Source organism: Tenrec ecaudatus, chromosome 3, assembly GCF_050624435.1.
Source record: "Tenrec ecaudatus isolate mTenEca1 chromosome 3, mTenEca1.hap1, whole genome shotgun sequence".
NCBI classification, from domain to species: domain Eukaryota; kingdom Metazoa; phylum Chordata; class Mammalia; order Afrosoricida; family Tenrecidae; genus Tenrec; species Tenrec ecaudatus.
This window is the reverse complement of record NC_134532.1, coordinates 68857876-68929964: the sequence shown is the minus strand read 5'-3', so window position 1 is coordinate 68929964 and position 72089 is coordinate 68857876. Positions and strand designations below refer to the sequence as shown.

Below are 72089 nucleotides of genomic sequence, written 5' to 3'. Positions count from 1 at the left end.
GAGGGATTTGCCAGCGCAAGAAGGGAAAGCTTTAGGAGCAGGAAATAGCGCAGGCGTTGCCGATCTTTCAATGTGTGCAATTTCAAGTGTCCCAAACTGCTGACACCTCCAACTTTCTGGGCCAGCTGCTCCCAATATTTGCCCTTTTATGAAAATGTCTTCAAAAATTATTTTTGAAAAATCCTGTCAATTCAGACGTATTTTCAGAAGTGAATATTCTTTGAACATGTTTATAAAAGCCAAATGCTTGCCCTGTGACCTCATGAGAGATCGGTGTTATCATTTTCCAACCAAAAGAAAATATCCATCATGCTAAAAGAGAGAGGGAGGGAAAGAATAGAAGTGTCTTTCATTTTAGACTCTCTAGAAAAGTTTAAAATAGAGAAATATTATTTTCCTTAGAAAGTCTGATAAATAATTCAGACCGACTATAAATCTCAATAAAAATATATTTTCCTTCTTCCCCGAGTCTCCGTCCTCTGTCCATAATGGGCTAGGGCTGTTTTGACTCTCCGCAGCTAATCACACTGCTTTCGGGAAGTGGCCTAGGATTTTCTTTTTCCTGGGAAACTTTTATGGAACTTATTCCGTCCAGCTCCCAGGTGGATACATGCCCAAGCCTGGACAATCAAAGTACCGCCCACCTCGAGAGAGTGGTGAACTCCAGCATAGGCATAAGACCCAAGATGGGCCATCGAGATAAAATGAAGTAATTCCTGGGCATTGGTTTCAGTCTCTGTTTCCAAACAAGTTACTATATAAGTAAACCAGAACTGTTTGCCATCGACCTGTGTGTGTGTGTGTGTGTGTGTGTGTGGAGAACTGCCCTTCTTAGGTTTTTCAAAAGCTGGTTTTCTGAAGGTAGATCCTCAGGCCTCTCTGTGTGCCCTGAAATCTCCAACCTTTCAATTAGCAGCCAAGCACCAATTGCAGGGCCTTTACCATTGCAAGTCAATGAGGCATCATTTTGCATTTAAGGCTTGGAAGCAATGTAAGATACATGCCCCGGGGCTATCCTACCCTGGAGGTAAAACCAAACCAAACTTACTACCACTGCCTTGAGTCAATTCTGACTCATAGCAACCCTACAGGGAAGGGTAGAATGGCCTTTCCAGAAATAGAAATTCCCATCTTTGTCCCATCCAGCGACTGGTGGTTTCAACTGCTGACCTGATAGCTGGCAGCCCAAAGTGTTACCCAGCCTGGAGGGAAGGGTGGAAGGTACTTCTCCACCAACTCCCATCAGCCATTGGTTTCGGGCTCCTGGGGGTGGCGTGAGGGAGGGGGATCTTTGATGCCTTTGCATGTCAGGTTCAGGTGGTCAGCAAATGCCCGCAGGCAAAGAAAGGTATTCAGAAGTCGTCCTGGGTGTACTGATAAGTAGAGGCACAAACAGCATCTGCTGTAATACATCTCCATCTTAGTAAAATATCTTCTTTTGAATTTACAGTATACACTTAGTAAAGGTGGCTCATTGATAAAATTTATCCATGCCACAAACGGAATCAACGCAGTAGCAGTGAGTTTGGTGTTTGGTGTGGTAGTGCCTTCGCTGGCCTCGGTGCTAAGAATAAGCAAGAACGTAAGAACCGGTGATCAGAGGAGTGTGGGGTGATGGATGAACAGACATGAGAGGAACCTAACCCAGGTGTGTGTGTGTGTGTGTGTGTGTGTGTGTGTGTTGACAAGGGATACTCAAACTCATGCCATTGAGTCAATGCTGACTCGGATGGATCCCCGTGGGCAGGAGTAGAAAGCCTGTCTTTCTCCCGAGGAGGTGTTGGTGATTTTAAATTGCCGACCAAGTGCATCACTGCCCAGCTCCTAACTACTACAGCACCAGAGGAATAGTCATGATAAACAGGTGACAGACAGGAGAGATTGACATTTCACTGTGCATATCATTCTGTGTGTATCTATTGAAACCAAGCCCACTGCCCTCAAGTTAATTGCAACTTGTAGTGACTCTCCTATCAGAGTAAAACTTTTCCATCTGGTTTCTGAGGTTGCAAATCTTTCTAGAAGTAAGAAGCCTCATGTTACTCCCATAGAGGTGCTGGCAGGTTCCAACTGCTGACATTTCCCAGAACTTTTAGAATTTTAAAATAAATATTAGTACATTTTAAAGGAGCAAATCTAGTAAAAATTCCCTGGGCGGTGTGAGTGGTTTACTTCCTTGTTCAGTTGTTAACTGAAAGACTGGAAATTCAGGTCCACCCAAAAGCACTTGAAAAGGAATATCTGCCAATCTACTTCTGCGAAATCAGCAGCTGAAAGCCTGGCAGAGTGCAATTCTATTCTGACACACGCTGGCTCCCCAGGAATTGGAGTGACTGGGATTCGATGCTAATTGTTCTAGTGAATCTAGCAGGTATTAGCATAATGGATAGAATTACCAAGTACAGCCAGCATAAGTGTGGCTAAGGACAGTCGGGCACAGAAGTCTAAGTGGAGCCAGGTTACCCAGAGGCATAGCTGGAATGCCATAGCATCTAGTGAGTTAAACCTCCATATAACCCTCTGACTGGTCTGAGGAGAGGCAGTGTTGGGACCCGGAATGTGGCAGCCAAAGGCCGGAGCGTAGAGAGTTGGAGATTAAGCGCCTGGCATGATGTCTCCAGGGCTGTCTGGGGAACTGGCTGTTCAAATTAACCTTCGCAGTTGTTAGAGACTCCCCGCAGGACCTGGGAAGGTGCTCAACAGACAATTGTTCAATTAAATTAATTCTAGTAAAAACACATACAATCACGGATCACAACTCAGTTACACTCACCATGAAGAATATCCCTAGCTGATTTTACACTCACTAAATAACCTTTTGATGAGAATTTGGGTTTTTCGAGTAGCTGCCTTTGCGCACTTCCCTGGCCCCTTGGATGCTTCCACATCTCGTAAATTAATGTATTAGTATTCCAGTTTATATACGAGCTCCTCTCTGCTTGGTTAGTATGTCTCAGGGACCCTAAACCTGATTATTACCTCGGGGTAAGCTGACAAAAATCACATTTCTGGACCTGCGAAGCCAAGTCTGGGACTTGGAGTACAGTGGCCCCACCAAGATAAGCACGCGGTGAGGCCCTAAATCACATTCCTATTTCCTTTTCCTGCGGCTGCAGGACATAACCAGAATGCAGAAGGCGGGCGCGTGGTGATGGAGTACAGCATTCAGCTCGCGGCTGCCCTGTGGCTCAGCTGGGTGAGCATTGTTCACCTTGGCAAAATCCATGTACCCACCATCAGAATTTAATCAATCTTGAAATTTTACTACATTTGCTTCAGAGGTGCCCCCGCCCCTTGTAAAATAAAATGTGCGGCGGTCACCTTTGCGCCCCTCCTACTTTTCATTCTTCTCCCTCCTGCTGCCCTCCCAGGTAGGACATGATCGGAGGCTAAAATGTATTGTTTTCATATTGTCACGAGCTGCATTTGACTCTGTACATCAAATGGTAGAATCCAGATGTGTGACTTGTTAAGCTTTGGAAGAATGGTATTCCTCTCTATTGCCCTGCCCCTTGTGTTTTTCTTCAGTATCACCTTTCCTGGACTATGGCGGTGGTTGCTATTGATGGCTGTTGAGTCTCTTCCAGCTCCTGGCCACCTCAGGTGGTGACCGCAGAGAAGAGTAGCTCCATAGGGTTTTCAGAGATGTGGTCTATCAGAGGCAGACCTCCAATCATGTGTTTGCAGGCACTCCTGGATGGTATTGAACCACCAACCTTCCAGCCAGCACTTTAGCCCTTAGCTATGTCACCTGTGATGCCAGCTATGCCTCTTGTTGTTAGGTGCTGTCCAGTGGGTTGCTATCGACTCGATGACAATGAGTTTGGGGTTTCTGTTTGTTTGCTTTTAATTTTTAGCGGTTCTACAAGGTAAGTATTGGACGGCTAACCTTGAAGTTGTTGGTTCAAGCTCATGAGCCACTCAACAGTCGAGTTTTAGTACGTTGAGAGGCAATGCTTTGTTCAGAAAACGTGTTCTCCTTTTCGCCGTGGGATCTGCATCCAGGTGCTCACCTCTGCCCACCACACCATATGGTCTACTCAAGTTTCTAGCTTTGGTGACATTCCTCAGAGAAGCATCTCCTGACCCCTAAACCAGGATAGAGTCTCTCACTCTAAATTCTCAGATTTCCCTGAATCTCTTCTTAATATGTGGCACATATAAAGTAATCACCACGATCACGTATGTATATCACAACTGTCTCCGCTGCCAGGTTATGAGATCCAGGCAGGCAGGAATCTCATCTCTCTCATGATATCCCAGCACCCAGGACAGATGATCCCTAAATCCGTTTTGGTGAAAGAATGAATACAGCCTAATACTTGCTAGTGGCTTGCTAGAAAATATTTATTTTTAATATTTTATTTGTGGTGAAAGTATACACAGCAGAACACACAGCCATTCCACAAATTCTACCTGTAAACTTCAATAACATCAGCTACATTCTTCACATGATGTCATCAGTGTTCCATATTGTTTTACCACCATTGGCTGATTCACTACCTGCTAACGCACTATCTATGCTTTGGAATTACTGTTGTCAATTTGACTTCCGATGGATCATTCTCTAAAAGGGCATATGCTCGCATTGCCATGAATAGTTTGAATCATGATAAGAGTATCCAAATTCTTCTTATTGTTAACATTAAACTCTACACCTCTATCTTCTTTTGAAGCAGTAACAAGAACAATAAATAAGCACTTGATCCTTTTAATGCTCCAAACAGATATAATTTACTCTTTCATCTAATGAGTTCCTAAGAGAACATCTAATAATAAGCATTTGTTGAAGGTTTAGTATATGCTGGGCATTGGGAGGACACAGCTGAAAATAACATGGTCCTTGACCTTAAAAAAAAATTTCTTTGACTAGGGCAGAGAGAGAGACTTGCAAACAAATTCAGTAAAGTACGCAATTAAAGTTGGTGTCGGGCACAGCAGAAAATAAAGATTCCAACCAGGGCAAAATAGCCTCCAGATATCTCGAGAGGCAAATAAAAGGCTTTCGTGCAGCAGAGAGAATCGCGGGAGTAGCATCATGGAGGCTGTTAAGGGGCGCAACAATGATGGCTGTGCAAGAGACCAACTCCTTGTGATCCACGGTGAGGCATGGGCATGGGGTGGAACTGTGCTCCACGGGGCTTCCAGTGGCTGGTTTTCAGATCGCCAAGACTCTCCCATGATGCCTTTGGTGACACTGAAACCATCAACCGATCCATTAGCTCCTGAGAGCATTAAGTGTTCACTAGCCAGGCGCTCCTTAGTGAGCCACGCGAGTCCCGAATAGCAATTTGGTAATGAGAGAGAAGCGCAGCAGCGAGAAAGACAATCAGATGTGTATTTGTATGAAGATTGCCATGGTGGGCCGGGCAGTCTAGAGAAACAAATCCAGTGACGCTCATTGTATTGGACAGGGTTCTCTAGAGAGACAAACCAGATTGCTAGTAATTATATATAAATATATTTATAAAGATAGATATATAATTCAAGAAATAAACCGTTAAATAATATACAGAAAGATAATACAAGAAATTAACAGTTAAGTTATAAAGCAGTGAGATACTAGCAGTCCTTCAAGTTTTTGAGAGCTGCCAGTTACTAGTCCCCTTCTGTAGAGAGAGCTGGGCTACATATACCCAGGCAGCAAACTGCAGGGCAGGTCCCCAACTGTCATCAACTGTCAGTCCCCAGCTCCAGAGATGAACATTCCAATCGTGTGGGCTTAAAGGGACCTCAACTTACAGCGACACAGTCCACAGGCTAGGCATCCCACAGGTAGTGTACCCCTTTAAACTGAGGCACAGAACAAGCAAGCCATTTATCCCTCTGCCCTTCAGTTAATCCTACTTGTGTTTATCAGCCAGGCTGGCACAATAAACTATAGCATAGAGAAGTGGGTGAAGGGAGATGTCGGAGGGTGTGAGAGATGACAAAATAATAATTTATAAATTATCAAAGGTTCATGGGGGAGGGGAAGGGGAAGGGAGGGGGAAAATGAGTTGCTGATACTAAGGGCTCAAGTAGAAGGAAAATGTTTTGAGAATGATGATGGCAACATACGTACAAATGTGCTTGACACAGTGGATGGATTGTGATAAGAGTTGTACAAGCTTCCAATAAAATGATTTTTTTTAAAAAAGCAATTTATCAAGTTGGTAGAAACATGTTAGGACACCAGTAACTTTCAGGGTTAGCAGCAGAGTCTCAGCAAGCAGGAAGGTCAGGGGCAAAGAGAGATGACTCAAGTGTCTCACACTCTTAGACCAAAAGGCTAATGATATCAAGAAGGTGTCATCAAGCTGTAATTTGATTGGCAGGTTTGATTCCACACCTAGTCAGGAATATCTGGTTAACATAATCCCTAACTATCACAATTGCTCTGGTGGCAGGATGGTCACTGGGCATGACTTCCTTACTGTGCATGACTTCCAGGCATGTTTGTACAGGTGTGTTTTGTACAATGCTACTCATTGACATGATCATTAGCAGTGACCTGGAGAAACAGAGAAGGCAGGGAGACCTGCTAGAAAGCTCGTGTGATATTTCAGGCAAAAGAGAGGAAGGAACTAAAGTGTTGGTTGTAAGAATGGAGAAGGGGTAAGGAGATTAGCTGATTGCATGTAAAGTTAGGGAGAAGGAAAGTCTAGGACAAATTCCAAGTTTCTGGGAGGGTCATGGTACTATTTTGAGGGACTGAGTAGTAGAGGAGTTATCGGGTTAAGTAAAAGGGTGAGAAATGCAACCTGGATGTTGCCACGATTGATCTTGTGAAGCAACCAAGTATAGAGGTCCAGTGGCAGTTAGCTAAGTGAATCTGGCGCCCAGCAAGAAATTTAAACTAAACCTAGAAAGAGCGTTAAGATTATAAATAAACGTGTGATACTTGAGGTTTTGTGTCAACTGGCTGAGCCAGGATTTTCAGTGGTTTGGCAGTTAAAACCTAGGAATCCCCTCTGATGGGAGCCCATTAGAAGGGTGGCTGACTTTCAGTATACTCCTATGCGGCTGCTGTGGAAAAGCTTGCTTACTTTTTGCTGGGTCTGGATCTTGTATCTGGCTTGTCACCCTTCTGCTTCTATCAATCCTGGGAGTTGTCAGCAGCCTGTCATCTGATCTGCCAACCTCGGATTCACTTGCTTTGCAGGTACACCCATGAGCTTCCAATCTTGGATTCATTCAAGTGTGCAGCCAGAAGTCTGTTGTCTTCCAGCCACGTATGGGTTAACCCGGCCCCGCAGCTAGGTGAGTCACCAGAAACCTCCAGCCTAACATCTGACCCACAGATTGGGAATTTGCCTGCTTCTTTAACTATGTTAGCTGTCTATTTCTCTATGTCTCCCTTTTTAATGCATCCTTTAGCTAGTTCTTTAATATAAATTTATATAGTATGTATAAAAGCTTTATTAGTTTCTTCATGAGAAAACCTAGCCTAAGATAAGGTAAGTGGTCGATGACACCAAGGAATGCAGAAGATGCAGAGAAACATAGAGAACATAGAACAGACTTACAAAGAACATCAGCAGTAGAAGCACAGACAAAGGAAAAGGAGAAACTTATCAGAGTCACAGAAAAGAACCAGTAGGAAGCATAGGTCACAGAGTTGACATCGCAAGGAGCATGATTCAAGGTTAGGAAGTCAAGTTGCACTAATAAAATATGGAGGAAAGCAGATAGACTACAATGTGGTTCTTAATCATATCTTTTGTAGTTTCACAAAGAAAATGCACTTTATGTACTTAGGTATCTACGGTATCTTGGAAAATTTCCAGGAAGATGCTTTATTCAATGCTGTATTTCCTAAAACCCCGAACTCATCACCATTGAGTTCATTTCAACTCACAGTGGCTCTAGAGGGCAGAGGAGAACTCCTCCACGGGGTATCTAAGGCTTCAGATCCTTAGAGAAATGTTAGGTTCCTGGAGTGGGATGTACCTCGGTTCTTCGTTTCACATGCTGAAAGAATTCACGCCAAAGCGTGTTGTGGGACCCAAGTCAGGGTTTATGAAAGACAAGATAAGTCTCAGGTGTTGACAGTCTCAAAAGGGTGCACGCTATTTCTGGAAAGCGTGGCACGTTGCACAGAAGCTGCGCTGGGGTTCACAACTGGGCACCAACAGCCACAGGGAAGAGAGCACCCACACGTGTGGGACATGGGGCAGGGATGCCAGGAGCCCCGGAGCCCAAGAACCCTAGAAGCTAAGAGGCTGTGGGCCCTGCGTGGACCCGGAACAGGTGCAGGTGTACCCATGCAGGGGAGGGAGACCCTCCACCTGCCGCTGACCAGGAGCAGGGTAACAGAGAGCATGGCCTTCCCACAGCCAGGATATTTCAAACCTCTGTCTGGGGAGGCGTGGTTGATGGTGTTGGTTGACCCCATTGGCTGAGTTGGGTCTAACTGTGTGATGTACCTGAGGTGGGTGTGTCTAAGATCTTGGTTTCACCTGGGCCTAGGGGGCTTGTGTCTGTGCATGTTCAGTTTGGGGTCTTCATAGGACTTCAATGGCTGCCTGATTTCTTTCCAACCTCCTCATTGGGGACTCCTGTCCCTAAGCTTGATACCTAACAGAAACCCACTGTCACTGCTTTCTCCCTTGGAGTGACTGGGGGGTTTCATCCGCAGGTCTTTAACAACTGAGGGCAATACCACCGCATCCCAAGGCTTCCTTACGACAATATTATATGCCTGGAAACCACATGCACGCACAATATCAATCAATCGTGGCGTAATAACAAACAAAAATCGCCCTTGTTTTTTTGCCATGGTTAACCACTCAACTGCTAACAGAAAACTTGACTGTTCAAACCCGTCTCGGTGCTCCGTAGGTCAAAGACCTGACAGCCATCTGTGAAGAGAGTCGTCTTGGTAACCCGGAGGAGCAGTTTTAGCCTGTCACGCGCAGTTGCTGTGAGTCGAAAATCAACTCATTGCCACTTACCGATAGCAGCTTAACAACAAAGTGGATGACCATACGTTTATTGGCATTATAATTACATTTGGATGGCATAGGTACAAGTAAAAAGTTTATATTATAATTTTATGAGAAAACAACATAAAATTTTCATCCACTGTTGCAATTCTCTGAAAATATAACTAATAATGTATAAAATGCGATATAAAATGAAAATTACTGTGGTAAGGTGTAAAATATTATGGAGTTCTTTAAAAGTGTTTTAAAATATTTTATGTAAAATAATAACCCTGCTGGTATATTGCAATGTCTTTGTAATGGTGTTTTCTATGCGATTTGGGAAACGTATTTCTGAAGTGTATCTTGATAGCGATGGCCATCAAGAATTCAATTTAATTCAAGTCCCTTTGCATTATGCTTATTGAACACTTGTAAGTCATTATAGAAAGTTCAAAAATAAGCTAGCTATTGTCTCGCACCATCTGGGATTGCGGGCTAAACGCAGTCTTGAACTCTTTTACCAAAATTCATTTTTAACTTTCCACTTCGTTAAAATTCATTTATTTCACAGTATAATATATTTAGAGGGGAAAAAATAAAAGAAATTCCCCCACTTACAGATGGGAGTTTAAGAAAAATTGCTCTCTCTCTCTGGCATGGAATGTCATTTTAACATTCTATCGATGCCGCCTGGACGCAGATCTTTCCTCAGCAAGACCTAAGATCTTACTCCATCTCCCACATCTGTTAGGTAGTCAGAAGAGGGAGTAGGGGGAGTTATCTCTCCAATGCCTGCATAGGGCTACAACAAAGAGGTCGGAGAGAAATCAGGCACGTTAATTAGACACCTATGGAAAGATCCAAACTGAGCATGCTCAGCCATAAGCCTGCAAGGTCATATGACATCACCCCGGCGCGCTTAAACTCAGCCAATCAGGTCTTTCCATGCCTTAATTGAACCACTCCTCCCCAGCGGAGGAGCTAAGCACCTGACTCCCCTCTGGCTTGGGTGTGCTCTTGCAGGGGGGAGGGCGGGGGCCTGGGACGTGTTTCACAGGGTGCTCTTTCGGGATTTCCCCTGCTCTTGGCCCCTGTGATTTTCTGTGATTACCTGAAACTTCCCTTTTCCTCCTAAAAGACACGTGGATTTACAAAAGTGCTTTTGCTACGTGAATTCCCTTAGCATTGCGTACCAAGAAACGAGGAGTAAACCACGCCCGAAAACGAATGGCTTCAGCAGACTTTGGGCGCTTGCCTGAAATCACCAGACTTTGAGCTAACTGGGATTAAAACCTGGTCTCTGCTACTTACAACCTGTGCGACCTTTAGCAAGTTACTTATCCTTGACTTAAGTAAAAAATTTTATTGTCATATATTTCACATTCCATACAACATAATTGTTCAATCATATTAAGAAGAATTGTGTAATTTTTCACCACAAGCAATTTCACAGCCTTGTCTTCTTGTACTCGTTGTTGTGACCTCCTCATTTCCCCATCCTCCCCTGCCAGGCCCCTAGGCGAGTATCACTCCAGTTACTGTCTCCATACGGCTACCTGGTCTGCATTTCATATACAGAAAGCCACACAAAACACAAACAGAAAGCAAACGAACAATAACCAACAACAACGATTACACAAAGCAGGAAGAATCTCAATCAAAAAAGAACGCAGAAACTATTAAAAACTGAACTTTAAAATGGGTCCAAACGGAGGTCAAATGAGAAGGTGATACACTTTAATCTGACTACATCTGCCACCCTCAACTTGACAGCGCTCCCTGACAGCAGGCCATCCATCCTCCTCTCTGATGGCCAGATGACTGTCACTGGAGGCTAACTCCATGTGGGGACACTGCAAATGGATGTTTGCTTCCACTCTTAGACATAGCGATCTGCAAACCAGGTGTTTACAATTTAAGCTCGGATGTCATTCTTTCCTTGGGATTTGGAGTTTATTATTGATAATCCTTGGATCACAAAGGCTGGTGTACCTCTTCCATGTGGACTTAGTTGATGGACTCCGTCTTTTTAGCTTTAGTTTCCTCATTTGTAAAATATTAGTGATTTATTTGCTTCATCGTGTCTGGGAGACTAAAAGGCAATGTTTGTAAAGTCCTCAACATACAACATCCACTATATGGATGGCAACTTTCATTATTGTTTGATACTGAAATGCAAATGAGATTTCATACCAACTTTGGAATACTACAGAAATTAGGAATTAACCCAAATCAATACCTCACTAAAAAAATATTGCTTTTCTATTTATTGATGGAACACTGTTTAATGTGCAATAGACAGTAAACAGTTACAGGACCTTCAGCCCTTTTGATACAAAAGGTAATTTTAGGTGATTATGAAGTAGATATTATGTCGGGTTATGCAGCAGTACAACACATTCATTAAAAAATTGAACATTATTAAACCCTGAAGACAGCAAAAGAAGGACACATGGAAGTCATAGTTATTTTGACTTGCAGTGAATACGTTTTTTAAACCTTACTATGAAATATAAAAGCAAATACAACTCAAACCAAACCTACTGCTATCGAATTTATTTGGATTCATGGGCAAATAGACCTGCCTGCCTGGGTTTCCTGGGCTGTACATTTTTACAAGAGGTAGAAAGTCTCATTTTCTCTTGCAGGGAAACCGATAGGTTTGAATCACCAACCATGGGTTAGCAGGCCAACACTTTGCCACGGCACCAGCGAACACAGCACGGTGATTTCAGATCGCTGCTTCAAAGGGCATGGCTTTCTTCCTATGCTGCATCTGAACTGCCCACCTTGTCTTCTGTTTCTTCCCATCTTTGTACTTTTGAGGGGTCCAATTTTTTGCCTGCAACCTTGGCTCTCTATGGACCATACAAAAACAAGCAACAAAAGCTATTTTCTAGGATTTTTTGTGAGAATAAAAGGAGAAATCCACTTTCAGCGCCTGACGCGTATAGGCCTTAGTGCTGGTTAGCTTCGGGGCTAACTTGGCTGTACCTATAAGAAGGTATGAGTGAAGGCCAAGATCATCCAGCTTGATGAGGTCTCCTTGGAGATGTGGCCTTTTAATAAGAAACACAGTGGAGAACGGGTCTCCTCCGTGCTTCACATCTCCTTCCTGCTTGCTTTGATCCTGCATCTGGGTTTGGGGTCAGTGGTCTGCTAGTCCTGAGGGCTGTCAGCACCAAGCCATGTTCCTGCCAACCTTGCCACTCTGTACCCACTGACCTGTGATCTTCCAGGTTTGCCTTCCTGATTCACTGCCCTCCCGCTGGGCGGAGCTCGAGGGACCTCTAGCTAACATCTAAATCCATGGATTTGAGATGGACTGTGCTGTCCTGCTGCCTTGATACACTTTTCTTCTTTATATGAAGTTCTTTCTCATACTTATATGGGTGTACCTGGTTTATTTCTCTAGAAAACTCAGCCTAAGAAAGCCCTAATAAATATGAGCTGTTAGGTATTATAACCCACCTCAAAACTGGGTATATTGTACTAGATCAGTGGTTCTCAACCTGTGGGTCGCGACCCCTTTGGGGGGGTCAAATGACCCTTTCACAGGGGTCACCAGATTCATAACAATAGCAAAATTACAGTTATGAGGTATCAAAGAAAATAATTTTATGGTTGGGGGATCACCACAACATGAGGAACTGCATTAGGAAGGTTGAGAACTACTGGGCTAGATAATGTGAGCCATCCTAGGCAGGGCACCAACTACACTCGATTGCCTACTGTACCCAATGCATCCATCGCAGCCAGCACTGTTGCCTTCCTGTTCTAGTGCCAATGCCTCCCGACTGGTCTCTGCACCCACATCCACTTTTCCCCTCGCTACCTTCGGTTCCCCACCCAGAAGCCAAAGTGTCATATAAAAATAGTCTATTTGGGGGAGAAGGGCTCATTGGAATCAAATTGTTCTAAGGAATTTCTGCTATTTGGAAGAGAGGTTAGTATACTCTGATTAACTGTCACCTTTTTTTCAGCTTGTTAAGTAAGCTGGCAATAGTTCGATGGCTACCACAGTAAGAATGAAAACAATACAAAAATAGAATAAAACAACAAAGAAGTAGAAACAAAATTAAAGAGATTTTAAGCCAAAAAATGGCAAGCAAAAGAAAGCTGTTGTCCAAATATTAGTATCAGATAAAATAGGCTCTTTCTTAAAACCCATTGATAAGGAGAACCTATGTGATTACACACTAAAGAAAAGGTCATTTAGTATTACTGAAAGAAAGAGAAAACAAACCTTAAGTCATAGTCTATAATAAAATATTCTCAAAAATATAGAAAGGAAAACAGCTGAGCTGCAGGAGAAATTCATACATGTACAATCAGAGAGGGCAATTTCAACAACTCTCTCTTACTGACTGATAAGGCAACTAATGAGAGACTAGTAAAAATAAATAAAATTTGAATAGCACAACAAACTCAGTTTAGTAAACACACATAGAATTCTGATCCCCCAAACTAGAGTCTAAACCTCTTTCTCCCAGCCAAGACCTGTTCATCCTTGGCTGCTCGTTAGGTTGAAAATTACCCAGAGAGACAGCTGTGCTGCCAGTTTCAGAGGGGGGCAGGGCAGAGCAGCCAAACACCAATTGGAAGCTCGGGATATGTCATTAGTGCACCAAGATGAACCAGGAATTCCAGGAGACCTTTTTCATTCTAATCATCTGAGAATTTTCTTACATGATTGATTGATTGATTTCCCCAAGATCTTTGAAGGTCTTTCTGGTAATCTGTATGATGCACTTATCTATTGATTGATGGTCTCTCTTTTTTCCCAAGGCATCGGCAGAAATGGTGATGGATAACCATTAAAAACTTTTTGTTTCTTAGGCATCACCCACTCCTGACCCTTTTCCCCTGACATGTTGCTGGAACTTTTGGTGAAAAGATAGATTCTAAGATAATGCTGGCACTTGGAATATCAAATATGTGGGTAACATAATTTTTTTAATATGCAAAGAAATTAATTTGGGAAGTTGGTCACTTATTTTCTTTATGTAAGTTAATTATCTTAAATTTTATAAAAGTGTATTGTTTTACCTTATAGAGTATTTTTTATTTTAATTGCCTGAAAATTTTTATATACATTTTTTGTCATTTTAGAAATCTTGGATTTTTTTTACATACATGTGAAGTATAGGTTGACATGATTAAATATGGAAAAAATGTAAAAAGAAGAGACAATGAACAAGGCAAGCGAAGGAATAATTAACGCTGGCTGGGTGAGTGAGTAGCTTTTCATCTTTGTAAGCAAGGGCAAGTTATCAAAAACCCAACCAGTGGTCAGTTCAGTGAATACAATATTAACTTGCATATTCTTTGTTCTACGTTTAGATCAAGCCTAATTCTAACAAATATAATAGATAGTCGTGGCTATTAAAAACAAACAAACACTTGCATACTCTGGCTACCATTCAGTCTGTCATTTCAACCATAGAAGCAGATTTGCAAGGGATTATACAATCTAATGAAAAATCCTTGAAATTACTGGTCAAAGAGGGGTTGTTAAATATTAAGCTTAAATAAGATTCAAATTTTCCTTGCTCTAACCACTACGTGGTACAACCATAATTGAGGACATAGCCATAAGCTTTTTAAAAAGAAGCATTTATACCTATTCTATCTTCATGAGTATAACCAGAAGATGCATACCTTCCAAAAACATCTTTAACAATAAGAATCAAAACAAAATTTAGCCTGAAGAAAACAAACAATTAACAACTGTATCACATATTATGAATAAAAGTTGTGCTCCCTAAACCTGTAGAGATGATCCTTTTGCTAAAGAAGTACCATATATACTCGAATATAAGCTAACCCAAGTATAAGCCAAGGTACCTAATTATTACCTGGGAAACCAGAAAAACTGATTGACTCTAGTATAAGCCTAGGGTGGAAAATGCAGAGGCTATTGGTGAGTTTCAATAATAAAAGCAAATGAAGATAAAATGATTAAAAATTGAGACATCAGTGGGGTACTGTATTTAAATATTTATTTTAAATAAAAAACATAAATAAAAGGACAAGTCATTTAACATTAGTAAACCAGCACAGTAAGTGGAAAATAGGTTCAACAAAAACAATAAGGTATCAACAATGATGCCTTAAGAGTACTATTCCCTGAGCTCAATCAGCAACCAAGCTAAAATGTAAAGAGTTAAAAATCTTCACAACTGGATTCCTCATCATCATCCGTATCACAATGCAGAGCTTCAGCTGGTGTGAGGCCATCATAGACGCTGTCCTCACTGAGATCGCCGTCATCACCATCACTGCTGTCATTTTCATACAAAGCGCAGTCTTCTCTGCCATCCATAGCATTACTAATACTGCATTTCTGGAAGGCACGTCGCACCATGTCTTCTGGAATGTCTTCCCATGCTTCTCGAACCCACTTTGCTATTAACTCTATGTCAGGCTTCATGAGATTTCCTCCTTTTGTTAGTCGGGCTTGACCAGATGACATCCATTCATGCCACATCCTTCGCACACGTCTTTAAAAGGCTTATTCAAAGATATACGTCATAGGACGGCTCTGATTGGTTAGATGTGAGTAAACAAACATTCAAAGCCCTGCAGGGTCAGCGGGGCTTTGAATGAACAGCAAAGTAACAGCAATCACCCGCAAGATAACGGGCGCTCATCCCATTACCTGAGGGGGAGGGGCCCAGCAAGATGTTACACCTCGCTGGGGTACCACTGACCCGTGTATAAGCCGAAACCCAGTTTTTCAGCACATTTTTTGTGCTGAAAAGCTCGGTTTATCCACGAGTATATATGGTAGTTTAAATTTTTTATCAGGTTTATTGACATACAATTCACATGCCATACAATTCAATAGTTTAAATATGTTTAAAAGAGTTGTGCACTGATCCCAAGGGCTCAATGGAAAGTAAATGTCTAGAAAAGAACGATGGCATTATGTGTACTAATAGTTTGATACAACTGATGTATGGATTGTGATAAGAGTTTTAAGAGCCCCAATAAAATGATCCAATAAAAAAGACCTGTGCAATTATCACCATAATCAATTGTAGATAATTTTCTTCTTTCTTGTGCCCATTATTATTAGCATCTCATCCCTATCTTAACTTTCTTTGCTCTAACTCTAAGAAATTGTAAGTCAGTGTCAAAAACAGAAAGCAAAAATAAAACCCCAAACAATAATAAAATGAAACAGAAAAACCTCACCTGAAAAGAAAGCTGAAGACAATAACAACTAAAGCAAATTTAAAATAAGTCCAAAGATGATTGAGATCTTCTTCATTTTCCTTTGGTATTGGGTCTTTGGGGGGAGGGGTATGTGCGTGGTTTTTCTGTATAAGAAATCCAGCACAGGCAGAATTATACAGAATAGCTGCATTGAAAGTTTCTTTCTTTCTTTAATACTTTTATTGGAGGCTCTTACATCTCTTATCACAATCCACACATTCATCCAGTGTGTCAAACACATTTGCACATATGCCGCCATCATCATTTTCAAAGCATTCTCTTCCCACTCGAACCCATGATATCAGCTCCCCATTTCTTCCCCCTCTATCTCCCACCCACTCTTCCTCACGAACCCTTGATAGGTTATAGATTATTTTTCCATATCTTACATCATCCTCCATCACCCCTCACACACTTTTCCATTATTCATCCTCCTGGAAGGGGGTTCTAGTTTGATCCTTGTGATCGATTCCCCCTTTCTTCCCCCACCCTCCCCTAATCCTCCTGGTATCTCTACTCTCCTTGTTGGCCCTGAGGGGTTTATCTATCCTGGATTCCCTGTGTTGCAGACTCTTATCTGTAGCAGTGTGCATGCTCTGGTCTAATCCAATTTGTAAGGTAGAACTGAAGTCATGATAATAGGGTAAAGGTAGCACCAAAGAATTAGAGGAAAGTTGTGTGCTTTGTTGGTGCTATACTGCACCCTGACTGGCTCATCTCTTCCCTGTGACCCCTCTGAGAGGGGATGTCCAATTGTCTACAGATAGGCTTTGGGTCTCCACTCCATGCCACCACCACCACCCCCCATTCACCTTGGGTAGGGTTTTATTCTGGGTCTTTGATGACTGATACCTGATCTCATCGACATCTCATGATCACACAGGCTGGTGTGCTTCTTCCATGTGGACTTTGTTGCTTCTGAGCTAGATGACCACTTGTTTATCTTCAAGCCTTTAAGACCCCAGACACTATATCTTTTGGTAGCTGAGCACCATCAGCTTTCGTCCCCACATTTGCTCATGCACCCATTTGTCTTCAGTGATTGTGTCAAGAAGGTGAACATCACAGAATGCCGAATTGTGGGAACAAAGTATACTTTTGTTAAGGGAGTGCTTGAGTTGAGGCCCAATGTCCATTTGCAACCTTAATTCTTAACATATAGATATGAGTACATAGTTCTAGTCCCCTCTCATTATATATATTTACATATGTACATGGCTATATTTAGGCCTCTATAAATGCCCTTTGCCTCCTGGTTCTTTCTTCTATTTCCTTTGTACTTCCATCTTGTCCCACCATCATGTTCGGCCTTCATTTGGGTTTAATTATTCCTCGCTGCTACATTGCCCTTGATTGCGCCTCAGTAGGCATCCTACGACCTTCCTTCCATTGATTTTAGTTCACTTGTTGTTCCCCTGTCCCTGGGTTGGTTTCCCCCCCGCCATTTCCTTTCTTCCACCTTCCCTTCTCCCAAATCACGCTCCCCCCCTCCCACACCCCGCGGAACCATTGGTCCCATTCTTTTCATCTCAGAATTTTTTATCCTACCTATCTTATCTAGCTAGATATGTAGATACATTAATAAGTACAAAAACCAGGCAAAGCCAAATAAAACAACAAAGGAAGTCAAAACCAACAAAACAATAATAACAATAGCAGAGAGCAGGAACAAAATAACAGTAACAAAAGAAAGCCACTGACAAGAATGGAAAAGCCTTTAAGTAGTTCAAGGTCTATTTGTTGGCCTTTGCAAGTGTTTTCCAGTTGAGTCTGATGGGGTGCCACACTCTGTCTCCCAAGTCTATTTTTGGTATTCCCCAGGGGTTTCAACAGTCTGCTCCCTCTGTTGCTCTGCTGCACGCCCTCAGTGCCTCGCCCCAGCGTGATGGGGTCAGACCGTGCACTATTCCCACACTGTGTCTTCAGTGCTGTCCCCTGCAGCGCCATGGTTCAACGAGGGACGCCGTGCCCCTTAGACCTCCCTGTGCATTGTTTGCTCCCAGCTGAAACATCATCCTCGGGGCTTGGGCGGCCAGGATGTCCTCTCCTCCCTCTCTGTCCCTTTGCATTTCTCCCGTATGCTCTAATCGACAGGCCTTTCTCCCCAACCTGTAGCCCCAGTGCTGTCCTGGGTAGTGCATTCTTCTTAGGTGGGGGAGGGTCCACATAGTTGGGATTGGGGCCAACAGCCCCCCCCCCACTCCTGTAGAGCTCTCTATTGTTTCCCCAGAACACGCCGGAATGTTGTATCCACGTCTTGGTGCATCAGGTTGATGCCTCATTTAGATGCTTACCGTTACTGACAAGACTGTAACTCTTTTCTGGAGTAGAGATTCTCACTTTTCTCCCCTTGCAGTTAACAGCCCACCCACCATGCCCCCAGGGCTCCTTCAGATGGCGGGAATCTGCATTTAACCAAGGCATTCAGAATTCTGGGTTATAGCACACCTGCAAGGATAAGAGCCTATTGGCTAGCTTGCCCTCTTCCTCACACTTAAATATTAAAAAAAAACCCAACAACAACCCTGTAGATGTAGAGTGTGTGAGAGAGAAGGAGATACCATGTGGCATAGCTAATAAGTATTTGTAGTCTTAATCCAAGGTTTTACATGTTTGGTCCACTACCCTCATCCACCCAGCCCCTGAAGCTATTCTTCTTGCTTCAAATCAGGAGTTTGCTAATCAAATCTTATCCGGTATCCGAATTCTACATATGAAATGATATGTTTTTTCTCTGCACAAGTGATTAGGTCCCATTATAAAACTAACTTCTGCCATGTTCAAATTACGAAAGTATGAAAAGAACTTCGCCAAAAGAAAGCATTCCCGCTAGAGCCTCCATATTTCATGACTGCTTTAAAGTCCGTTCTTAAAAATTCCTCTCCGTTTTTCAATCCGTAAAAATGGCAAAGAGTTAGTTGAATGAAATAATAAGACCAATTAGGATAGAAACATTTTTTTATTTTAGTTTTACAATGGATGACCTTCTGTTCAGATTTGAAGAAACAGCTTGAATTAGAAATATATTTCCCTGGACACATGCAATCTTACATGCAAGTAGACACTAATGTGCATGCAGGAGCTCTGGTGGCATTAGTGGTTTGAAGCCCAGACTGCAACTCTGAGGCAGGAAGATATGCTATGTGCTCCCGGGAACATTACAGCCAATAAACCCTACGAGACCATGTGACGCTTTCACATGGGGTGCCTGCGAGTTGGAAATAACCCAAATGACAGAAAATCCAACAACACGTTGAAAAATTGAAACCATTGCCTTTCGCTTTACCTATTGTCTCTTCATGTGACCTCAGTCCAGCCGGCAACGGTGCCATTCTCCACTTGTTTTACCTCAAGCAGTGGAGCTTCTATTTTCATGTCCAGACTAACAGCAATTTTTACTGCAGGTAGTTCTGACAACTGTCATAAGTAGATTCTGATATAAATCAATACTATCTGTAGCCTCCCCTTTTTTTTGTTTCATTATTTTCTTTTATTATTGGTGGAACCCTGGTGGTGTAGTGGTTATGTGTTGGGTTGCTAACCTCAAGGTCAGCAGTTTGAAACCACCAGCAGCTTGATGCAAAGAAGAAGAAGGGGCAGCCCCCCGGGGCATTGAGACGCTGTCTTATCGGGCTGCTAGGAGTCAGAATCCACTAGATGGCAATGGATTGAGGGTTTTTTTTTTATCAGTATTTTATAAATCCCATCTTTTGGAGGGTGGGAACCTTACCAAAAGAAAAACCTTCTAGTGTGCTCCTGAAAATAAAAACATCAGCAAAATATGCCCTGCAATACCATGTGCTGAATGTCGCAAATACGACTAACAGTAAGATGTGCCAGAAAACACCAAATAAAAGAGATGGCATGAGTGGATCTTATGGTAATGTGAATATGACCTGGATATGATTTCAGGCTGCCTCATCCTCCATCACTGTCTTTTTTTTTTTGGCTAATGTTTGATGGTCTACAAGTAAAAACTCCATTTGAGGAACTCTGGTAAGTGCTGATTCCTCCAGGAAGGAAAGGTGAAAGTTGACACATTAGTAAGTCAGCATCACGGACTTAATGTGAACGAATGTATCATGTGTATCAAAGCTTCCCTGGGTGCAGGTTCCAGAGAGGGTAGGACCGAGTGGAATGGAAGAAGGAATGAGCACCGTGAAAGAAGAGTGGGAGAAGGCATAGGACTTGAAGATGAGTCTGTTAGAAGGTGTGTTGAACAGGGTTCTCTAGAGAGACAAACCAGGTTGCTAGTAATTATATATAAATATATTTATAAAGATAGATATATAATACAAGTAATGAACCATTAAATTATATACAGATAGATAATACAAGAAATTAACAGTTAAATTATAAAGCAGTGAGACACTAGCAGTCCTTTAAGGCTTGAGAGCCGCCTGTTGCCAGTCACTTTCTGTAGAGAGAGCTGGGCTATATATACCCAGGCAGCAAACAGCAAGGCAAGTCACCAACTGTTACCAACTGTCGGTCCCCAGCTCCAGAGACGAACATTCCAATCGTGTGGGATTAAAGGGACCTCAATTTACAGCGACACAGTCCATAAGCTAGGCATCCCACAGGTAGTGTACCCCTTTAAATTGAGGCACAGAACAAGCAAGGTGAGGCTCACTGAGTCATTTATCCCTCCACCCTTCAATTACTCCTACTTGTGTTTATCGGCCAGGCTGGCACAATAAACTATCGCAGAGGGGAACTCAGGCTTCCTTCCTATGGGAACTGTCTTTCTGGGAAAGTCCTCTGGGATCAAAATGGCCAGCCACAGTAACCCTGTGAGGGTGCTTGTGAGTGGAGAACAGTCAAAACTAGCTTCCAAGTAGTGCAGTCCCACATGTTTTGGTATCAGTAAGAGCATCGCCAGTGATTTCCTCCCTCTTTCCGGGTGGCCAGAAAAACTAGGCCAAATGATGAGACGGTTGTTTTGGCACGAGGCTGAGTTTGCCAGAGACCTAAAGAAAGAAAACAAGCAAAATTATAATTAATTTGCCACCAGGATGTTATAGCATTCCACCTGTAAGGAAAAGGAAATTGCCAACTTGTGCTGGAACATCTAGTGCCAACTAGAATCAAGCTCTTTTTTGGTTACTGTGCTCCATGCTGAAGCTTCAGCCAGGAGCGTGTCGATATTGACGTTATTTACTCACAGCTCTCCTATGGCACAGAATAAGCTGAAACTTAAGGGAGAAATTATTTCTTTATGTTCCTTTTATGACGCTACAGTCCTAGCAGAATTATTGCAGTTAAAACAATATTTTTGAATATCACGCTAGTGCTTATTTAAGCACTAAAATATTTTAAAAGAATAACTTAAGAAGACTAGCACACCTCTCGGACAGGACGAGGAACCCTGCCGGCACAGTGCTCACATGTTGGCTGAGTTCCGTGGTTCCAAACCACTAGTCTCTCTGCTGGAGGAAGATGAGGCTCTCTGCTCTCATGAAGAGTTGTTATCAGGTGTCATTGAGTCGGTTCACTCATAGTGACTCTATGGACCACAGAACGAAGCACTGCCTGGCCCTGCCCCATCTCCACCACTGTCCTCTCATTGGAGCCCAGTGGAGGCCTTCCTCTTTTTTTTTTTTTATCTCCAAAGGATCCTTTATTGACCAGAGCAGGACCATGGCATTTATATATATATATATATATATATATATATATATATATATATATATATATATATATATATATATATATATATATAAATGTTCAAAGATCTGGCAGGCAGTAATTCTTTTTGCTTGTCCCCCACCCCCCAGCACTTATATTCCTGCCCTTTGCACATGGATGAGGGACGCTTGCCCCATGAAGGCCCCAGGGCCATGTTCCCTTATAGAGGGACACAGAGACAAAACCATGGCTATCCCCTGCCCATCAGAATGCAACAAATATTCTCTCAAAGGGGATGGGGGAAATACAGGAATTTAAACACTTAAATATGAAAAACCAAAAGAACTGGGTGGTAAAAGGCAAGAAAGTAATTGGGAGTTTCTTGGCGAGGAAGAGTTTTTCCATGTTCCCTTGCCCATGAAAGGACTCGGGGTCTGGGGTTAACCAGGCTCACACAGTGAGTTTGCACTGACACAGCTCCTTGTAGATCTGCCGACGGAGTTTGGGCATGTCCTGCTGGGTGAAGCTGAATGGCTGAGACAGGGCCAGGTGCTTGCAGTACTGCAACACGAAGGCGCCACAGTCACTGTCATTGTTCTGCCGGGCCACGTTCATTTTGAAGTAACCTTTCCAGCCCTGGTGGAAATCCAGTCGGTCTTTCTTCAGAGCCTCTGCCTGTAGATACTTGGCAATATGCTTAGGACAACGGCGGTTTAGAGTGCGCTGCGAGTCAAAATAGGTGATGGTGCGTCGCCTCACGTCAACAGAGATGAGAGACCAATGCACCTCCAGGTGGATGGGGATTAGCAGCAGCTCCTTATTGAAGATGTCCACATTTTTGGTCCACCTTTTCACCCCATCATAACCCTTGGTACGGAGTTTATCATAGAAGAAACTGTTGAAGAAATGCACCTTTTCTGGGACCGTGTCCATGACCAAGTCTCCATACATGTTCATCACCTGGTCACTGAGCCAGTTCTGTCCATACAAGGTCCCTAAGTCATCCATGGTCAGCACATGCCGCTTATAGGTCACTCGGAAGCCCCTCACCATGACATTGCCTGGCATTCTCTGGTAGGATTGGATCAGCTGCAGCACTAGGCCCTTCCTGGAAGGTGTAGAAAACTCTTGCTGGAAAATGTCCTCTAACTTCTCTACTACCTCATCAGTGCTGAGGGGGATGAGGCTGCCGTAAGTTTGGAGGAATTCATCTAAGATGCTCTGCACACAGGTCACGTGCTCCTCCCTCAGTGGGCTGTGCTGGCCAGGTTTCTCTCCAAGGCGCTCTGCCTCTTCCACAGTGCCCAAATCTGAGCCCTGAAAAAGCTCCTGGGCCACATGGTCCCCGATGCTACACACATTGCTGATGAGGGAGGCCTTCCTCTTTTTCACAGGCTCGCACCTTTCCCAAGCATGATGCACTTCTCCAGGGATCGGTCTCTCCTGACCACATGTCCAAAGCACACTCTTGGAAACCCTTACCTGTCCTATAAGAAAGTCATAGAGGGGTTTAGGAGAGGAGATGGGTCAGTCAGGGTGTGAGGTAGTACCGATGAAGAACACAGCTTTCCCCCAGATCCTGGATGCTTCATCCTCCCAACTACCATGATCCAAATTCTACCTTGCAGGGCTGCATAGGGCAGAGGTTGTACACTGGTGCATATGGGAGCTGGAGGCACAGGGAATCCAGGGTGGATGATACCTTCAGGACCAAGGGTGTGGGGGGCGATGCTGGGAGAGTAGAGGGTGAGTGGGTTGGAAAGGGGGAACTGATTACAAGGATCCACATGTGACCTCCTCCCTGGGAGATGGATGGCAGAGAAGGGGGGGAAGGGAGACTCCGGATAGGGCAAGATATGACACAATAACAATGTATAAATTACCAAGGGCACATGAGGGAGAGGGGAGCTGGGAGGGAGGGGAAAAAAAAGAGGACTGATGCAAAGGGCTTAAGTGGAGAGCAAATGCTTTGAGAATGATTGGGGCAGGGAATGTGCAGATGTGCTTTATACAATTGATGTATATATATGTATGGATTGTGATAAGAGTTGTATGAGGCCCTAATAAAATGTAAAAAAAGAAAAGAGGAGAAAAAAAGGAAAACGATTAGGGAAAAGAATGTACAGAAGTGCTTTATACAATTGATGTATGTATACGTATGGATTGTGATAAGAGTTGTATGAGGCCCTAATAAAATGTAAAAAAAGAGAAAGTCTTACCTGTCCTATAAGAGCTCTATGAATCAGAAATGACAAGACGGCAGTGAGTGTGGTTTTATAGGGCAGAGTAGAAGTGTGCTACAAGGTTTCTATGGCTGTAAGGTTGTTTTTTGTTTTGAAGTTATTTTTTGTAATCATTATGGAAGATGACTGCCAAATATTTCTCCTGCAGAGCAGCAGATAGGTTTAAAGCTCCAACCTTTCAGTTAGCAGCTGAATTCTCAGTCATGGTGCCTTCAGGGCAACTTTTGAGAGAGAGATATATATATATATATATATATATATATATATATATATATATATATAATAAGATATATACTAAGGTATATTTCAATATATAAAAATTAAGATATATTTAAATATATATAAATTAATATATATCTTAATTTGATTGGTAAAGCTAGTCCTAGGAATCATATCTAGCTTTGTATAACAAAGTCTTTATAAGGATATATCCTCATGACAAAAATATAAATCTCAGACAATTGATTGTAGTGTCCAAGCGATAACACATACAATGCTTATGTCCAATATGTAAATCTACGCTGTAGCTCAAATAACAAATGACTGCCTTAGGCCACGTTGTTAGCTGCCCCCCAGTCAGCTCCCATTCAAGAAGGCCCCCTGAGAGCAGAACCCAATGCTGCCCAGGGGGCGCATTCTTCCCTCACATCTCAAACTGTATCCTCCTCTCATGTCACAAGGTGAGCTCAAGACAAGTCAAAACCAACATGTAAAAGATAAAACCCTGAAGGTCTTCGGAAGAAAAAGAAATACACCTTAGGTGTATGCCTTTGCTGAGTGGAAGAGGGATTTCTTAAAAGATCAGAAACACGTAAGCAAGAAGGTAAAAGGCAAAAGGATTGATGTGCCTACATTGGAGTTTGGGATAAGTATTCGTAAACAATTTATCCAGCAATCGATTGGGAGTGTGTCTGAAACAGGTTGACTCCTCCCAAGACCGCCCCTAGCTATGTGGATCCTTTTATTCCTGCACTACAGCTGTTCCCTGTGGAAAGTGCGGACAGGTCTTTCTCTCTAGTCTCTTTCAATCATTACAACCTTACATTCAAACTTGCTTTAAACCCAATTTAAAACCTCCATCCCTATTGGATTGATGCAGACTAGAGGACCTCACAAGACTCTCATCTAAGAAACATAAAACCGGGACCTGAAGCCACCCATGGAGGCTACAGCCAAACGACAGCCTGGCCTCTGCAAGAATTAGCACCGCCTCTGTGGAACAGGCTTCTGGAAAGAATCAGCTGTGTGGTTCACGTTGGCAACAAAGCGAAACTGAGACAAGGAGAGGTGGGGCACCGGGGCGCATGGGGATGGGCAGATGGTATGGGAATGGAACAAAACTGACACCCTGCTGTTGCTATCAGGTGATTCCAATTTACGCCACCTTATGAAAAACAGAGCCACAGAGCAAAACACTGCCCACAAGGGATTCAAAACTGTTCTTCTAAATGACAGGTTCCATCCCTAGCTGGAGGGGACAATGAAGAGCAGACTCCTCAAACCCAACCCCCTTTACGGATGGTAAGTGCTATTTCAGAATGTCCTCAAAGACTTGCTGTCCCCATCCTACAACTTTCAAGAGAAAGGGCAGGGGAAACTCTTTGTCAGTAGGGATGGTAAGTGCTATTTCAGAATGTCCTCAAAGACTTGCTGTCCCCATCCTACAACTTTCAAGAGAAAGGGCAGGGGAAACTCTTTGTCAGTAGGCATGGCTCATTAGTGATGTCAAGATTCTCTCTGTCATTGGCACTGCAAGGGGTTCCCTCTGTCACTCCTGACCTCCATTGAAGGCAGGGCATGCTTTGCTTGAGAAAGTGAGTAATTGGTCTTTGTCCTCTGGTGCTGAGGAAACTTCAGGAGATGGTCACTGGCTCTCCTTTAGGCTTCTTCCTGCCAATGGTCCGTGAATTCAATGCCTCTCCAAATAATGTCCTCTCCTGCCTCCCTCACAACCTGTGAGGCCTTCACACCATGCCTAGGAAGTCATTGCACTTCCTTTTCTTGTTTCCAAATGGTGCAGAAATGGAGCTTTCTTTCCATTTTCTACTTTCTCCCCCCTTCTTTGCCCCCCACATCACTTATAGCTCCTATGGATTTCCCAGCAACCTCCCTGTCTTCTGAAACCATTAAATAAAAAGCAGTCACTAGTGTTATATTCAAACATTCCACTTCCTTTCAGGACATTTCTGAAATTTACCCCTCAGTGGCGGCTTACAAACTCTAAAGTTTAGCAAGTAGTCAGTCAAGGAGTGAGGTTACAATCTTCGTTTCTTTTGGGGTTCCTTGATAACCATGAGTAATTATGGAGGAGTCTGTCTCTCTCGCCCCATACTAGACTGCCTTCACAGTTTAGCAGTTACATTACTGTGTCCTACTGTAGCCTGAAATGCCTTGTGCATAGTAGGCCTTCAACAAATATTTACTTAGCAAGTGATTGAGATGAAAATCAGCTCACCTACATACCATCTGCATGGTAATACAATAAAATTTCAACAAAAATGAATCCTAATTTTATATTTTATCATGACTTAATATATTTATATTTGGCTACATATTATATGACTGTCTTTCCAGAATCAATATAAAGTAGATTGGTGGGGAAATAATGTAGAACAAAGCATTTGAAAAAGTAGGTCAGTAACAAGAAAAATTACTTGTTTTTATTTGTACTGCAGTTGCAAATTCATTTTGTGACAGAATTATTTAGATACCTATTTTAGCTCATTTTCTTTTCACTGTAGATTCTATCTGACAGCTGGAGTGTCGGATCTAGTTCCTTTTCATCAGAAAGTAAAAGAATTTGGAGTTCATCCTTAATAACATGTACTGAATTATTTTATAGAAGATATTAAGGAGAAATGTTTGAATCATACTAATCTCATATTTAAACGAACAAAATCATGCACTTCACTGTGAATGTGTTCATTAGTTGGTGGAAAGGTACAAATCCACATAATGACACCAATTTGCACTTGAAACTTTCGCCATGAGATGTGATTTGTGTATTACTTCATCAAGGTATCTGTGGTAGTCACATAATCTGTTGTCAATTTGAGACACTAAGAGTGAAGGGGTGGAATTTAGCCTGTCAATCAGGTTGCAGCTTGATGACCTCACGTGAAAGTTCTAAGGAGATAACTAGCTTACTGGAGGCAGGACAAACGATCACTCCCTTCAAGGCATTCCTGATGACAAGCCACATGGAGCTATGCTAAAGGCAGCCAGAGCCTTGGAGTTGGAGGAGCCACATAGACCCATGCCAGCCCTAAGATGCTTCCATCGTCACTGGATCTATAACACTGTCCACCCACTCGCCTGTAATCTTCTGCACTCAGTGTCATTGCATGTGTTGCGTACGTCTGAAGAGGAATTTACAGACTGGTACTTGACATATGGGCTAATATCGGACTTACAGATTTGATCTGGGCTGGGATGTTTTCTTATACACAATTATTCTTTTATATAAAGCTCTTTCATTTTTAAAATCATTTTATTGGGGACTCATACAATTCTTATCACAATCCATACATACATCCATTGTATCAAGAACATATGTACATTTGTGGCCATCATCATTCTCAAAACATTTGCTTTCTACTTGAGCCCTTAATTTCTGCTGCTGATTTTCCCCCTCCCTCCCCAACTCCCCCTACCTCATGAACCCTTTATCATCCATAAATTATTATTATTTTTCATATGTTATACTGTCCGACGTTCCCCCCCCCCACCTTCTTCTCTGCTGTCCACCCCCCAGGGAGGAGACTATATGTGGATTCTTGTAATCAGTTCCCCCTTTCTACCCCACATTCTCTCCACCCTCCAGGCATCGCCACTCTCATCACTAGTCCTGAAGGGGTCATCTGTCCTGGATTCCCTGTGTTTCCAGTTGCTATCTGTACCTATGTACATCCTCTGGTCTATCCAGATTTGTAAGGTAGAATTGGGATCATGATAGTGTGGGGGAGGAAGCATTTAAGAACTAGAGGATAGTTGTATGTTTCATCGTTGCTACCCTGCACCCTGACTGGCTCATCTCTTCCCCACAACCCTTCAGTAAGGGGGTGTTCAGTTGGCTACCAATGGGCTTTGAGTCTCCACTCTGCACTCACCCACATTTACAATGATATGCTTTTTTGTTCCTTGATGCTTGATACCTGATCCCTTCAACAGCTCATGGTCACACAGGCTGGTGTGTTTCTTCCGTGTGGGCTTTGTTGCTTCTGAACTAGATGGCCAGTTGTTTATCTTTGAGCCTTTAAGACCCCAGACACTACATTTTTTGATAGCTGGGCACCATCAGCTTTCTTCACCACATTTGCTTATGCACATGTTTGTCTACATTGATCGTATCAGGGAGGTGGGTACCCATTGATATGATGTTTAGTTCGTTGATGTCTGATACCTGGTCCCTTCTACACCTCATGGTCAGACAGGTGGTGTGCTTTTTCCATGTGGGCTTTGATACTTCTCAATTAGATGGCTGTAAAGCTCTTTCTTATACACATATGAGTATCTATGAATTTGTTTCTCTAGTCAACCCAGACTAACACAGTAGCTAATAAGAAAACAAAATAGAAACTACCCTCTTGGATGCCAATAGGCATAAAATCCTGAATGTTTCATTTGCAAAGGAAAAGAAGTATTGTCTATGTAATGGTTTGGTTCCCTCTTACTAACTGGTAGGCAGGGAATGGAATCATTAATCTTTCTTCCTCGTCATGTCCCTTTGGGATTCTCTTTTCTTATCTCATGTATTTCTTGGCCATGGATTTGGAACTCACGGGCGAGTCAAAGATGAAAAATGCCACCGTGTCCCACACATCTTTGTGAATTACCTTTTGGATGAAAAATCAACTCAGTTACAAACTTTCTCCAATTATACGTCATGTAGGGAATCCAATGTAGAGGCTATAATGGTCTTGCCTCTGACAGCAGGGATGTGACTTTAAATATCGTTTCACCTCACATTAGTCATGTGAACATTCTTTCCTTAATAAAGTATTTTCAAGAATGAAAATAAGAAGGCCGATAATGGTCGGTGAGAGGACTACATAATTGAAAGGAAAACAAAGTGTAAAATAACCTCCTGAGCCGAATATGCCTTTTCTTTCCTTTTACCTAAGATGCCTTCCTGCTACTCACCTTAGCTACCCGGGGAATATCTGATCTAGGTCTCAGCAAACAGAAAGAATGTGAATTGTTGTTGAAGTGAATTAGCTTATGTTTAGAGGATCACTCTGTAGGAGCCCCCACTAAGTACATGAGAACAGTCAAGTCTAGCTCCTCTCATAAGCATATAAAAACATTTCTACATTTTAGAGTGTACCATAAAGTTCCATTGGCAAAATAGATTCTTCTCATGTCAATTAAGTACAATTTCCAATATATAAATGTTCACTGTAGCTGATGAGAGTGAATGAATTCAGCTGATGGTTTTGTTGATAGATCACTTAGTTACAGCACTTGAAATAAGAGATGCAATCAATCTTCTATGAAAAAGTGTGCAACGTAGGAAAAAAAAACTCCATGTCTAAGTCTATGTATTCTGTAAGAGCGAGGAAAAGAAAGAAATTAAAATCACTCACAATGCAACACTCAAATAATCCTTGTTTTCTATGAATTTCTGTACTTCTCTTGAACAAAAATATTTTTATTCTGTTTGCTTTTCCTTAAAGAATATATTTTTCTGTGTCATGAAATATTGTCAAGATATTATTTTAGTGGCTGAATGTCATTTAACAGTGTGATTATACCACCAGTAAACAATTTCTACTAGTGAACAATTCTCCTATTATTGCTCTGATTGTTTCTCTATTAGTGGAAACTTAAATTGTTTCCAATTTTTGCTATTGCAATCAGCACTGTAATTCATCATTGTGTGCATTTTTATTGTTTCCTTAGGAGATATTTCTTGAAAGAGGATCTAGTGGAGGATTTCTTAAAGTCCTTCATTTATTTTTAAAATATATATTTTGAAGTAACATTTCTACCAGGCAATGGCACTTACTTGAATAAAAGGAATATAGACAGGGAGGTATAAATCTCTTTGAAAAGATACACAGCTGTTTTTTGTGTGTATATATGTAATGGTCTTGTACTATACATCTTTTTTCATTCAACATTATAAGACCTTTTTGAACTGCCGAAAAAACTGTTGCCTCTATCTACTGTCTCTGCCTCTCTGCTGATAAACAACAGAGATGGAAACATCCACAAGCCTGTAGAAAACTTTTCTGAGGGCATAACCCAGGCCTGGAATTGCTAGAGTAAAAGACATCTTCATGGTTACGTTTATTAGGGACTGCCAATTTGCTTTTCAAATTCATCCTGCCAATCATTATACCTCTATTGACATTGTGTTGTGGTTTTTTGTCTCATAGTCTTTCTATTTTTTAATTTTAGTTGTATCTAACTTTTCAATATTTATGAAGACTCTATCTTTAAAGCGGTACCTCATTATTTCAAGTGGCATCTGTCTGGTAAGACCCATTGCCAATGAGCCCATTCCAACTCATAGTGAAGCTACAGGGAAGAGTGCAGTCTTTATGTTGTTGGTGGGCTGTTTGTTTTTAGCAATAAGTAAATATTATTTATCTTTATTATGTTATTAATATATTAATGTTAACATATGTCATATATATATAAAACATTGTAGAAGCAGACCATCACATTGTTCTCCTATGGAGCAGAGAGTGGATTCACACTGTGAATCTTTCACTTAGCAACCAAGCCTGGAGCCTCTGGAACAGCAGACCTGGGCTCCCTTTGATGTGATGGTTACTTCGAGATATTTTGCATCTATTCAACATTAGCCAGCCATTTGTAATCGTCAATTTAAAAATTGCTTATCTATATCCTTTCCTCCCTTTCTCTTAGATTTACTTTCTTGTTACTTTGCAGAGGTGGCTTGTGTAATCTACCAATGAACCCTTCACAGGGTTTTTTGTTTGTTTTATTTTGTTTTCAATCAATACAAATATTTTCTTTCTGTCTGTCATTTATCTGTTAACTTTGGGTCAGATATTGAAAAAGATTCATGTTCATGAGAACTAGTGAGATTTTTGATGCACAATATGTGTATAATTTGCTGTAAAAATTATCATCTGTTAGGTCAATCGGCAAATATGTCTCCAGCACGTATTCTATTTTGAATGCAGTGATAAGCATGCTTCAGCCACAAGGAGGGGTTGAACAAAGACTTTTTCTTCAGAGACCTCACAGTTTTCCATGTGAGTTCATAGATGTCTACATATTTATGAATATATATACATGCATATCTTAAAACTGTAATACATGTGGAAGATAATAAGTTCCATAAGTGAAATATCGATACACATGCCAATTCTTGTTATGAGTGTGCACACATTCTATTTTCAGGTAGACACTGTTGGAAATGTTTTCAGAATAGATCAGCACGATCCTTTGGGTAAGAATAGAATTCATTAAATTAACAGGATTAGAGGGAGAGAAGCAAACAGAATTGATAGTTCCTGAGGCAGTTGGCATGAGTTAGAAAGCATGAGGGTATCTGAGACAAAGAAGGAAGGGTGTGTCACAGAAGTGGGATGTGCAGAACTCTCCTGACTTGAGGAAAGGAACTTTGCTGAATAGGTTTAGGTTGAGATGGAGCGAATAAAACTGTGTGAACTTGATGGATGAGGCCTGAAGATAAGCATCTGGGGTCTCCTTGAGCAAGACAAAGCATTTGCCCAATAATAATTAACCCTTTACCTGTGTGAGTGTGTCTTTGAGTTAACAAATGATACATAAACTCACACTTAGGATCTGGCGAGCTGGTTGTTTGATGGACAAGAGACTGTGGGAAAGAAGCACTATGAAAAGGCAAAGCGGTTTTAAGAAATAATTCTCCTGAGGCTAGCAGATCCTGTCTTTATTGGTCATGTGATGAGCTAGAAGCCAACTCATTTCCAGAATGACAGAATTGCCACCCCTCACGCCGCAGAGTGGTTGTCATTAGTATTGTTATTTTATGAGCTAATATTAATAAGTGCTTAGTGCATAGAAGGAAATATGATAAGCCATTTACATAAAATATGTCATCTCATCTTCTTAATAATTGAGAAAATATATTATTATCACCTACATTTTTCATAGAGGAGAAATGAGAGTTGGAGGGTTTTCATTAAAGGCCCAGAAAGTCCCCTCCTGGTGCAAACATGTGACCATAAGACCAAGCCCTCTAAGAGGTTCCTTAGAAGACAGACATGGTGACCCATACCTGGGGGAAAGGAAGGCCTTGAATATTGAGCCCAATCCCACTCAGACACAGGGGTCACCATGAGTGGGAATTGACTTAACGGTTGCTGGCACTAACAGTCACATGACCAAAGTTATCCATTTAATCTGTGGTAGTTGTTACATGCCATTCATGTTGGTTCCAACTCGTAGCAACTCTATGTACAATAAAATGAAACACTGCCCTGTCCGCTGTCATCCTCACAACTGTTATGTTTGAACCCGTGTTCCAGCCATGATGTCACTCTACCTCATCGTGTTAGCCAGGTGGACTAGAGAAACAAATCCAGTGACACTCATGTAGGTGTGAGAAAGCTTTATATCAAGAGGTAATTATATCTCAAGAAAACATCCCATCCCAGCTCAACTTACGTCCATGAGTCCTATACTAGCCCTTAAGTCCTCTTCAGACTCACCCTGTCCCAGGCAATGATGCAGACTGCAGGAGGCATATCACAGGCCAGTAGGTACAGAGGCATGTGCATCCAGGGTAGGTGGAAGCATCGCGGGGCTCCAAGAACTCTCTGGGTCAGCAAGCAGGAAGATCAAGGCAGAGGGAGAGGGGGACGTTCCCCAGGCCCTCCTTATGAGAAGGCCGCGCTCACAAGGAGACATCATCAGTCTGGGACTTAATTGACCGCCTACACCTTTAAATATCTCCAAGTTGACATAAAATTAGGTAACTGCCATCCTCGCTGAGGGATATTCTCTCTTTGGTTGCCATTCTACTGTACCAAGCATGATGGGACTGTTTCTCCAGGGAAGGCTTCCCCCCATCACATGTTCAATGCATGGGAAATGAAGTCCCACCATCCTGGACTCTTAGGAGCATACTGGCTCTGCTTCCTCCAAGACAAATTTCTCGGTTCTTCGTGCGATCAATTTACAAACGTCACCGCTGGTGAGTGGAAAGGATTCCCTGTGGGTTTGGGAGACTGTAACTGGGACAGGAGGAGAAAGCCAGTCTTTCTCCCAGAGTGGCTGGTGGTTTCAAACTGCTGACCTTTCGAATCACAGTCTAACTCCTAGCCATTACGTCACCAGGGCTCCCAAGCAGTCAATAGAACTTACAATACTGTTCAGCCCTGCAATGCAAATATATGAATTCTCCAGTCTTTATTCATATGTCCATGCATATGAGCTGACTCAGAATGCCCTGCCTTGAGTCAGGCAAACCTAAATCCTCAAAGTGAAATCTTTAACACTTTAAAGAGGCCTTGTGCAATAAATTTGCCCAATGCCATACATGATTTGCTTTCTTGACTCGGGCCCATAACCGTTGGTGTTTGATCCCTGTCAAAGTGATTCTTGACAATTTCAACGCTTCATTTATCGTGACGTTGTCTACTGGGCCAGTTGTGAGGGTTTGGGTTTTCTTTACATTGCTTTATAATCGCACTGGACTCTGTAGTCTTTGATCTTCATCACTACGTGCTTCAAGTCCTCCTCATTTACAGCAAACAAAGTTGTGCTATGTTTATATTGTAAGCTTATTAATGAATCTCTTCCAATCTGGATGCCACATTCTTCTTTATAGAGTCCAGGTTCTTGGATTACTTGCTCACAATACAGATTGAATCATTTTTGTGACAGGATACAACACTGACCCACACCTTTCCTGCATTTAAACTATGCAGTATTCCTTTGTTCCGTTTCAATGACTGCATCTTGGTCTATGTACAGGTTCCACGTGAGCACAAAGAAATGCTTTGGAATTCCCATTCTTCCCAATGTTATTCAGAGTTTGTTATGATCCACACAGTTGAGCATCTTTGCATAGCTAATAAAACACAAGTAAACATCTTTTTTATTATTCATTGCTTTGAGCCAAAATCCATCTGACATGAAGAATTATATCCTTCATGCCACATCTTCTCCTGAATCTGGCTTGAATTTCTGGCAGGCTCCTGTCAATAAATTACTTCAATTGTTTTTTAATTATCTTCAGAAATGTTTTCACATGCAAAATTTACATTGCATGTGATACGTTTTATTCAGTCTGGATTCTGTTGGGTCACCTTTCTTTGGAATGGACACAACTATGGATCTCTGCCAGTTGGCCAGGTCTTCCAACTTTCTTGGCAGAGACATCAAGTGCTGCATCAGTTTGTTGAAACTTTTCAATAGGATTCTGTCGATTCCTGGAGCCTTGCTTTCATCAATGCCTTGAAGCTTGAGCCATTTCCTTCAGTATCATTGGTTCTTGATCATATGCTACCTCTAGACATGGTTGAATGTTGACCTATTGGATTTGGTAGAATACTATGTATTTCCTCCATTTTTCTAAATGCTTTTTGCATTGTTCAATATTTTGCCCACGGAATTCTTTTTAAAAAATTTCATGACATCCTCTAGTCTTCTAAGGTGAGTTCTCTTCCGTTCTTCCAGTTTGAGATATGTCAAGCATGTTTTGTACTTTGGGTTTTCTAATTCCAGATCTTTGCACATTTCATTGTAATTCTTGACTTTGTCTTCTCAAGCTGCATTTTGAAACATTCTGTCTAACTTCTTTGCTTCTTCATTTCTTCCCTTTGCATAACAAAACAAAACAACAAACAATCAAAACCCACCGGACTCACTACATTTGAGTCAATCCTGACTCAATGGATTTATAGGACAGAGTAGAAACTGCCCCTGTCAGGTTTGAAGGATATAAATCCTTATGAGAGCAGAAAGCATCATCTTTCTCTCCCAGAGTGACAGGTGAGTTTGAACTGCTGACCTTGTGGTTAGCAGTGCAATGTGTAGCCTTCTATACCAACATGGCTCCATTAGCTATTCTATATTCAATATCAAATCACAAAGTCTCTTCGGACATCCAATTTGGTGCGTTTTTTTTTTCTTTTCTTTCCGGCCTTTTAATTATCTTTTGCTTTCTTCTTGTATGGTCTTTGTGATGTTGTCTCACAACTCATGTGCTTTTTGTCATTAGTGTTTGATGTGTCAAATGTGTCATTTATTTTTATTATTGTTAATCATTTTATTGAGCTGTAATTAATATATCATGAAATTCAATGGCTCAATATTAGTAAGAAGAGTTGTGCAATCATAACTACAAGCAAAGTTGGAACACTTTCTTCCTTCTTGTTCCCCTTGCCATTGACTAGTCGTTTCCACCCAACCTCTGCTTTCTTGCCCCGAGGTAATTAGGAATCCCGTTGCTGTCTTCATCAATCCACCCATCCTGACTTCCCTAATCATAAAAACATATGGAATGAAAACCCATTCTTTAGATAGTCTTTAAATTCAGGTCATATATACTCAAGGTCATATTTTGGCTCTTGTTTTCATTTTCAATCTGAACTTTCATATGAGCAGTTGATGGTCTTTTCCACAGATGGCCCCTGGCCCTGTTCTTGTTGATGATTTTGAGCATCTTTATGGTCTCTTCCCACAGATGTAGTCAATTTGACGCCTGAATATTTCATATGACATTCACATCTATAGTCACTGTTTATGATATTGAAAACATGTATTTGAAATGCGGAAGTCATTGGCCTTGCAAAATCCTATCATAAATCTCTAGCTTTGTTTCTGTCACCAGTGCAGTATTTTCCAACTACTGGCCCTTCCTCTTTGTTTCCAGTTTTCTCATTCCAATCACCAGTAATTATGAATGTATCTTGATTGCATGATTGATGAAGTTAAAGAAGGCTGAGGAAGTTGTTAAAATTCTTTAATTTCTTCATCACTGGATTTAGTGGTTGGTGCAAAAAGTTTAATAGAACTTGAAGTAATGAGATTTTCTTCTATGTGTACAGATCTATTTCAAGACGGCTCTTGGATTGTTGTTTCTTGACTATCTGTGCAGGGCCATTCCTCTTGAAGTCACTTCTGAAATAGTGAATCGTATGATTGTCTGCTTCAAAATGGCCACGACCAATCTGTTGCCACTCACTAATGCCTTGAATATTAATCTCGGTGTGTTCCATTTAATTTTTGTTGACTTCCAATTTTCCTATATTCACATGTTGCACATTCCAGGTTCCATTTATTAGTAGCTGTTTGCAGCTTTTTCTTCCCTACCAGTAATGGAGGTTCTGAAAGTTTTGCTTCACTCTCATCGATCAAGTTGACTCTATGTGGAGGTGGAAGCTCATCCCCAGGTGAATTATTAGTGCAATCCGACCTGGCAGGTTCCTCCCACAGCACTATCTCAATGTTCCACTGCGATGCATTAGGCTTTCAGTAGCTAACGCCTCAGAAGTGGCCCTCCATAAGCGATAGAGGCAGCGCAAAATGTCAACTTTAGGTCTGAGTGTGAACTCCCTGCTTTTAGAAAATGCACTGCAGAAGTTGTAAACAAAAAAACCGTTGCTACTCATAAGGGAGCCTTTTCAGGAGACTGTTATGGATAAATGTAATCTTTCCAGGAGTTAGGAAGTAATTGGACAGTGAGACAATGGAAACAGCGATGGTAGCTACCATTTTCAAAATACTAAAAACATTTCAGAGTTAGAGAAACAATGAAGGAAAAATGACCTAGACAAGGGTAGTTTTTTTTTTTTGCTATTTGGGGTGTTTACTGGTCCTGGTATCTTGGATATATTTGTAAGACAGGAGGACATGGTCTGGAGATGAAAGATCAAAGATCCAAAGAAAAGTGAAATTGATAGACGATGGTTCTGAAGGAAAACCAAAGAATCCAGTGCAGTTGGATTATGGTGCGGTAGAAGAATGTTGAAAGCCCCATGGACTGCCGAAAGGACAAAGCAATCTGTCTTGGAAGAAATATGACCAGAGTGCTCCTTGGAGACAAGGATGGCAAGACTTGGTCTTACATACGTAGGACATGTTGTCAGGAGAGACCAGCCCCTGGAGAAGGACATCATGCTTGGTAAAGTGGAGGGGCATCAAGGAAGAAGAAGGCCCCCAACAAGATGGATTGACACAGTGGCTGCAACAACAGTCTCAGGCACAGTAATAGTTGCGAGCCTGGTGCAGGACTGGGCAGTGTTTCATTCTATTGTGCATAGATCGGGTCATTATGCGTCCGAACCGACTTGATGGCACCTAACAAAAACAACCTGGTGCGGAAGGAAGTGCGAGGTTAAAGGGTCACAGCACGTGCAAAGGCTCAGGCCAAAACTAACATGAAAGTCAGAGAAGATGATGTTGGGTGTATTTTCTGGGGAAAGCTCAGTTGTGTTGGTTGAAAAATTAAAGAAACATGAATCATTAACTAGTCTCTTAGTGAACTGTGGGCTGAAGTTGTATGCTCAAAGTAATGACAGCAGAAGTAGAAAACATTTGCAGTGGGTTCTGTAGGGAATGAGATGACAACCCAATTCAATGTGAGCATCAGGGTTACTAAGCTATAGAGAAAATCATATTAAGGCTGGAGTATCAGCCAGGGTCTCGCTGCCAGTAACAGAAGCCACTTTATCTATTTTAAGCAGAAAGAAATCTAATGCAGGCAGATGCTTACGAACCTTTGGAAAGGCTGAAATAGCAGACTCCAGGTTACACTCTCAGAACCACAATCCAGATCTACCGGGCCGGGACATCCAGCAGGTCTGCCACAATCAGAAAAGCAGAACATAAAGGCATGCAGAAAAGGAGTCCTTTCAGGAATGTCCCATCTGACTGGCATGCAAGTAATTGGCTCTGAAGGAGTACCTTTCCTCTTAGGTTCACATCTGCTTGAAATAAATCACCTTCACTTTGACTTCCCAAACACACCTAACCCACGAGCTTTATGAGCACGTGGGGATGTACTTTTTCTTTTCAGACTCTGTAGTACAGGAAAGCTCACCAGGAGATGGAGGGGAAGTTGTGTCAAGTGGCTATAATTGTCACAGATTGAGAGCGTGAATAGACAGTAAATTGCAACTTAAAGAGAACGTGAACTATCTCCTTACTTTCTCCAGTTAAATCAGCAATCTGTGGGCAGAAGGGGAGAAAAAAGAGTTTGATTTGGAAGAGAATAAAGATCAGAGATTATAGAGTCCATTAGACACACTGTAGAAATGGGTGCTAATGAGTTTCAGAATAAATAAGCACTCCTAGAGACTAATTAAATATAAGAATAAGAATATGCCAGATAAGCATAGTAATGGTGATATTCTGTATTTTGGCCTTGCCCATGTTGCTGTCATTAAGCGTTATAGAGTCAGTTCTGACTCAGAGCCATCCTATGTACAACAGAACGAAACACTGCCCAGTCCTGCATTGGCCTCACCGTTGTTCTTACCCTGGAGTCCATTGTTGCAGCCACTGTGTCAATCTATCTCCTCAAGGGCCTTCCTCCGTTTTGCTGCATCTCAATTTTACCAAGCATGATATACTTCTCATGACTGGTCTCTCCTGACATGTCCAAAGTATGTGAGAGCTGGTCTCGCCATTCTTGCTTCTAAGGAGCAGTCTGGATGTGCTTCCTCCTAGACAAATTTGTTTGTTCTTTGGACAGTCCATGGTACTTTCAGTACTTTGTCAGCACCATAATCCAAATGCATTGATTCTTCTTTAGTCTTCCATTCAATGTTAAACTTTCACATGCAATGGTGGATGCAAGGGGCATGTGGCTTCACAAAGTATATAGCATTCATGTTTTCAGGAAGCCAGTTCTTTTTTTATTAATAAATCTTTTTATTGGGGCTCATACAACTCTTATCACAATCCATACATACATCAATTGAGCAAAGCACCCTTATACTTTCGTTGCACTCGTCATTCTCAAAATTCACCTTTCCACTTGGGTTCCTGGAATCAGCTCGGTTTCCCTTTTTCCCCCTCCCTCCCCGCTCCCCCCTTCCCCCTGGTCCCTTGATAGTTTATAAATAATTATTATATCTTATCTCACACTCCCTGGCGTTTCCCCTCACCCGCCTCCCCATTGCCCATCTCCCAGAGAGGAGGTTACACATAGATCTCCGAGATCGGTTCTCCCTTTCTACACCCCCTTCCATCCTGGTGTCGCCACTCTTACCGCGGGTGTTGAGGGGTTCGTCTGTCCTAGATTCCCTGTGTTTCCAGATCCCTACTGCACCGCTGTGCATCCTCTGGTATAACCAGGTCCGCAAGGTAGAATTAGGGTCATGATAATTGGGAGGGGAGGAAGCTTTCAGGAACTAGAGGAAGGCTTTGAGTTTCATTGTTGCTACACTGAACCCTGAGTGACTCATCTCCTCCCCACTACCCCTCTGGAAGGGATGTCCAGCTGTCTACAGATGGGCATTGGGTCCCCATCACGCACTCCCCCTCATTCACGGTGATGTGATTCTCACCACCACCCCGCCTTTGTTGTTTGAGACCTGGTCTCCTCTGCCCTTCACAATCACCTATGTTGGTGTGCTGCTTCCGTGTGGGCTTTGTTGCTTCTGGGCTAGATGGCCGCTTGTTTGCTTTCAAGCCTTTAAGTCCCCAGACGCTATATCTCTCAATAGCCGGGCACCATCAGACTTCTTCACCACACTTGCTTATGCACACTTTCGTCTTCAGCGATTATGTGAGGAAGGTGATCACACAATGATTGGTTTTGTTCCTTGGTGTCTGCTACATGGTCCATTCAACACCTTGTATTCGCTTAGGCCGTGTGCTTCTTCTCTGTGGGCTTTGTTGCTTCTGAGCTAGATGGCCGCTTATTTGCCTTCAAGCCTTTAAGACCCCAGACGCTATATCTTTTTGATAACCGGGCACCATCAGCTTTCTTCACCACGTTTGCTTACACACACGTCTGTCTTCAGTGATCATGTCGGGAAGGTGGGTATCATGCAATGACCGTTTAGCAGGACGAGGTGCTATTATATTGGGGGAGTATGCGTGAGGAGGCCCAATGTCCATCTGAGGAAACCAGTTCTTAATGTTATCAAATAGTTGCTTGTAGTAATGCTAGGATAAATTGATGTCATATCTGTGTATGTATATATCCATATACATAGAGAGAGAGAGAACCTTACTCAGCTTGGTAAAGGTAAAAAGGGGAAGGCCTTTGATGAGATGGACTGAAATATGGCTACAACGATGGGCTCAAACATGAGTATAATCGTGAGGCTGGCACAGGACTGGACAATGTTTCATTCTGTTGTACACAGGGTCGCTATGGGTCAGAACTGACTCGACACACCTAACAACAACAAAAACGTAAATAGCTAGTCAAGTAGAAAGATATAGCATCTAAGGGAACAGTTATTATATCTTGGTGATCTGTATGCGTATATAAAAGGAGGGCGAGAGCGGGGAACCATAGCGCACATATTTGGTTATAAAAATTATGAGTTCATGTTGATTCAAACATTTCTTTTATGAGATTTCATATATATGAGATTTATAGGCAAATCAAAGGCCACTGGTGAAGTTTACAGAAGAATAAATGTTTACAGGTGAACCTGTTATTCTACTGTCCTTCTGCTGCATTAAAAAAATTTTTTTAAATAACAACAGAGTGAATGCCTGCAAGGGATGTACCATGTTTCCTTGCACTCAATTCATATTTATACAGTTAAAAAGTATTTCTAATCTTTGCAGTCAACCTATTAGCATTTCTCTCTAGGTTGTTCAGTTCCTTACAAAAGGCGCACTGTTTTGTTGTGAATTCATCTGGGGTTGAGGAAGGAAGGAAGGAAGCAAGGAAGGAGGCTTCAGATTCTTCAGATGCATACGATTTGACATGGGCTCTGGGTCTCCCCTTGCTAGTGGCTTCCCAGCAGACGCCTCCGCCATGACTTCATTGAATTCCAGTCGTATGTCTGCAAATCTCCCCTCTGGTAAGATCCCCCTTTATCTCTGAAAAGAGGCAGTGAAGTTTGCTTTCCGACAGGCTTCTTTGATTTCCTCTCTCTGCTACAGAGCACTCTAGGGGCAGTCCCATGTGTCTCTCAAACAAAATAAAGCCGGAATATGTGGTGAGCATCGGACTGGATTCACTGGAGTTTCTTCCAGGCTTGGTGCATGACTGAAGCGTTACTGCATGATGATAAGCAGAGAATGGCTCTGGAGTCTTTGGACATGGAGACATAAACACTGGAAAGAAAACAAAACAGGTCACAACAAATCCAGCTGCACAATTTTTATACTAGGGCACGGCTCCTTTAGTAAGGCATCCGATGAAAAGATGGGTGGTGAGTTTTCACAGGAAGATTAATCTTCATTTTCTCTGTTCTTAAGTGACCGCAAATAGGCACAGGGAACCAATTGCTTCCTGTAAAAGGTCCCTGGTTTCTGTGATCCTTGCGGGCTAAGACTGTCCCACCAAAGTGGTTGTTTGGGGTTGGTTGCCGTTGCTCAGAGCCGCCTTAGAGCTAATAGAACAAAACATTGCTTAGTCCTGTGCCACCTTCATGAGCTTTGCACCTCTCACCTACCTGTTGCCCTAGAGTTGCTCTGGACTCTAGAGTTGATCCTTTGGTAACGAGGATGGTTAATGTGACAAGTCATCTGGTGCCCTTGATCTTCAGCACTTAATAAGATCTGTATTATTATTGCTCTCCCGGCTTCCATTATATTGACTCAGCAACACTCGGTGTGTGTGCTAATGTAAGATGAAGGTCCACGCCAACCGGGCGAGACTGAAAAGATGTAGATGGAGGAAACAAGGAGAGGTAACTCCTCTCCTTTGACAAATGCACAGCCCTTGGTTAGCTGCTTATTAGCAGTCTGCTCACAGCTCATTCCCATTAAGGGCATTCGGTTTTCTTTGTCTAAAGTGTTGAGTGGGTATGAATAGTAAGGATAGGCGATCTGTAATTATTTTTTAATTATTAATGGTTTTGTTAGATCCTTTCACTTTTACATTACATTTCTGTTAATGTAAGTTAAATCAAAATGTACTTCAGTTTCCAAGCTGTTCCCCAATGTATTTTTCATTCTTTCATAACATTACTTCAGATTCTATGAGGTGTCTCTGAGAAAGCATGCCTTTCTGCAATCACCCGCACCATGCTTACAAATCCAGGGACTGAATTCATTGTACAAATCCACGCTCCAGAGCATTCGTCATCACTGAATTCCTAATTCCCCATAGTGCCCAATGTCAGAGTCACTGCCTTAGTCTTAGCAAGCACCTTTAAACTGAATGGGGGAGGGCCTATTCTACTTAGTACCTCCAGATGATATAGATATGAAGATGTTCAGTTAGAAACTAATAAGCCAACAAGGGAGGAATATGGGTTAGGTCTGAGAGGAACAGGGGGGTTGTGGTCCAGCTAAGTACCTTGAACAGCAGTTTAATCAGAACAAATGCACTAGTACTGGACCTTAGGAAGATAATGACATTCCAGGGAATGGAGGTGGGACTCCCTTGGAAAGTAGGGGCAATGCCACCTTTTAATCAATTTTCCCATCACTGGCCCAGTGGCATTTTTTGATGGTGCACTATTCCCTCAGAGAAATAGGCCTGACTTGTATTTACTAAGAGGCCTGGTTGCAGATCTGGTAATAAGCAGCTCACACAAATTCAGATAATAGCCCGAGTCAGCACAAAAAAAGAACATGAATAGAATGGGTGATTTTTTTTTATTTTTATTTTTTAACTACATACCACACTCAGCCCCAGGGATTCTTCTACTGCAGCAGTTGGTGGCTTCTGGAAAGAAATGTTACTGGGTGAGCTCTGAGGAGTGGGGGGAAGGGGTAGCCTGGCCCAAGGCAAAATTCCAGGCTGAGGTGGGGGCGAGGGACAGGCATTAGCCCCAAAGTACAGAGTTAACTAAACACACTGCAGCGAACCCAAGTGCTCCTAAAAATGACGGGATAAATTATGCAGAGGGATTTCTGGATTTCTTTCAAGTAATTAAGTTTCGATCTCTTGCATTTATTTTCGTTCCAGGGAGTGCGGGGCGCCGCGGATGGCGAAAGTCCTCATTGATTGTGCCAATGCTTTACGTTTGATTTCGTGACTGGACTTAACTTTAGGGGAAAGATAAACACACAGGCCAAGGAAATTCACTGTCTACGAAAAACAACCGTTTCGCCGGGTTAAGTCAACACAGGGGAGTCTACTTAGTGGAGTGACGGACGCGGGAGCTCCGCACGCCCCCACCGCCTTCCATCGCGAAGGGGAGCCCCGGCACCCACGGGAGGCAGCGCGTGCGAGTGGCTGCGGCGCGCGTGGGAACCCGTCCCGGAGGCTGAGTGCGTCTGCCTGGGAATGCGTCCATTTGCCCGCGTGCTCCTGGGAATACGGAGTTGGAAGCGGAAGACCAAGTCTTTCCCAGGTGCAGATGGTCATTTCTTGAGGGTCGGGCGTTTGTTGAGTCTAAAGTTCTATGAGTCCGGTGGGTCCCAACTGCCATCACTGAGGGTAGGTGCCTGACCACACTCAGATTCAAATCCCCTACCCCCACCCCCACCTCCAGGTCGCCGCGCATCCTATGGGCTTGGGACTGCCTGCGCCTCCCCACCCCCCACTACCCTCTTCTCCTCTTCCAGCTGCTTGCATGGAAACTGAGCCCTGTGCCCTCCCTTCCACGGGTAATAGAGGGCACTATGCCACTCTCCATCCTCACGCTCACCTCCAGTCCACTGGACTTCGGCTCGGCGGCTTTCCTACTTCCAGAATTATCTAGCGAGAGCCCCATGCGGCTCAGAGGGCGACTGCAGGCCCCTGGGTGGGAGTCTCCCGCCACCAGGTGTCTGAGCGCGCCCTCTGGAGCACCAGTAGCCGCTAGCCTCGGGAGCCCTTTAGCTCGGTGCCACCCTAGTGGCAAGAGAGTTGAGGTTTGGATCTTGAAGGGCTTGGGGATGGCTAGAGGCAGGGTTTGCTGCAGATGGCTTGCTCTGTGAGGATGGGCGGGAAACGGGGTTATGGGGAAGTTAGAGACAAAACCAAAAGTTGTGGTATGGGATATGTTTGATGACCAAAAACAGCCTTCTTCATAGTCTCTGTCCTTGGCGTTGCTGCCAGTTTCCCAGAGTCCCTGAAAGTCACATTTTGAACATAATCCCCTCCTTTTGATTGCTCTCCACAATGGAAATCATGGTGGGAGTTACTCGCATGCCCACCCCCACCCACTCCCCAAGGCCGAGTGGAGAGAGGATGTCAGAATCTCTTCTTTTCAGACTCTGGAGCAGATTGGGTGATCCTGAAAACTCCTAGAACCAGAATATGCGAGTGGCACGTGGGGGTGGGGATATGTCCTTCTTGTCTTTCCATCCCCAAACCCTGTCCCAGGAAAGATGGAAACGGAATGCAAATAGGCCCGAGCTGTGCTTTTCTGAAATCTCCCTTGTAGTCCAACCCAAATCTGTGTTTGAAATACAAAGAAATCGCACTGCCCTTAATAGATTAAATTTTAATAAAACACATTAGGTCCGGTAAAATATGAATGCGCTGCTTAAAATTTTAATAGAAAATTAGGACCCAGCTACAGAGGAGGAGACGGTGATTTACCCCCTTCGGGATGGCTGCGGGCCTGGGTGGATTTCAGAGTGGAAGCACCTGCTGCAGAGACATGGCAGCCTGGGGAGCATTGGTATTGCTCCCAATAACTCGGAACTCAGAGGGCAGCTGGCCACATCTGTCCACTTCTGGCAGCGGATGGGAAATAAGCGCTCTTCAAACAAAGAGTCTTGGTGAGAAGAAAAGCACGCCCTCTCCTCGCAGTCAGAGAGTTTATCTGTTTCAGTAGCTTTGCTTCTAAAACACTCAATGCTCTGCTTTTGGTTCTTGGGGGCGATGGGTCAGCGGCTATGCAGAATGAACATTAAGTGCTTGAGCTTTCAAATGGCCATTGAGGTCATACAAATGAGGCAGGTTTTGGGTACTGGGCATTCTCTTCTAGCCCTTGGGTTTATTCCTAGCTTTCCAGTTGTTTAGATGGCCTCTACCCTGGGAGTCAGGAGTCTTCCTTCCTCTGAGAAGGGCTTCCACACACTCGCAGGAGCACTTTGCAGCATTGCCTGTGGGCAAAACCGAAATGGGTTTTATTGATATCACCATACAGACGTTGGTATTTACCACATACCCTGAAAGGAGAGATTGCAAAATTGCAAGTCGTGGTGATGAAGGAAGAATTGCATTTCCCCTCTAATGCAATGCTGGCACTGCTGTTCATTTTTCACGTTGAGTGGGAAAAGGAGAAATTTAACTCTGGGACTTGATTTTTTTTAATGTATGTGTTTTCTAGGGGGAAGGGACTAGCAGGAAAAGAAACTCATCATTTGCTTACGACTGCATATTAATTTATGAGCTTGATAATTAGACTAAAGGGCTTCCTTTGTATTGATTTGTTTGGGTTTGGAATGAGGCTTATTAGTAAGAAATATAGGAGAAATTTGAAAGTTATGTTAAAATTCATTGAATGATATCTGAATTGTAGTGATCAGGAAAACAGTCTTTGGGGATTTCTATTGTTTGAAATCCTTTTAGCCAATACATTCAATATCAGACAAAGTTTGCCCAGTTATTTTAACATTGCCCTTTTTATTTCATGAATTTATTACACTGCCTTATTTACCATATGAAGTGGTGACAAGTGTTTAGCATTTTGGAGATCAGTTGTCAGTTGCTATTAAAATCAAGATTAATTCACATTAACGATATGCATTTCTCAATACTCCCAGGTGACAACATACATTAAAACAACTATTGCAAGTAATTAAGCTCAATGAAGGGGGAGGGGGAAAAGGAAGGGTTCAAAACACCCCAAATATTTAATTTTGCCATCCAAGTTCAGCAGACTGTTACCACGATAATGGCTGTGAAACTCCTCGGGGTTGCTTTTCACTTTACATCTAATTAGGCACCTAATGAAAGAGAAGATGCCCCCCTCCCATGTGATTTGCCTCCTTGATATTCTTATGCTTTTATTTATATACATAACCACACTGTTTAGGAAGTGCCATACCCAAAAGTTTGTCTTGTGATTCACTAGGTATTTTAAGCTGGAGGAGCCAGGAACATGAGGACATCTGCCTCCTGTCCCCAAACCCCCTCTGCCCCCCTTCTTTTCCTTTGACCCTTTGGTTCTTGCACAATGCTGATGGAAAACAAACCCCAAATATTTTTATGGCTTTTTTTATGAGGCTTTTGAGATGCTCAACAGTTTATACTAATTAGACCATCCAAAGCCTTTTTGAAGATTAAGCAAATTGGACAACCCTTGTTAATTAGAACATAATTTGAAGTTTGAAATTATATCACTGATGAAGTAGTCTAATTAGTATGACGATATGTTAATGGACCAGTGAGACACAGAGGCAGTGGAGTTTGGGATAAACGGCTCCAAGGCTTGCAAGAAAATCCTCCCTCCTATACTGACATTAATAAAAGATTTCTATAGACTCCAGCCTTTCTACGATGGCATACAATTTATAGTACATACAATGCATTAGCCCATAGTGCTGCTCAATTTTTTCACTATTATGAAAACTAATAAATTCGTCAAGCTGAATTAAGCATACAAATCAGATGAGGCATAGCAGATTACACAGTGAGGCACGGTGTCTCCCGAGCCTAAATGAAATTTCAATCTAATAATTCCTTCCTGGCCCAGTCATAATTTGTTTAGAGATGTTGTTCTACTTCTTTCAAAGCGCTATTCGCACTATAATTAAATGATACTCAAGCTTTTAACTTTGATTTATTTCATTTCTTGAAGCTTGCGACACTGAGAGCTGTACTATATCTTTCTTTTCCTTGAAAATTACAGTGGCTGCTGTTGAGGTAGAAATTAAACACCTAAGCACTTACTTGAAGTGGCCTGCACAAGCCCATTCATCCACGTCAACATCCCCCTCTTCCAGTCTCCTGTCCAGACTTCTTCGGCTCACACTCCTCAGGGTTACTGCGCACAGGAACCCCCTGGCTATAATTACTTATTCTTTGCCTTCCACACAGAAGAGAAAGGCAAACCCCGGAGCAGCTCAAGACAGCCCAACGGGGTTAAGGACCATGGACAGAGCTCTCCACTTGCTGTGGGCAGCTGTGCTCCCAGTTCTCCAGCGACTCCGGAGGACACAGCGCTCTGGACTTGAACCTGGCATCCCTCAGCTCAGGGAAGGGAAGCACTGGACCCTCTGTCCCCTTGAATCTCCCCCCCCCGCCCATCTCGAGCCCAGCGCCCAGGACTGCTGGGTGCTGTCCACTCCAAGGTCCCCCTTTACCACTCTTGTCATTCTGTTTTTGTCCCAGCTCTAGCCAGCGCCTCTCAGGCCTGCCGCCTGCTCCTGCACCTGCTCGCTTTCCCCAGGCGCTGTGCCTGCACCTGCTCCCGGTCACCCCTGTCCAGGTCAGGCCACCCGCGGACTCCTGTGTCCCCGTCGAGGAGCCTACTCACACGCACCTTCGCCCCGTTCAATCTTTCTGGGGGAGATAACTGAGCAGCCCCCAACACCACCGGGAAGTAGCTCTGACTGGGAAGAGACGGAGGAGGTGTGTGTGTGTGTGTGTGTGTGTGTGTGTGTGTGTGTGTGTGTGCGTGTGTGTAAGAGAGAGGGATTTGAAGGTACCGTATTCACTTCTCAGAAAAGTACCCCGCACTGGGACAAAAGTGCGAGCAAAGTGTTAACTAAAAATAGGCGCTCTCCGCACTGTGAAAATGAAGATAAGTCAGCTTGTGCCAGCAACATCCTCCTCCCCACCAATGTGTGGTGTGTGTGTGTGTGTGTGTGTGTGTGTGTGTGTTGGCGGGGTGTTGAGGATCGGCAGCACATGCGCTCTGGGATCTCTGGCCCTTCTCCGTCGCGCCCCTTTCCCCTTTGATTGTGCCTAATGAAGAATTCTAAATCCAGTGGTAGGGTTTGCCAGGGGATTCGCCCCAGACCCACACACTCTAATGGGGACTGAGAAGAGGGGGAGGAAGAAGAGGAGTTGGAGGAGCCCGATCTTGAGGAAGAGAAAAGGGGTGAAAGGAGTGTGTGCGAGAGGGGCCGGGCGGCTGGGGGTGGGGGGGTGGAGGGGGGGGGGTTGATGAGAGGGGAGGAGTCGCATGCGCAAAGGCGACCCGGGCGGGCTCCGCGGCCGTCCAATCCGCTGAGAGCTTGGAGAAACCGAGTGAGAGAAAGCCCGGTAGCCCCGCCGACCCCATGTCTCTCCAGCACCAGGCACCCGCCCGGCCGAGGGGGGGCAGAACCGAGGCACCGCGGCGTACCGGTACCGGGACGGCTGTGCAGAGCAGGGCGCAGGGCCGGCTCAGCACTAGCGTTCATGTCTTTCTCGGTGCCCCGGAGCCTGGCATTAGGGTCACCTGAGTATCCGAGTGGGGCGAGCCCAATTGCGGGGTCCGGGCCAGGATTTAGCGGAAAGCACAAAGCCTGGGGAGGAGGCAGCCAGGCGACAGGCGCTCCCTGTTGTTGAGCCGAAGATCTCTCCCTGGCCGGGTGGACCACAACTTTATTTGGGAGTTTCTTTTCCCGGAGAGGCGGGGACAGGACGCCAGAAGCCAGAGGGGCTGAGTGGCGGCCCGGCCCGACCGAGCGAGGAGCAGGCAAGCCGGGTGGGGCTGCGCGGGAGGGTACGTGTCAGTGGGCGCAGCAGGGCGTCGGGGAGGGGCGACTCCGGGGCGGGGGCGCGGGAGGCGGGGGCCAGGAGAGCAGAGAGCACTCGGGCTTTGGGGCAGCCCAGAGGTAGGAGAGGCGCCCGGAGAGACCCGTCGGGAGCCGGCTTTTCTTACCGGGGGAGGGAGCGGGTGCTGGGAGGAGGGAGTGGGCGCGGGGCGAGGCGAGTATAACTCTGAGGCCGCGAGGTGCGGGGCACCTTCAGGCGGCCAGGTTTGCAGCCGCATCGGAGCCGAGCCCGGTACCCGCTCCCGCGGACGGCGGAGGAAGCCGAGCGGCGCGCAGCCCCGGAATCTGTGCGCCCAGCTGGGCGGCGGCGGCGGAGCGCAACTTCCCGCGGCTCTATCGGGCTCGGGCTCCCGGCCCGCGGGGCTCCAGGAAGGTCTCCGCAGCCGGGGCCGGTGCCGGTGCCTGGGCGCTCGGGAGGGCGCGCGAGTGCGCAGTCGGGAAGATGATGATGATGTCGCTGAACAGTAAGCAGGCGTTCAGCATGCCGCACGGCGGCAGCCTGCACGTGGAGCCCAAGTACTCAGCGCTGCACAGCGCCTCGCCGGGCTCTGCGGCGCCCGCGGCGCCCGCCGCCAGCTCCCCGGGCGGCTCCAGCACGGCGGGCGGCAGCGGCGGCGCGGGAGGCGGCGGCCGGAGCAGCAGCGCCAGCAGCGGCGGGAGCAGCGGCGGCGGCGGGGGCTCGGAGGCGATGCGGAGAGCGTGTCTTCCAACCCCACCGGTGCGTATTTCTGCATAATCACCGCTTAAAGGCACATTTTGACAGCCCCTTTATCTGCTTGATGTTTTTTTCATGTCTGCACAGCAAATCACCCCACACCTCCAACCAATCCCCCCCCTCTTATGTATTCAGTGGGTCTTGCCTTTCATATTAATTTTTATGACCTGAGATGTTGCCTGTGCGTGTGTTGTGTTGTGTTGTGTTGTGTCTGCGGGCTCACTTTCCTCTTCCTCCTCTTCCTCCTCCTCTCGGCACACGCGGCTTAACTCGGTGGCTTCCCTCCTCGCCTGCTCGCCTATAGATTCCCCGGATTAGTCTTACGATCCTTATTAGTATTATTATTTTAACGTTCTGGGGATGTTGTAGGCGCGGCGGCGGTGTGGAGCGCTGGGCCGGAGCTTCCGGGGAGAGCGCGCACAATTCCCTGCTGAGCGTAATGTGTGCCTTCTACTTGCAATTGCAGAGCAATATATTCGGCGGGCTGGATGAGAGTCTGCTGGCCCGCGCCGAGGCTCTGGCGGCCGTGGACATCGTCTCCCAGAGCAAGAGCCACCACCACCATCCGCCCCACCACAGCCCCTTCAAACCGGACGCCACCTACCACACGATGAACACCATCCCGTGCACGTCGGCCGCCTCCTCGTCGTCGGTGCCCATCTCGCACCCGTCCGCGCTGGCGGGCACACACCACCACCACCATCACCACCACCATCACCACCAGCAACCGCACCAGGCCCTGGAGGGCGAGCTGCTGGAACACCTGAGCCCCGGGCTGGCCCTGGGAGCCATGGCGGGCCCCGACGGCGCGGTGGTGTCCACGCCGGCGCACGCGCCGCACATGGCCACCATGAACCCCATGCACCAAGCCGCGCTCAGCATGGCCCACGCGCACGGGCTGCCCTCGCACATGGGCTGCATGAGCGACGTGGACGCCGACCCGCGGGACCTGGAGGCGTTCGCCGAGCGCTTCAAGCAGCGGCGCATCAAGCTGGGGGTGACCCAGGCCGACGTGGGCTCGGCGCTGGCCAACCTCAAGATCCCCGGCGTGGGCTCGCTCAGCCAGAGCACCATCTGCAGGTTCGAGTCGCTGACGCTGTCGCACAACAACATGATCGCTCTCAAGCCCATCCTGCAGGCGTGGCTCGAGGAGGCCGAGAAGTCCCACCGCGAGAAGCTCACCAAGCCGGAGCTCTTCAACGGCGCCGAGAAGAAGCGCAAGCGCACATCCATCGCGGCCCCGGAGAAACGCTCGCTGGAAGCCTACTTCGCAATCCAGCCGCGGCCCTCCTCCGAGAAGATCGCCGCGATCGCGGAGAAGCTGGACCTTAAGAAAAACGTGGTGCGCGTCTGGTTCTGCAACCAGAGGCAGAAACAGAAAAGGATGAAATACTCCGCGGGCATTTAGGAGACCCCGCGCTCTCCAGGGACAGCCCCCTCCGCGTCCTGTCATTTGTCTCCCTCGCTCTCCCGCCGCTTTTCTCTCCACTTTTGGCCACCAGAAACAATTCCGGTAAATGTGAATCCAGAGAAAGGCAGAGAAGCAGTGAGCACCTGAGCCCCAGCCCGTTCAGAATGTGAAAAGGTTTCTGAGAGCAAAGAAAAAACAAAAGAAGCGACCAGTCAAGTTGTAGCAAAGTTGTCCCTTTCAAACCCCACTCGGAAACGACCCCCGCGCTTCTTCGTAGAAAGAGTGGAGCTGGCTGTAGGCATTGGAAGGCAGACGGTAACACACAAGCCTTTTAAAGGCCCCCAGAAAGATCAAGTAAGATTTTTGGTTTTCTTAAAGACATCACCCTTGTTCAAGTTTAAAAGTACACTTTGCAGCTATTTTTCAGAAATAGAAATTGATTTGAGGACTGAAACTTTAAACTAGAGTGGATGCTTAATGTGATAAGAGACATCTCTAAAAGTATTTTGAATTTAAAAAAAAGATGGCAGATTTTCTGCCTTTACACTGTATATGATATATATATATATATATTTTTACTGTGGTTCTTACCCCCTTCTTCCTTCTCTGAAGTGTTGATGCTTAAGAAAGAAATTGCGCCTGCTGTGTTCACTGATCTTGAAAAGCTATTATTAGATTATTGTCGAACAACCCTCTGTAAATTATTCATTTATGTCTCTAGCAACTTAATTTTGTGCACATTCTAATTAATTAAACTTCTTGAATCTTACTACAAGGGGGGGATGTATGGTTAGTGAACTTCAAAAAAATTTATGTTGGACCAGTTCGCTGAATTTTTGCAGATTTCTTCACACACTGGGTTCCTTTTGACCCATTTGTATATTCTCACTTTGAAGGAAGATTATTCTTTTTCTTCGTTGTTTTGCAATGTTCTGATGCGTGAGTCAACACTCCCTCATGAATGTCTTAATGGTGCAGACCCCTGATTCACTGTCTGAAGTATTGTGTACTTCATTACATATTTAATGGGGATTCCCACATTGCCCTCAACACTCGCCCTCTCTCACTGCTCCCTAGACACACACACACACACACACACACACACACACACACCTCCACTGGGAGAAAAGAAGCAATTGGAAGCCTTGCTATAATACTATAGTTCTTCACTTTCTAGCTTTAGATGCATTTGCCATGTAGTGTTTGCTCTTTTAGATTCTAAGGTTTTTGCCAGACTACTTCTATCTTCCAGTTTTCAATCGCTTTGTTTGTTACAGTTTCACATCCACAGGAACCTTTTCTTTGTTTTTTCTCTTCTGGAGGTTTGTTTGTAGACAAACCAACTTGAGTGGTAGGAAAGCCGGTGCACTGCTTGTAAATTCACATTGTTTGGTAGAATTCTTTTGGAACAAAAATACTAGGTACGTGATGACTGGTACCATATCTACTGTAAATATTTCATTCAAAATAATGCACACATAGATATATTCTTACAAAGTTTGTTGTATTGCCATTCTGTTTGAAGCTCTCTGAAATCTTGAGTTCTGTATATGACCTGGTTTCTTGTTTTTGTTAATAGATGGTTTATTTACTATGGTAATGTATTAAGTTATTTTGGTGCCGTTTGATTGTCTTTTATTGAAGAAATAATTTTAATGTTTTATTGGCAAAGTATGCTGCTTTTTTCATTAAAATGTGCTATTACAATTAAATGGCTTTGAAAAGGTGATGCTGTTTATTTACATGGGATTTATTTTGGTGGGAGATTTTCAAAAGTACATTGTGATGGTTGGTCAGGAAGTGGTGGTTGTCAAAGTCTGGTGTGGACTTAGTAAGGGGTGCTTCCTTGGGAAAGTATAAACGAATAAACTTTAAAACACTGGAACTCATTTCCCAAGGTGCTTTGCGTTTCTGCCCAGGGAAGAGGATGGTACTTGGCTCTCGAAGCCTGCCTTGGATGCTATGCCCAGGCCTGAAATTTTTATGTACAGGGAAGGTCAGAGGTGTTGGACAGAAATGGTTTTACCCCTTCCCTCCCACAGGGAAAGTGAACTGAGCACTCAACACTTAGCAGCACTGTAAAACTGAGTGTGTAAGACTCAAAGCCTAGGCTGTAGGAGTCGGGGCCTAAGGTCTGACCCATTATGGTTCTCACATCAGTCACCACTTCTAGAAAATAGTGCCTCAAGCTCGAGGGAGACTCATTTGAGTTAGGAATAACCCCTCTCTCTTCTCATCACTCCCCACACTTCTGATAACTTTTAGGGAAATTGGATTCTTAAGCATATTGGGGCTGAGAAGGGGATTCTGAGTGGCTAGCAAGAACGTGTTTTTGTCTCCTGGTGAGGCTCAGCCTAAGTGGTGGTTAGGGACAGAGACATTTTGTCATTTAACATGCAGACTTTCCCTTTTCTAACTACTTTGATAATTGTCAGGCCCCCTACAACCGTTGAGTAACAAATTATGGATTCAAAGTTTTAAAAGGAAAGCTCTGGTTTGGATATTTACCCTAATCCAGAGATCAAATCAGAGGAAGGATTTAGGTCCTGCTCTAGGAATAATTCTGCTCAACTGAGCTGTAGCTGGAATTGTCTTGGAGCTCTCTTACCTGGGGGTGTGTGGTTAGGTTAGGAACTATTCCATGAGTCACAGAGCATTATATAGTGGTTCACGCTGAGAGTGAGTGTTGCTAAAACATAACCTTATTTCAGATTTTACTGAAAGCGTCCTAAACGTTGAAAGAAGAAACGGTGGAGATACCCTTTTCCCTGCTGTACAGAAATAAGGAAGACACCTAAAAAACCAAAATCCAGGTGTCTGCCTAAATAATCATGAGCTACAAGATGCCCAAAGAAAAGTTGAAACTTGTAGAGGGGTCCAAGAAATAACTGTGTAACCAAGCATAGTGGTGTTGATGGTTTAGTTTTATTCTTACAGTTGGGAGGTTGCAAGTCCTTTCTTGCCTTTTTTCTTTGGAAAGTGTTAAGCCTGCAATGTCACGTTGCAGGGTAGTGGTTTCAGGACCACGGACAGCAACCACAGACCTCTGTGTAATCGCCAGCACACCTTTGTCCAAGCATTTTCAGCCAGGAAGAGAACTTTACTCTTGCCAACTTATCACAGACTGTGTGGAGGAAATGAATGAATTGAGCATAATGAATAATGTATCATATTTGTTGATCCAGAATGGAAATTATCTTCAATAAATATTATCCTCCCCTCCCCCCCCTTCACATAGTCCAGTATTATTCAAGAGATGTGTGGTAAGAGAAGAGGAGCTAGCTATTTGGGAAGAATCAAGAGAGTTTATTAGTGCTTTCTCTCTTTAAAAAAATTATTAGTGTCTTCTTATGAAAGATATTGTATCTTTAAATGAAGAAAGACGTCCTGCAGAGTAGTAGAATTTTAGCATTATTGTGAACAAGTCAAATGTGTTGATTGTTTTTGGTAATTTGAGATGCCTGACAGCAGGCATGCTTGTCCAGGATTGTTCCGAGGCAAATAACAGACCAGTTTTACTTTGTCAATTGAGGACAAAGGTCTATATTTCCTCAAAATTCATCAATAACTAAGTGTCTCTGTGTTGCTCAGACTCTTAAAACTATCACTTCTTAAGTTACTCTACTCTGGGGTGTGACAAGAGCAAAGCAAACTTTGTGGCCTACAAGAGGATTCTCCTCCCCTCCCTCACTCCCTTATTCTTAGAGGCTGCAGAATGATGCGCACTCTATGGGAAAAAAGCAAAGTCTTAAAAACAAATATGTTCTGAAAGTATTTATTGATAAGAGATGCGAGACTTCACAAAGAAATTTGGAGCGAGGAGGTATTAGAGAAAAAAATTAAAGGTAAGAGAATAAGCTATGTTGTAAAAAATCCATTTAATGTTGACTTTCCAAGTATTACACTGGATAAATAGCAAAATATGGCTGAAAATCTTGGTCATATTTATCAAATCCATTGGCATCCATGACTTTTCTTCTCCTCAAGGTCCACAATGAACTTATTAATTGAATTAGCAGCATAGCTAGGCATGCTAAATTTGATGTCCGGATAATGTAGTTTATTTTCAACAAAATAACGAAAAATTCTCTATAAAAAGATGACCAAATCTTCCTATTCAGTGTGATCATCTGAATCCAAACCGGGACGCATTGAGGAGGCTAACAGCAAGAATTATTTAAGGCCTGGCTGATATATAAGTACTCTTTACAACGAAACATTGTAACATTACCTGGAAAGAATGTCATTTTCTTTGAATATGTGACATGAAATCAGTTGGTCAATTACTTGTCTGATTCAAATTTATTGACACAATTTAGAGAAAAATGATGGAAACCTGAAAAAGCCCATAGTCATTTTAGTGACATACCATATTATCCTATTCTTTTTCTAGAAATTGTGTCTTAAGAATAAATAGCAGCACGTAGGCAACTCTTCAAAATTTTTACTCTATTGCTACCAAGGACAGATGCTAGGATCTAAGTATCTTTGCCAAGAGAATTGGGATTTTTCCCTAAAAACCCACATTTGGGGGAAAATGCTCTATTTTACATGTATAATAATGGGTTGTGCTCTTCAGGGGATGGTTGAAAGAGCCACTGGATTTTCAAAGGCCTGTTATTCTGACCAGAAGACTTCCAAGTTCCTAGGCAAGCCCTAGGAGCAAGTTTAGAAATGCATCTTTGCAACTGATGGTGCAAACCATCCTTCTCTAGGGGTTCAAACTGCCCTCCTTGGAACTTCCAACTGTACTTGCCTTCCAGTTGGTTTCTGGGGGAGGGGCTGCAACTGAAGGGGGGAATGAACTTAGATTGGTATCCTGATAGGACAAAAAGATAGACAAAGGTTCTTAGATAATTATGATGATAGGCCTGTTCTCAAGTCCACATTTATCAAGAGAGAGATTTATGGCAATTGGAAAGAAATCACTAACACACACCCCCCTTTACCCCTTTAAAGGAGCCATTCCCAGCACTGAAAGGCTATTATGAGCGAATTAATAAATTACACAGTGAATTATTAAATCTAGATAATTACAAGGAATAAGTAAGTAATCATTAGTTATCTCAGCTAATTACTGTGGGTCAGAGCCAGCCAGAATGTGAAATCCTCCTCCGCGGGAATTGAAATTAACTTTGCACAGTGAGTCTCTCAGCTTGACATCCCCAGTCTGGAGGCACATGGCAGCTCCCCTGTGAGACAGTCTTTCTATTTAACTTGGAGAGAATAGAAATAAAATTAAGTAGCGATGTGATAATAAGAAGCTGCTCAGAAAGCAAACTGTGGGTTTTATTCTGTGCTTTCAATGCCTGAAGATAAAAAGCTTTATTGACACCGGTTTCAGGAAAACCATTTAAAGCACCCCAGTTGAGCCTGGCTCCCAGAACATACGATCCAGATACCTACAGTCCTCTGGTGTGACAGTCAGATTAGCAACACATGAAGAAGGCTGAAGAAGACCAAAGAGTTGTTAAAGGTGGGCGTGTGTCTGTGTGAATGGGGTGGCGGAGCAGGCAGCAAGAAAATGAAAATATTGCTCTGCGCTTTCATCCTGCACAGTGGCAAGGCTGTCGGAAAGCGCAGCCCAGTCTAATCATCTGTTTGTTTTGTTTGGGTAACAATATGCTTTCATCTTGCCACAGGAAGTACCAGCTTAGCGCAAATGTTGTCTCTCGTTGATCTTTCGCCAGATGCTTCAAGAGCTGATGTCATTTCCCCCCTCTCATAGAACAGCACTTTCTGAATGCAGCCTCCCTACCTGCTCTCCCTCCACTCCCGTCAGCCCCGCAGGCCTTCTCAAAGGGCAGCGAAGACAGCAGAACCTAGTGCCTGTTAGAAAGTGGAAAATGTGTCTGTGTGATAATGTGATTGTGTGTATCACATGACGAGGGGAAGACTGGAAGTAAGAAAACTGCTGTTAATGTATGAAAACGAGGGGGGATCTAAGAGCCCCTCTTTTTTTATCAATTGCAATTAGATGGACAGTCTTTCTGCTCATTCCCTGCTCTAGTCTGGGATGATAATAAAAATTTAATGAAGCCTGGGACGAGCCGAGAGCTCTGTCTAGGGACCGTGGAATAGAATATTTTAACTGTACATTTATACCAAGTGTCTGGCTTCAAAGACGTGACTGCTTTTAATCTCGAATTAGAAAACCACAGACTTGAAATTAAATATTAGACACCCTCCGATCCCCTTCCTTTCTGAAATATTGTCACGACTCTGTTTTCCTCCATTCCCCCCGCCCCACCCCCTGTAACACACATATCTTAGGTCTCCAATTACATTTCCGTGAATAATAGATGACTTTGATAGGGTGCAGTATTCTGGTGCTTTTGTGTGTGAGTCTGTGTGTGTGTGTATTTTAAAAATAGAGTCAATGCAATATTAATTGGCTGTAGCTGCTATAAGAACGCACAGCCCCCTTTCAGGCACAAATCGATGAGGTAGGGATGTGAGAGCAAAGGAGAAGGCTGGCCCCTGACGGCACCACTTCTTTGCAGAGGGCACCTGCTCTGAGTTGGGGGTAAGTGACAAGTTTGTTTCAGGTGATAGTCTGGGACGCTCAAACTGGTGGGGAGAGGGGACATCCAGTGGGGGCGCAAAGGACGTGCTGGGGAGGTAGAAGAGGAGCACAGGAACAGCCCGACATCCTAGGGCGCTCCTTGGTTTTGGAAGGGACTGCTTGACACATTCCAGTAAGTGGGGGGCGGGGGTTTCCTGGCCTGAGGGTGCCCCAGAGCTTCTTCTCCACCCTCCTAGCTCCCCACCCTCTCCTCTCCTCCAGCACCGTGTGCTTTCCTGAGCCTCCAAAGCCCCTTCTCCCTCCCACCAGTTTCAGGGGTGCCTCTGCCAGAGGCCGGCTGCCAGACCGCGAGAGGTCGAGTCCGGAGGGTGGGGCGGGCGTGGGGACCCAAGCTGGCCCTTCAGCGCCTGACAAGCCGGTCTGCCCCCCACCCCGAGAGCTCCCCAGAGTCGCGGGGGAGCAGGCATCTTGCCAGGCGAACAGCTAGGAACCCGCAGGAAAGAGAGGCCCCAGCGCCCCGCGCCCCGTGCATTTTACTAATCACACCTATTTAAATTCTGGCGCAGTCCGCCGCGCTCTCCCCGGGAAAGCTCTGGAGAACTGGACCCATCAATTATTCTGGAAAAAAAAATCCCAGACTACGTGAGGCTTCCAGCCTGCGAGAGGGAGGCAGCGAGAGGAGGCGGAGAACCTAGTTTCTCTCCCCTTCACGTCTGTTCTCCACCCGCGGGTACCCTGGGGAGCATCTCACTTTGGGGTGCTGGGGCCTGAGCGAGCTCTTAGTGGCTAAAGAGGGGCGGTGGTGTCGAAGACTGGGACCTGACCTCACTTCCCTTTCCACCCTCGGGAAGAGGTTTTAGTCCTGTGCAGGGAGATCAGAGAGACTCTGGACTCGCCTTTGCCCCCACCCCTGCACCCTCCACCGCACCCCAGCACCTGCACCTCACTTGTTGCCAGGTACCTAGTGCAGGCCAAGTCGTTGGGTGTGGAGTTGTCTCGCCTAGCTGTCTTTGCTCCGTGGTCTTGCGAATATGAGGCCTTGAGGAGATTGCAGTTCAGAACCCTTTTAAGAACCTCGATTTAAAGTCCTCTAGCACGTGCCCAGCCCTCCCCCCACGGGGCTCCGGGATGCCCCTAGGCCGAACAGCTAGCGGAGCGCGCAGCTGGACTCGCCGAAAGACGCCGCGGTCGCGGGCCAGTCGGGGAAGCGGGTGAGCGTGCTGGGTAATTACTGCCCCCTCCTCCAGCCTCCCCCGCCCCCAGCCGCGCACTGAGTCTCCAGCCATTACTCCAGCTGTCACTGGGCCGCGTAAAGCTGGTGCCCTCTCTCCTCCCACCCTTGAACTTCGAGGTACCTAAGCAAAGCCCTCTCTAGAGCGTCTGGGTCGTGTTTCTTAAGCGTGTGCTACCCCTTTCCATCAATACAAGCCCCTCTTCCTCTCTCCCCTAGCTCTGTTTCCTGGACCTTGTGAGCATATTCAAAAGTCGTATTTGTGAGGCAGTGTTTGATTTGGTTTCCCCCCTTCATGAAGTGATGGGTGGGGTGGGAGCAGTTCTTCTTGTAGCTTGCAGAGCCCCTTTAATTTGAGGAGATTAAAGGAATGAGCCTGATGTTCTCAACATGAGTTGAAAGAAGTCAACTGCCTTTTGAAATTGTTGCAGGACTCCAAAAACTTCCTCTGAAACCAGTGCAGTTTGCTTGTGTACTTGTGTAGTTAAAAGGCTGGCAGCAACACCTTCTGCAGCAATCCCGAGAAGGAAGATGTTTGCACTCTCCAAAGGCCTGGGTGACTCTGGGGCTGATGGGCTCACCAGGAGACAGAGGGTTAATACACACAGGGTCAGGAGACTCCTCTCGCAGGCAGTTGGCTGGCAAAAGCCTTGCTAAAATGCAATGTACATTCTTGTGCATTCTCTGTATTGCAAAGGCTTGGTGACTTCTAGAGGCTAACTAAGTAGGTTTGGTTGGATGGATTCTTGGTCTGATGCTGAGTTAAGGGAAGTGGCTGGGGTCGTGCGTGGAATCCGTTTTGCAAAAATATTCACCTTAGGCTTCAAATTCGACAGTAGCTCAGGGACCGTGAATATAAGGGTTACATTTCCCCTGAAGGCACCAGCCCCTTGCCTTAGAGCACACCCCTTTAGACCCCCAGTCTTCCTCGCTCACATTCCTAGCTATGAACCCATGGCTCCTCTGATTTGTGAGTACCTAGAAATGGAATGGAGGGGAAGATAGGCTCCCTATTAGTGGAGATAATGATTGGAGAGGCCCAGATACCCCAAGAGGGAAAGCTAGGTTACAAGGACCCTCTAGGAGCTCATTTAAGCCAAATTACAACACAGAGATGGCTCACTGGGTGGGAGGATCGCTGGGCCTATGCTGGAATGACTGGAAGCCATGCAGATGTTGACCTCAAGCCCAGCTGCTCAACTGGCATTTTCTGCGAAGTTTTTCATCCCAGTAATGCTTGAGAGTGCGCGCACATGCATGCACACACACACACACACACACACACGGATGTTCACAAACCAAGCCATAGGCACACCCAGAGGCAAAGTCAAGGGCCAGCATGTCTTGGTTAAACTTTCCCAAACTCACCGAGAACTTCATTTGTTTGGTGTGACTAGAAGTTTAGCTTCCAAGTTGCTTCAGACTCACTTCCCAGCGCCTCTTTTGAGTAGCCCACTCTGCAAACTTTTGTTTCCAGGTGGTCCTGCCTTTTCTCAGAACCCCAGTAGGATGCCTTTTGGGGGCAGCTCTTCTGGCTTTGATGCCTCCAAGTCTGAAGTGAGGCTTGGAAGGGATCAGAGCCAGAATTCCTTTGAGGGCTTCTCTTTGGGAGTAAGGGTTGACTCTCCAGGTTCCAGACTTTGTGGTGGCTTTCTGAAAGGGCGATCAGGCTAATCCATTTCAAGTCCCATTTGGGTAGTAATTCTGAGTTTCCAAGTGCAATCCCTAGAGCTGGCTAACTGTCCATCTCAATTGCTGGAGGTCACAACTTCTTCACCCAAAGCCAGGATTAAGGCAATTTCCCCCCTTTCCCATCCAGAGTCTTTGGGGGAAGAGACTGTGGGATTGGGAACATCTGATTCCTCCTGAGAGAGGAGAGGTTCTTCAGGACTGTGGGGTGCCCACCCTTAACTTAAGTCTCTAGTTTCCACAGAAGGGGTCCTCAAAGGTTAGGTAAGAATTGGTTCACAACTTGCACTTTCTTCCAACAGCCGTCCACTTCTCAACTCTGAGAGCTTTTCATTAAAATATTGTCAGAAGAATTCATCTTACCATTTCCTAAACCGGTTCATTGATTCCACCCCCTCCCCCATGCTGCCTTACTCTTAGGCAAGACTTACAGAGGGATGTGTAAGAAAGGGATGATCATAACTCTCCTCTCAGGGAGGCAAAGAAACTCAAAGAATGTAAGGTAGGCATCTTCCAGCTCACTGTTGCAGACTTTACAGTGCAGACGCCCCCCCACCCCAAAGAGGTATCACCCTCACCCCCATCATAAACCAGAAAGGGCTCCAGTGCTTCTAATAAGCAAATCAGCCCCATTTTGGCAGGTGGAGGAACGTTGAGGTGATTAGTCTTGGTCATATACCCTCATTCACTGTAAAGGAAATTGCGAAATTCCCTAAAGGAGGCACAGACGACCCACTCTGGACAGAACGCAGTGAGGAACAAGCAGGTCAAGTTCTCTGAGCTGAGAGGTGGCCACAGTGCTCCTCATCCTGGGAAATTCAGTCACCCTCTTTCTTGAAACCAAGGGGGGAGACAAGAACTCTTGTCATTTTGTAGTGTCTACATAAGTTGACATTTCCCCCCCTCTAAAAACCAGTTCTGACCATCCACACCTGGCATGAGCACCGAGCTCAAGGAGAGCTAGTGGAAAACAGAAAAGAGCAGACGTTTGCTCCCGGGCCATGGACTGTGGCACTGACACACAACAGAGAGGCACACACGCCCCTTCAATCCGGGTTTAGTACCGTGTGTGTACTTGGGGAAAGGGACTGGAGGGAGAGCTGACAGATTTAAGACGCCCCTAACAATTGTATTTATTGTATTCTGATCGGAAACTACCTTAGAACTCTGTAATGACAGTAAGAAGCATGCTTAGTCTCTACCACTACACTCCTGGCCGTTAGGTATCAGTTCAGGCTAGATAAAATGGTTTGATCAGCCTAGGCAAATCTTTTTAACGTTCAATCCCTCACTCCTCTGCTTCCCCACTCTCTGCCCTCTTCTCCACTCTCCCCTCTCCATCGGTGTGGTGAGGAAATCATGGAAGCTGGTGGCTCTGCTAGAAACAGGTCACTCTGTGAGGCAGGGCTTCTCTGTCAACTGCTACACAGCCCGTGGGTGGCTCCAGATGACTCACCACACCCATAGGCTCCTCGCATGTGTAACCCTGGGATGTAGTAATTTGGCTGTCCTGCCACTGGAAGACCTTGTTTTCAGTTATCTGGATTTCTCATCAACAAGTCACTGGGAAAGTAGATTTGAATTGTTTTTCTATTGCAAGCTCACTCTTACCCTGCCTTCTCCCCGTTCCTACTTAGGAAAGGATGCTGTCCTGGAAACTGCAGCCCAAGCACAGATCTAAGCAATGACAGTGTCACATGCGGCATTTGGCCCAGCGGATGCCAAGTTGAGAAAATCAAGCAACAACTGGACACAGGTAACATCGTTTTAGGGAAACTCCTCTCTACAACTCTCCACTAACCACCAGAGCAGGAAGAGGTTGGAAAAAATGACCACATTTGACAGCCACTCCCAAGCCCTTTTCTACACTCTGGGGTTTCAGACACTTACAATGTGAGAAGTTACAGCGTTAAACAATCATTTGTAAAACCCTCGAATGTCTCTTCTCCTTTGATTTGGGTAGGAATTGAGGTGTCTCAAGCCCTTCTTATGGGATGCCTTTCCCCCAAATCCTCTCCTCACCTCCCACCATCACCTTCCTGTCCCTCTCCTCCTCCTCCTCCTCCCCATCCTTTCCCAGCACTCTTGCAGAGCCTGACTTGTGTGCAAAGCTATAAATGAGACCTCAAGTGATTTCACAGTGAGAGGATGCTAAAACGTGATATAGAGAGAGCTTAGGTCCCAGTACAGTTGTGCTTCTGACAGTGGGGCAGAGGTGTGTGGTTAGGGAGGGTATGGGGTGGACTTGAAAGGCTGAGTTGTGATTGTTCTGGGCATCTTGATAAGTTTGAAGGTATAGGTCTGAAGGACTGATATCTGGGTCCTTTTTTTTTTTCTATGTCAACTTCTTTAGCCATCTGAAAGCGGTACCACCGATATTTTTTTCTTTTGGTTGAAGAAGAAGCCCACACCTACCATAGAAGCTACCCTATTTACTACCCAAACACGATGACTTTTAGATGCAAATGCCATCAGTTGTCTGTGCCCAGTTCTGTTGCGGATCTATTAATCATCTCCACAAGGATTGCCAAAATGGCAGGGCTCTCTTCGCTTTTCAGTTTATACAGAACAGAATCATTTACATAAAGTCCTTAAGGCAAATAACTGTTGGGGCTCTAATTTATATCTGATCGAAAATTAGCCGTCATTATGCGCTCCATTAGCAGCGTCTTTAATGTGCTTCTAAGCACCATTTGTCAAGCGGCTTGTTAATATCCTTCAAGTCTTTAAAGTTGAGAGCTCATTAAAGAGTGCGCTCTGTTATTGATGTAATTTAGATGAGTTTGGAAGAGCAAGCACACCATGCCTTGAATGGACAACCTACAGGAACCAGGGCAAGGGGGCATTTGGAGACCAAGTTCACCGCCAGTGATTTCCCAGAAGGCTTCATGTTTCCTTGACAGCTGGTCTGAGGGTCTTGCATGGATGATTTTGAAGGCCCATGCCTTGTTCTTGGTGCTGGCCATTCATTTGTCTTGGAAGACCTGTGGCTGTCCACGATGTCTTCTTCTTTCCCCTGCAGTTCCTACTGACCTTGGCCCACTGAACAGTATGAGGAGAAAATAAGAAGGGAAAGGGACCCCAATCCAACACCTTTTATGAGAAATCTCTCCAGTGCTCCAGTATTGGTTTTGTTGGATTTCTCTCTCTCTCCACACCTCTGCCTCCTCCGTGATGCCTCCGTGTTTACTTCCTGAGGTCAGCCTCTGAGACCACAAAGTGTTGGAAGGAAATGCCCATTGAGAAAACCATAGGTCGAAAGAGAAAGATACTGCCCTTGAACCTGTTTTGACAGTAAACTCGCTTAATTATGTACACACGATTACATTAGCTATCAACCACCCCGTCAGAAGAGCATGAAGGCCAATAAATTACCTCTGTTCTTTATCGAAAAATCCATATATTTTGTCATTTTCTTTCTGCAGGAGATTATGTTAGTGTAACACAATAAAGAAAACCATTAGCACAGCCAGAAAATTGCAACTGAGTGCAACAATAATTCCACTCACAGGAATAAATAACACTTAGGAAGTGACATTCTGTCCCGGATTTCCTGGTAGGTTCGCTCAGCCTCCCTGTGACTCAAGTCTTTAGTGCCTCCGTGACTTCTGCTATCTGGGGGTTGTCAGATTGTGCCTCCTCCCCACAGTCCCTCTGAACCCTACTTTGAAAGAAAAGCATTCAAACTCTCCTGGTGGTTTGAAGCCCTCTAAGATTCCCACTTCCTCTGGGGACTTCTGGGGACTCAGATCATGAAAGACATTAGGCATTTTATTCCCTCCTCTAAATTGTCCGGATTCTTCCAGCTTCGGAAGCCCGAGTGTCAGGATGACTCTGTCAGATTAAAGTAACAACCCAACCAAGAGTTTGGGAGCCTAACCAGGGTGGCGGCTGGGCCCAAGTTTTCACCCTCTCCTCCCTTCGCACGGGCTCTCAGGATAATCTCATTTCCATCATGTGTTGAACAGCTTCGTTTTGCAGCCCACACCTCAAGAGTTCCTTTCATACGCACGGAGAAAGAGAAGGGAGAAAGGAAGATATAATAAGATCAATTTAAGGACACATTGAGGTCATATAGCAGCACAAATATTCTCAAGTGCTCCGTATAATGTGCAGCGGGGATTTTGGGCAGTTTTATTGTGTGGTAGGATTCTCATCTCCGTTGTTTTTTACAGGATTCCTCCAGGCTAAAGTAATAAAGCGAGTAATTAGAATGCTAAAGACAGATGTAAATAACAGGAATGAGACAGCGGTGACAGATGAGCGGCTGGGTCAGGAAAGAGCCCCGTTGGTTGGAAATGACACCGCTTCCCCGCTCCCCTCCCCCACCAGTCCCTTTCTCTGGCGGCCTCTCCCCGCCTCTTGCCGGCGGCCCCAGGCGACCGACCCGGGACGCACCGGTCAAAATTGCATTCTGGAGGCGCAGCGCGCTGCGCTCCGTGGTGGCCGCGCGGGGGGCGCGCGGAGCCTGGCGCGCCGCGGTCTCGCTCCCTCGCCGGCCGCGGGGACCCTCGCAGGCCCACTGGGAGCGGCTGCCCGCCCGCCCGCACCCCGCGGCCCGGGACCTGCGGGCCCCGCCCCCGCGCCGGTCCTTCGCCATCCCTCCCTCCCCCGGCCGCCTGCGCCCCAGCCTGAGCTCTCCGAAGGTGGAGGGCTCCGCGGCCGAGCGCACTGCCGCTCCGACGGCCTTGGGGCCTTTTCCGCTGCCTCTGCGCCCAATCCAGGCCCCGGAGAGGTCTTCTGCTGTTTCGCTGGGGGCCCTTCTCTCTTGGGCAAACCGAGCACCCCGTAGGAAGAGCGTGGGAGGGGCTTATATACTCCTCCAAGACCACCCCTCGGAATTGAGCCTTTCCCACCAATTACCGATGTGACTGGACACCCGAGAAAGACAATGCACCAAGACTTTTTATACATATCGAAAAAGTAACATTAGCCATTTGTCTGGTCCCAACCCTCATCAATAATTAGGCACGCGGGGGGCCGAAGACAGTTAATCATAAGTGAATGAGCTTCCTTGTACCGCCAACTTTTTAGATAGGTTAAACTCAGGGGTGGGTGGGTGGTGGTGGTGTCCCCAATTGCTTTATAGCGGTTTCAAACATGGCACATGCCACTTAGCCATTGTCCTGGGTAGGAGAGAAAGAAGTGTGCTCAGATCTGACTAGTAATGACTAGCTCCACTGGTCACTAGATCTCTGCATGGATGACTTTCAGGACCTAGCCACCCGAGGTACACACTTAGCCCTGCGTAGAGAAATCGCAGGCCAAAGTTGGGTCAGATTTAAGACAAGGTCATTTGAAGGAGGATGCCAATTCTAGAGATGCTATCCTGTGGTGCAGGCGTGGGGAAAGCTAGGAAGGAGTCATCGTGCATTTCCTTTCTGTGTTTTGCCTTTAGAATATGAAATGCCTTCTTTTTTTAAATATTACTATTCGTGATGGCTTTGGCACCTTGAATATGGCTTTGTACCCAGACACACATACATGCCCCCAAACAAACAAAATACCGGAGGACCAGTGAATTGGGTCAGGAGGTAGCTCTAATCTCCCTCGGCAGTGTTGGCACTGGGCTAAGTTAGCAGGTGGGATGAAACACAGAGACACACAGGTCAGCTAGGACTTGCCACATCACTCCCGGGACGACTAACAATGCCTATCCCCCTCAGGAGGAGGAATATCATCTTCAGATTTTCCAAGGTGTTTGCGCGTGGTAAGACAAAGTGAAGTCATTTGTCTCCAGACGCCCAGTTATGTGCTTGTCACTTTTGAATTTTGCTATTCTGAGTTATAAACATTTCACACAGGTTAGTTTCTTGTTTTGGGTTTGCGCTTTTGTTTTGGGTGTGTGTCCGTTAGAGAAAAACTTATATTCAAAGGGTGGGAGAAAGTTAGTCTCAGAAACCCGCAAGGGCGGTTCTCCCCTGGGTTGCTGTAAGTCAGAAGTAACTGGATCTGATGGCAGGGGGGAGATGCTGAAAGGAAGGCAGGTTTTTATTTCAAGACAACTCTCTCTTCTTGCTGTGATTCTCCTCCTCCTCCTTGGAAAAGGACCTCGTGTGGAGTGTTTACACTAAGAGCTAAGCTAAGAGACCATTAGGAGCTTACAATCAATCTATAGGCCAGATTTTTTTTAGAGACTTTGGTTGTCAAATCTTTCCCTTCAGAATAGTCAGGATTGAGGGATGCTATCTTTTCCTTAGATGATATGTTCATCAACATTGGCATGGATGAGGGATCAACATAGAATGCATGGGAAATTCATGCACACTGATATTAGATTGATAACCTAATCTGCATGAAGTATGTTTTTCTGCCTATGAAACTGGAGTCTAATCAACTATAAAGACTCTGATTTTGGGAAATGGAATTGGGCCTAAAACTTAATGCCCATGAGGAAACATACTGGATGAATCCACTATTTATGAGCTATTGAACTGTTTTGTTTTTTGAGAAGAAAACATTAACTCTAAATTGAATATATTGCTCAGGACCTGAAGTATGGTCAGATCTAGACTTGCATTAAGTATCTGATAGAAATTCTGACTTCTATCTTAAATGAGAAAGCAGAGTAGATTTTGTTTGAGAATTAGGCTGGTGCTAGGGAACAGGTATCAAGGGAAATGCCACGGACCCAAACTAAAACCTATGCCATTGAGTCAATTCCAACTCATAATGACCTTATAGGGCGGAATAGAACTGCTTCTTAGGGCTCCTGAGACTGCCAGCCTTCGTGGGAGCAGTCAGCCTCATGGGGGCAGTTGGAGGGATTCCAGCTCAGAGCTCTCAGGCCTGGGCAGAGAACTCAGTTCCATAGGGCTTTGGAGGCTGTGATCAGAAGCAGATCACCTGACGACCTGTCTTCCAAGGTTGGATTTGAACCACCAACCTTTTGGCTGGTAGTCAAATGCTTAACCAGCTACCCAACGACTCTTAAATGCTGGGTATAGGATCCTTACTGTTGAGGTAGCTGTGTGGCTGGGACTGAGGGGCAGTTGGAGAAGGAGTGGGGCGGAGCCAAAGAATAGCCCTGGTGGTGTAGTGTGTCACAGGCTAGATTGCTAACTGCAGCAACAGCGGTTTGAAACCACCAGCCCCTTGGGTGGTGATACATTAGTGGGGGACAGAATAAGTTGGTGGGTGACCAGCACGAAGGAATAGTAAATAGTAACTTGACTGGGATAGAAGCAGTCAAGTGTGAGTTACATGAGGTGAGAGCAACTTCTGTGTCATGAAACTGAGTGTTTTTGACAGCTGTCGGGGTGTGTACAACGAGTCATGGTGTGTGCTCATTGGAATAGGAGCGGTCACGCACCTTGTTCACGCACTCTCTTCTTTGAGAGCTCCCTGTGAGTTATACCAGCCCATAATGATTTCTCATTCCCTTTGCTCCACTATCATTTATTTGTTTGATGCTTGGCTAAGGTTGCCTTGTATTCTCTTGAGCCCAGGCCTTTTTCTGTCCAATTGAACTTAAGCTCTTTGAAAGACTTGGAGGTTTTTCTGTGTACTTGTTGGTCTCGAAAGTGGGGCTCTGCATCTCAGACCCAATCAAGACATGCAAATGGCTGAATGCATCGTGTGCCTAATGAAAGCAAATCGGATCTCAGCTCGCTTGCCCCCTTTCCACAGATGCTTGGTTTTAACTTGTGCCCTCTCTGCACTGTAGGCCAACCCACCTCCTTGCGTCCGCCTGCAACTTTGCATTGTCTTTGTCGCTTCTATTGAAACTTAAAGGTAAATGTTTCTGTGATTATTTGATTTGCGTTCTCTATCAGGGTAAATGTGACTAGGCCAGGTTGGCTTAGCTAAGCTGTACCTAGCACAGGGCTCCACCAGGCCTGGCGGGCTTTTGACAAAGATTTGTTGACTGGCAGGCTAAAGAAGTCTAAGGAATGATTGGCGCATTGTTCCCGACAGAGGCAGCTGTACTGTTCCCACTTGCTATCAGGAAAGAGTTGGTTAATGGATTTGGGATGCGCAGAGAGCACTCCGGGCGTTAGATACTCAAACGGTGGCAGTGGCATCTCTGTTGTTTCAGCAGCCTCTGTTGTCGGTCATCTGCGCCTGGCTATATAAATGGGCGGTTGTAAGAAACAGCAATATAGGTGACATCTCTGCAGTTGAAAAAATAAAACAAAACTCCGAGGGAGATAATGGCTCAGACTGTATGCAGTTAGTTTGTGATCTTCACGAGAAATCCCTCTTAGAATGGGTCAGCTGCTTCTCCTTCTTGATGAACTCATAGTCCTTTTTTGAGTCGATAAACTCAGGCTGTGACCACTCCATGTGTCTCTGCCTTGGCCACCAGTGTGCACCTAAGCCCTGGGTTAAAGTGCTGCAGGAATTTTTTTTTTAATAATTTTTTGGGGCTCATACAATTCTTATCACAGTTCATACATATACATACATCAATTGTATAAAGCACATCCATACATTCCCTGCCCCAATCATTCTCAAGGCATTTGCTCTCCACTTAAGCCCCTTGCATCAGGTCCTCTTGAATTTTTAACACATATATTTCGGAATATTTATAGTTTTCCTCCAGCATTTTATAATTGTGTTGGTAATTGTCTTTTCCAGCTTTCGATGTTCTGTTTTCAAGTTTGGGGTTAGGCATTGGGTGCTGCTGTAAGAGGGCAGCAGTTTGAAAGGACCAGCTTCTCTGCGGGAGAAAGATGAGGCTGTCTGCCCCTCCCCACTCCCGTCAAGGCTTACAGTCTTGGAATCCCTCTGGGACAGCTCTCCTCTGGCCTGTTGGGCTGCTGTGAATTAGAATAGACGCCATGACCGTGAGCTTGGTTTGGGTGTGCGTATAAGCATTGCGATTGTTGTTGTCCAGTGCTGTTGAGTTGGTTCTCAATCCGAGAGCCCTTGAGACAAGAGAACAAAACACCGCCCAATCCTTTGCCATCCTCCCAATGATTGCTGTGTGTGAGCCAGCATGTCAGTCCATCACACTGAGGGTCTGCCTCTTTTTCTGGCTGACCCTCTACTAAGAATGAGGTCCTTCTTCAAGAATAGTCCCTCCTGATCATATGTCCAAAGTACTTGAAATCAGAGAAGAAATCGACTGCGTGGACATTAAAAACACAGTGCACTGCCATCGAGTCAATGCTGACTCGGAGTGACCTGATAGGACAGGGTAGAACCGCTCCTGTGGGTTTCTGATCTTGTTATTGTAAATGGGAGTAGAAAGCCTCATTGTTCTCCCACAGATCGGCTGGTGGTTTCAAACTGTGCTCCTTGTGGATGGCAGCCCAACACATCAGCACTATTCTACCAATGCCTCTCCAATGGTCATTAGAAATGGACACCATTCAGGCCTGCATGAGTTCAACAAGAATTCTTGGACCCACTTTCAAATTTGACTTCTAGGACTTTCTAGCTATGTGATCTTGGAAAAACTTCTCTGAATCTTAGTATTCTGTTAGTAAGACCATTAATAGTTTTCCTTATTGCTTTAGGTATTCTCTGAGATAATACTCATTGCATAGTGCCTAATACATTTCAGGTACTCAATAATTCGTAGTTCTCTTCATTGTGTGTAAGTTCAAACAATGTTTGGCAGATGATGGACAGGATCCCCGGCATGAGGGGATTTGGTGGGTTGATTTTAAATTTACTACTTTTCAATTTGGGGAGAAAAATAGCTACAAATACCTACAAAATTTAGAAAAAATTATAAAATAATCATCATTGCATACCACTTCAGAGACACATATGTTAATAAAGTAGATCTATAAATCATTTGAAGATGCCCTGGAATTATTTTGGAGATAATTCAGAAAAGGTGCCTGCATACGTCTTTAGATAGATAAGTTGATACACTGAGGATGTTATTTATCATTTTGACTCACAGGCCTTTGCATTCACTAATTATAACTCAGGCCTATCTGACTTTTAATAGCCTCCTTGAGTAGAGTAAGGCCAAAATAATCCACATTCTATGCTATCCTAGTGGTCAAATCCATGTAGGGAAATGTGAAATAGGTGAACACTTCGGTTGCAGAGGCATGATGCCAAGGTGTGAGCAGAGTCTGTTGACGTATTGCACTGGGTAAATCTGCTGCACAGGACCTCTTTAGAGTAGAAAAGCAGAGAGATTCCTTTGAGGACTAAGGTATGCTTGACCTAACCCATGGCATTTTCAAGTACCTCACATGCATGTGAAAGCTGGTCATCAAATAAGGAAGATCAAAGAAGAATGGACGCATTTGAATTGCGGTGCTGGAGAAGAATACTGAGAGTATCATGGACTGCCAAACGGACAAACAGATCTGGCTTGGAAGAAGTACAGCCGGCATACTCATTAGAGGCAAGGATGGCAAGACTTTGCCTCATGTACATTGGACACGCTGTCAGGATAGACCAGTCCCTGGAGAAGGACATCATGCTTGGTGAAACAGAGGGGCAGCGAACAAAGGAAGGCCCTTGACAAGATGGATTGGCACCATGGCTGCACCAATGGGCTCAAACAGAGGAACAATTGAGAGGCTGGCGCAGGACCAGACAGTGTTTCTTTCTGTTGTGCACACAGGGTCGCTATGGGTCCGAACCGACTCGGTGACACCTAACAACAACATAGTGTATAAAGCTAAGCTTCCAATAGCAGTCACAGAGAATAGATTACGTAGTCCCACAGACTTCTGAAAATACTACGTATCAGAAGCAAGTCAAAGGGCAAGGATCAAGGGAGTAAGTAATCTGGCACCGAGAAACCAATGCTTGGTGTTCCAGATGGGCAGGGTTGAGGATGTCTATTTCCTAAGGGAAGTAGTTCAAAATATGATGTCATCAATTGGGCCACAGAAAGGAAATGAACACTGGGTATTTTCGTTGGTTTCCATGATAGTTTTTGGGTTCTTTGTGAATCTGAGCTTGAAGGCACGTTCTGGACAGAATTACACACAGGGCGTTCTGCTGTTAGACTCCTGGGTTGTGTGGTAAGTGAGAGCTGTTTTCACCACTGCACGGTGCTTCTGATTTTCACCAAGATTCCTGGAATTTTCATATCAGTTAATGAATTAAACATTTCATCCTTTAATTTAGCAACATCTAGTGAGGTTCCGGTACTTTGAAAGATGCTGGGAAAGAAAGACATCAGAAATGTGATGGGGGAAAAAAGAGAATCAAATGGTGTGTACTTGCAGAGGGAAGTACGGTGAGCTATGGCAGTAGAGACTTTGGAGCAATAATTTATATTTTATCCAACAGGGGTTTATATTTACCTGCTCTTTGCTTTGCTTTTGCCATCTAACCTGTGCTGACTTAGGCAGAAGAGAATATTTCTTCTTTATCCCACATCCTGTCTTTGCTTATGTGAAACTGTAAGCGTTGAAGTCAAGAGCAGAAATGAGATAACAATAGTGGAGATTGGAGATTCCCAGAAAGATTCCACTTTGCCGCTGCAGTTTGCATGGGTTTTCCATTTCAATGTGTCGTGTCGGTTAGTGGAGTGCTTGGTCCAGTTGTTCCAGGAATTTTGGTTTGTGTGGATGTACTTTAAACACGCTTAGATAAATGTCATGCTTCATAAGCATAGGTCATTTGTGCTGGCTTCTGGAGATCAGAATATCAGAAGTTGATGAGCGGAATAAAGATCATCCTTTCCTTGTTTTATAAAGAGGGCATCGTTTTATTTTTTTGAATCTACACGGTTTTAGGAAATTAGATGGAACCCTGGGAATGACAGTGTACCCTTTACTCTTTGTGAGTGTGTGTGAAGATGTATGACTGTGTGTCTACGCTGCTGCTTCAAAGATGTCTCACTTGGATTATGTACAAACTGTGCCAGTTCAATATTTGGGGAAATGCTGC

At 44.6% G+C, this 72089-nt stretch overlaps 1 protein-coding gene and 1 pseudogene across 1 annotated transcript; one reads left to right on the top strand and one right to left on the bottom strand.

The window, feature by feature from the left end:
• Window positions 1-21861: 21861 nt before the first annotated feature.
• LOC142442278 (sentrin-specific protease 3 pseudogene) lies at window positions 21862-43773 on the bottom strand (annotated as a pseudogene).
• Window positions 43774-49142: 5369 nt separating this feature from the next.
• On the top strand, window positions 49143-50823 carry POU4F2 (POU class 4 homeobox 2). Its single transcript, XM_075544806.1, has 2 exons — window positions 49143-49418; window positions 49882-50823. Exons 1-2 carry the CDS (start codon window positions 49143-49145, stop codon window positions 50821-50823), a joined length of 1218 nt encoding a protein of 405 aa, XP_075400921.1.
• The last annotated feature ends 21266 nt before the right edge of the window (window positions 50824-72089 follow it).

Bases quoted from the DNA above. Each gene is read 5' to 3' on its own strand.
- POU4F2 (XM_075544806.1), top strand. From the start codon at position 49,143: ATGATGATGATGTCGCTGAACAGTAAGCAGGCGTTCAGCATGCCGCAC. The intron at 49,419-49,881 runs GTGCGTATTTCT...TTGCAATTGCAG, and splicing joins CGTGTCTTCCAACCCCACCG to AGCAATATATTCGGCGGGCT.